General features: G+C 36.5%; 6 protein-coding genes across 10 annotated transcripts in view; 1 reads left to right on the top strand and 5 right to left on the bottom strand.

The window, feature by feature from the left end:
- Positions 1-5933, bottom strand: part of LOC118854435 (olfactory receptor 4C6-like) — an 8527-nt gene extending 2594 nt beyond the window's left edge. The window contains exons 1-2 of the mRNA XM_036764793.1: positions 5670-5933; positions 1667-1740 (exon numbers count right to left, since the gene is read on the bottom strand). The gene's annotated coding sequence lies outside the window, so the exon portion shown is untranslated. The remainder of the gene's footprint in view (positions 1-1666; positions 1741-5669) is intronic.
- Positions 5934-21631: 15698 nt separating this feature from the next.
- On the bottom strand, positions 21632-22540 carry LOC118854437 (olfactory receptor 4C6-like). The gene has a single exon (XM_036764795.1). The coding sequence runs from the start codon at positions 22538-22540 to the stop codon at positions 21632-21634; it is 909 nt and encodes a 302-aa protein (XP_036620690.1).
- A 14668-nt stretch (positions 22541-37208) lies between these two features.
- LOC118854228 (olfactory receptor 4C6-like) lies at positions 37209-38093 on the bottom strand. The gene has a single exon (XM_036764574.1). It carries the CDS (start codon positions 38091-38093, stop codon positions 37209-37211), a length of 885 nt encoding a protein of 294 aa, XP_036620469.1.
- A 9177-nt stretch (positions 38094-47270) lies between these two features.
- On the top strand, positions 47271-47717 carry LOC118854070 (60S ribosomal protein L32-like). The gene has a single exon (XM_036764384.1). The coding sequence runs from the start codon at positions 47310-47312 to the stop codon at positions 47715-47717; it is 408 nt and encodes a 135-aa protein (XP_036620279.1). The 5' UTR covers positions 47271-47309.
- A 7046-nt stretch (positions 47718-54763) lies between these two features.
- Positions 54764-57747, bottom strand: LOC118853421 (olfactory receptor 140-like). 4 transcript variants are annotated; one of them, XM_036763503.1, is made up of 2 exons: positions 57734-57747; positions 54764-55679 (listed from the first exon to the last, which is right to left on the bottom strand). In XM_036763503.1, the coding sequence occupies exons 1-2, from the start codon at positions 57745-57747 to the stop codon at positions 54764-54766; spliced, it is 930 nt and encodes a 309-aa protein (XP_036619398.1). The 4 variants fall into 4 exon arrangements, with proteins under 4 accessions (XP_036619398.1, XP_036619399.1, XP_036619400.1 ...); XM_036763504.1 differs by lacking the exon at positions 57734-57747 and adding an exon at positions 57183-57196; XM_036763505.1 differs by lacking the exon at positions 57734-57747 and adding an exon at positions 56241-56254.
- A 5791-nt stretch (positions 57748-63538) lies between these two features.
- On the bottom strand, positions 63539-69164 carry LOC118853369 (olfactory receptor 4C12-like). 2 transcript variants are annotated; one of them, XM_036763390.1, is made up of 2 exons: positions 68253-69164; positions 63539-63550 (listed from the first exon to the last, which is right to left on the bottom strand). In XM_036763390.1, the coding sequence occupies exons 1-2, from the start codon at positions 69162-69164 to the stop codon at positions 63539-63541; spliced, it is 924 nt and encodes a 307-aa protein (XP_036619285.1). The 2 variants fall into 2 exon arrangements, with proteins under 2 accessions (XP_036619285.1, XP_036619284.1); XM_036763389.1 differs by lacking the exon at positions 63539-63550 and having other exon boundaries at positions 68235-69164.
- Between the last annotated feature and the right edge of the window lie 2925 nt (positions 69165-72089).

The following is a 72089-nucleotide window of genomic DNA, read 5'->3' as shown; positions in this document are numbered from 1 at the left end:
TCTCTTCTGGTCCATTAAAATATCCTTGTGATTGATCTCCTTGTCTGAAGTCTCACTCTACTCCCCTAAGATGCTCCACTTTGCTACCAAATTGAACTTACCACAGTGAAGGTCTAATCAGAAAATAGTATCCCCAGTCCCTAAATCCCACTATCTTATACATACATGCATACCCAAGAAACTCTCATTCTTCCCATTTACTTTTAAGATCAAATATAAATTCTTCCATTTAACATTTAAGTCCTTTTACAGCTTTGATCCTACCTTTCCATTCTTCTAATCCCTTCCATTCACTTGACTACTCACTTGATTTTCTTGATTTTGTTCCAACATACCCTCATGCCATTCTGGCTCATAATTCTGGGCCTTTACATTGGTGGGGCTTCATATATGGATTTTTTTTGTATTCTTCACCTCCATCTCTTAGCTATCCTAACTGTTTTCTAGACAGAATGAATTCCAAATTCTCTAAGTTGCCTTCCCATCTTTCCCAGCAACAAATATGTATATGTATATCTATCTATCAATCCATCTATCTATCTTTATCCCTCAATTTATTTCTATCTATATATGTGAAATACACACGTGTATATATTGAACAATAAATAATATATAATACATAAATATATTTAAAAGATATAAAATTGTCTCTGGATATGAACTTGTTTCAGGGGGGTACAGGAAGGCTATATTTACATATATTTTACACATTTTTAAATATATATTTCATATAATATTTTATTATTGCATAATTTATTATATCACATATATTTATACACACATTCATACACACATGTGCATACATACACATACACTCACATATATAATACACACACTAATATGCCACCCAGCTGAAACCTATTTAAACTCATATACCTTTGTTTTTGTTGCTGTTGTTGCATTTTTTTGACTTCTGTTTGAAATGAAAAAAAAAAAATGGTTGGAGACCACAGGAGAAAAGCCATTTCAAATATTGCTCTTCTAGAGTGTGTTATAACAATTTGACCAAGTATTATCCTTCCTGCCTTCCTCCTTTAGTTATTACTTCCCCTCCTCTAACACATCTTTTTCTCCCTTCCTCCTTCTGTTCCTTCCCTCCTTCCCTCCTTGCTTCCTCTTTCCCTTCCTCCCGTGCTTACTCCTTGATTTGTTCTGTGCATTTCTTTCCTTAAATGATAATTTTACTTTCCTCTCTTATAGTTCCAACCTTTTACTTAATCATTTCTACAGTCCTCTATGCAGTAGTCATTTCTGCTCTAGTCCAATTGATATCCATGTTCCATGTCTTGTCAAACACCAATCATGGATTATGGTCACCATATTCTTTCTCATATCTTTTACATATATTATTAAAAGTCCTGGAGGAAGTCACTGTTCTAATAATCTGGCTAGCAGCTCCTGTGGGGGCATAAGATCCCCCCACAGCCAGCACCCAGGAGGCTGCTGGCATGCCGGGAAAGCACAGGTTCTTTTTTTATCTGCTTAAACAAGGAAAGCACGGTGAAGGGGTTGACCAGCTTACTTTAATCCAGCATTCAGTTAGCATACAGACAACATTCATTTAGTTCAGGGGAAAAACGCCAGCATTCAGTTAGCATTCAGTTAGTTCAGGGGAGCATACAAACAAGCATCAAGAGACAGACCAAATACAGATTCAATCACTTACTTCAGGGGAAAAAGCCAGCACCCTGAGGTTCAGAACTTTCATTTAGTTCGGGGGAAACGAACCAGCACCTTGAACTTCAAAACAAATTACAAACAAATTACAAATATCAACAGACAGACCCAATGCAATTCATAGTTACCAACATCTGGGCTCAGTCCGAGAGCAAGGGCTGGCCCAGAGTCGCGCTTGCCACCGCTCCCGTGCCAACCGGAAAAGGAAAGAGGAATCTTCAAGCTGTCTTCTCCCCTCTTATAGAGTTTTTGACATCGTCAAGTGCCACCTGAATGACCAGGGCCGATTGGTTCTTGAATTGGCCCCTTCCCCTAGGTTAAGACCCAATAGTGTATGGCTCTGGAGTCAACACCTCACCTCAGCCAGCCCCATTACTCATCACACAGAAAGTTCTCTGTTCACAGGCATGGGTCTCTGGGCTTCCTGCCCCGGAAGAGGAGCACCAGGCCCAGCACCCAATGAGATAAACTGAGCCACCCAAAGAAAACAAAGGCCATTCTGGTCACAGTCACCAGGTTACCTACATTTATGTCAATTAACATATGTGAGTTCAACCTGTTGTAAGGCATTTTATATATCATTTTCTAATTAAATTCCATTCCCCACTTAGAAATGTCCTGATGTGTTTTTCTAAGATAATAATAGATAAAATTTATATAGCAACTTGGTGGTTGCCATGTACTTTGCGTGTTACCTAATTTATTCTCATAATTTTCCCCAGTACAGAGATGGGCAAACTGAGGATAAATTTAAATAATTTGTTCAGGGTCACATAGCTGGTACATACATTAGTCAGGAATAAAATCATGTTTTCCTTACTCTGAAGCAAGTACTCTATCTACTATACCACCTAGCTTTCATAAACCGTGAACACTAACCCTCCCTGTCTCAGTATACGAGTTCACTTTATTGAAAGAAATAGAAAAAAGAAATCCACTCAATGTCATCCTTTAGTCTCTCTTCCTTTCTGCTCATTTCTAGGAAGACTTGTATCTTTTATTCAATGAGAAAATACCTCCCTATCTATGGATTGATCTCAATCCCTCCTATATTCTAGAGAAGCTTGAAACGGAAATTAACTTTTTACTGTAACTTTCTGTATCTTCCCTATCACTGGTTCCTTCCCTGCTGTCTATAGCCCTCCCTCTCTCCAATCTAGTTCAATTGAAAATCATGTCATCATCTTCCTGATGTCATGATCTTTTTCAAGAATGAAAGACAAATTATACATGACCTCCATTTCCAAGTCTGTCCCATACTTTAAAAATAATTTCACTCAACTCTTCCATGGCCCTCAGTTTATCAATGTGTTTTTCTCCTTCTTTTAATCAGCCAGTCTCCTATGCAAAACTATTACTATTTGATGATTTTTTTTTTCTCTTCTCACTTCACAACCATGGTAATATGGGTTTTCTTTTTGTTTGTTTGTTTGTTTTTTGGAGGCTAGAAGGCAAGGCAACTGGGGTTAAGTGACTTGCCTGCCCATGGTCACACAGCTACTAAGTGTTTCAAGTGTCTGAGGCTGGATTTGATTTCAAATCCTCCTGACTCCAGAGCCGGTGCTCTACTCACTGTGCCATCTAGCTGCACCATAATATGGATTTTCTGACCAGATAAGTCTTCTGAATCCACTCTCTCTGAGTTAGAAAGATCTCCTAATTAGTACTTTTCTTTTTTTCAGTTTTCATAATTTTTAGCTTACATCTCATGGGACTCAAATGTGTATATATATATATATATATATATATGTATATATATATATATATATATACACATACTATATATACATATATGTGTATATATATATGCATACATCCCATAACTTAATATACATCATACATAACTCTCTGTGACATTTGACATGGTGACATTTTCCAGACTCCTGGATATCATCTCCCTTTTGGGTCTTTGGTGATATTATTCTCCTGATTCTACTTCTAGTTTTCTGATCCCCCATAAGATTCCTTTGATGGAACATAATTAATGTCCTACCTCTAACTGCTTATGTTATTGAAGGATCTCCAGTTTATACATTTTCCTTTTTTATATATGCTCATTTTCAGTAATGATATCAGATTCCACAAGTTAAATTATTATCTCTATATAGATCTCTCCTTAAAAATACACATATAAGATGTAGACGCATATATGCATGCATATATGTATGTGTATCTATCTGTATCTATATAAACCTAGAAAGAGAGAGACAGATCAATAAATGTAAATATATACCCAAAAGATTCGTGTTTCCAGCTTTGGTCAGTCTCTTAAGTTTAAAGTGCATGACTGCATATTTGGAGCTAGATGTCACATTGACATTTTAGAACCAATTCATACAAAAAGAACTCATCTATCCCTCCTCATTACTTCTTGGTGACATCTCCTTCCCTGCAATCTCACAGGTTCATAGCCTCCAATAAATTTCAGTCAATACCTCATAACTGAACAATAGTTAAATCTTACCTGTTCTAACCCCACATAGTATCTTTTATCCAGCCTTCCTCTCTATGCATTAGTCAATAAACCAGTTTACCCTTATACTCTTATCATCTTTTACCTGCTTTATTGATATACTCTCCTTATTGATCTAGGTTCAGCTAGATAGCTTAGTGGATAGTATGCAAGGCCTGGAGTAAGGAAGAGTCATCAGGCTTAATTCAAATCTGGCCCCAGACACTTATTGACTGTGTGATCCAGGGCAACTCACTCCACCTGTTTTCCTCAGCCTCCTCATCTAAAATGAGTTGTAGAAGGAAATACTAAACCAGTCCAGGATCTTCGCTAACAAAACTCAAAAAAGGATCACAAAGAGTTGGACATGACTGTTACGATTAAACAATAATAACCACTTAATTGGTCTACCTCCAATTTCTCCCCTCTAGAATCCATTGTCTTTCATTAACTGGCAAATTAATATTCCTCTACTAGAGATGCTAGTGACACTCCATGAAATGCCCTTACTCCAGAAATCCCAGTGAACTCCAGAACCTCACATACCTCTTGTCCCTAAGATGCCAAACAAAGTCCTATTAAGCATTTGAATTCCTTGAAAATCAGTCTCCAGGAGCATTACACTTTGCTTCCAAACATTTGCTCTATAATCCAGGCATATACTGTCCCACTGACAAGCCATATTCTTATAACTTTTATGTTTTCCACTTACTCTTCCTTATGAGTGAAATACATTCTTTCTGCAACTCATTTTATAATTTGTCCTTTCCTTTAAATCAAGAAATCTATTCTGATACATCTATTTGCTGGTGCCGTACCCCCTTTGAGATTATCTATAACTTTCACTTATGGAGGTATCGCTCTCCCCCTGATGTTCTTACTGACTCCTGCGAATCATTTCCCCAGAAATAAATCATAAAATTAGAGATACATTTTTTTCTGGTCCACTCAGTCTGTAATACAGCTCCCAACGCTTCAGAAGGGGAGGTTCTATTTAAGGTAAGGACCATTTCACATGTGCCTTTTTGTACTCATTGTCTACCAAAATGACTTATACTTAAGTTCTCAGTAAATGTTACATGAATGAATTAAAAATTATTTCAGAAGCAATGTGATAATGCTGAACTTTGAGTGAGAAAATTAAAATTTCTATCCTAAGTCTAATTATTACTAGTTAAGCGATAACAGGCAAGTAATTTAAATTCTCTGTCTCATGAAATTCCCTAGGACTTATCCAAGTTTAGAAAACTTGTGTTATGTGGCTTCTAGAGGTATTTCTAACACCTGAATGACTATTCTAATGAAATTGCTTGAAGCTCAAAGTTCTTATTTATTATACTCATTGTTTGTATGATGTACTGTCAGTAATGACTAGAACTATCGCTAATAGTATGAATGTAGGTCAATCACTTAATATTTCTTTATAGAATGTATATAGGTGGGCAAATATAAGAGATACAAAGTTATCCAAAGTAATTTTAAAAGGTGCAAACACTTACAATAGAGCTAAGCTACTTAATCAACATATAGGAGATAGTACCTTATCCTGTACTTTGCAGAAAACTAGGGAATCCCAGAGGGAGGGAGGGTAGCAGCAGAGCCAAAGAATCATAATTTCAGAGGAGGAAGGACCTCACTATTATATACCTGACAAAGAAATATATAGCCTCTGCATGTAGAATGATGATAACTACTTGCTATGTTCCTCTTCCTCCTCCCTCTTCCTTCTTTGTTTCTTCCTTCTTTTCTTCCTATTCTTTTCTTCTTTTTCCTCCTCCTTCTCCCTGTCCTCATCTGCCACCATATCCACCAGCACCACCATTGCTATTACTATGACAATGACAATGACTACTATGACTTCAATAAGTATTACTACCACACAACTGCCACTACTCCCACAACCACTCACGCCTCACTATTCTGGTTCCCCTACTATGATTGAATTGTGATTTTATGAAAATCCTCCTTAAATCAAATTGTCTAGATTGAAACACAACACTACAGGTAGTTACCAGGCTTCTCAACCCACAAACACCAAAGACAACAGAGAAGAACAGCAGAACCCACCAAATAGCAGAGGGAAGCAGGGCTCCAACCCAGGACAGCCTGGATGGTCCCTGGGTGAGGTCTATCATGCATGGAGCTGGGAGCGGAGGGAACAAAGGGGAGCAGAGGGGAGCAGAGCCCAGCATGGGCGGTGGCAAGACAAACCAGGCCAGGAGCCGGGTGGAACAGGCCCTAGCGCCCTGAATCAGTGACCTGTGGCAGTTACCAGACTTCTCAACCCACAAACACCAAAGACAACAGAGAAGGTTAGTGGGAACAGCTTGTGGGAGTGAAAGAAATTTGTGGTTCAGCCACTACCCCAGGGGGCAGGAGAGGTAGTGCAGTTACAGAACTACAGCTACAGTTGCTTCTGGCCCCAGACCCACCTGGTGGGAGGAATTAAGTGGTAGACCAGAGCAGGAGTGCAGAGCCTGCTTAAGATCTGAGTCCAGTCCCAGTTGGGGATTCTTGGGGAAGGAAGGGTGCTGGTGTGGCAGAGCTGGCTGTGTAGAAACAGGTCTGAAAACAACAGCACATCCCCTCAAGCTTGGAACTAAGTACCTTTGCTCTACAAGCAGTCATACTGTGACGAAAAACTCAAGGGTCAAGTAAGTTAGCTGGGAACATGGCCAGGCAGCAAAAATACACTCCTATTCAGTCTCAGACTTTGGAATCTTTCTTTGGTGACAAAGAAAACCAAAACATACAGCCAGAAGTCAACAAGGTCAACGAGCCTACATCAAAAGCCTCCAAGAAAAACATGAATTGGTCTCAGGCCATGGAAGAGCTCAAAAAGGATTTGGAAAAGGAAGTTAGAGAAGTACGGGAAAAATTGGGAAGAGAAATGAGAATGATGCGAGAAAACCATGAAAAACAAGTCAATGACTTGCTAAAGGAGACCCAAAAAGTACTGAAGAAAACAACACCTTAAAAAATAGACTAACTTAAATGGCAAAAGAGTTCCAAAAAGCCAATGAGGACAAGACTGCCTTGAAAGGCAGAATTAGCCAAATGGAAAAGGAGGTACAAAAGACCACTGAAGAAAATACTACCTTAACAATTAGATTGGAGCAAGTGGAAGCTAGTGACTTTATGAGAAATCAAGATATTATCAAACAGATCCAAAGGAATGAAAAAGTAGAAGACAATGTGAAATATGTCATTGGAAAAACCATTGACCTCGAAAATAGATCCAGGAGAGATAATTTAAAAATTATTGGACTACCTGAAAGCCATGATCAATATAAGAGCCTAGATATCATCTTTCAAGAAAATATCAAGGAGAACTGCCCTGATATTCTAGAGCCAGAGGGTAAAATGGAAATTGAAAGAATCCACCAATCGCCTCCTCAAATAGATCCCAAAAAGAAAACTCCTAGGAATATTGTCATCAAATTTCAGAGCTCCCAGATGAAGGAGAAAATACTGCAAGCAGCCAGAAACAATTTGAGTATTCTGGAAACATAATCAGAATAACACAAGATCTAGCTGCTTCTACCTTAAGGGATCAAAGGACTTGGAATATGATATTCCGGAGTTCAATGGAGCTAGGATTAAAACCAAGAATCACCTACCAGCAAAACTGAGTATCAGTTTACTGCAAGGTAAAATATGAATTTTCAATAAAATAGAGGACTTTCAAGCTTTCTCAGTGAATAGACTAGAGATGAATAGAAAATTTGACTTTCAAACACAAGAATTAAGAGAAGCATGAAAAGGTAAACAAGAAAAAGAATTCACAAGGGACTTACTAAAGTTGAACCATTTTGTTTACATTCCATACATGATGTGTATGATTCATGAGACCTCTGAATTACATAGCTGAAGGGAATATGCATATATATGTATATATGTGTGTGTGTGTATGTATATATATATGTGTGTGTGTGTGTGTGTGTGTGTGTGTGTGTGTGTATGTATGTATATATTTACATGTATATATTAGACAGAAGACACAGGGTGAGTTGAATATGAAGGGATAATATCTAAAAAAATTAAATTAAGGGATGAGAGAGGAATATATTGAGACAGGGAGAAAGGGGGACATAGAATGTGGTAAATTATCTTGCTTAAAAGTGGCAAGAAAAAGCAGTTCTGTAGGAAGGGAAGAGGAGGCAGGTGAGGGGGAATGAGTGAATCTTGCTCTCATCGGATTTGACCTGAGCATGGAATACCATACACACTCAATTGGATATCGTACCCCACAGGAAAGAAGGAGGAAGAAGATAAAAAAGGGGGGATGATAGAAGGGAGGGCAGATAGGGGGAGGAGGTAATCAAAAACAACACTTTCAAAAAGGGAGAGGGTCAAGGGAGAAAATTCAGTAAAGGGGGATAGGTTAGGAAGGAGCAAAATATGTTTAGTCTTTCACAACATGAGTATTGTGGAAGGGTTTTACATAATGATATGCATGTGGCCTATGCTGAATTGCTTGCCTTCTTAGGGAGGGTGGGTGGAAGGGAAGAGGGGAGAGAATTTGGAACTCAAAGTTTTAAAAAACAGATGTTCAAAAACAAAAAAATAGTTTTTGCATGTAGGTAGGAAATAAGATATACGGGCAATGGGGCGTAGGACTTTATCTTGCTCTATAAGAAAGGAAGGGAAAAGGGGATTGGAGGGGAGTGGGGTGACAGAAGGGAGGGCTGACTGGGGAATGGGGCAACCAGAATATATGCCATCTTGGAGTGGGGGGGAAGATAGAAATGGGGAGAAAATTTGTAATTCAAACTCTTGTGAAAATCAATGCTGAAAACTAAATATATTAAATAAATTAAATAAATAAATTTTAAAAAATATATTAGGTACAGGATAGAAATAGCAAATGGTATACAAACTGAAATTCTCTAAGTTTCAAAATTGGAGAACCAAATTTAAGTGATTGTACCAAATTATATTAAGTCCGAATGATCTAGAAATCTCTAGAGAAGCAGAGCCCTCTTCAGAGCTGTCCTGAGACTAAAACCTATTGTCCTAGTTTTGCTTTGTTTTTTAAATTTAGAGATCAGACAAATACATGAGACATCTGAGACTCAAAACATGCTGTTTAAATGGACATTGAGAATGGATTACTAGGATGCAAGAGATTTGATATTAGTTAACATCGGTGATAATTATTTTATTGCTTTGGTCTTTTGTTTCAAGATCTTTAAGTTTAAGTTTTTTGGTTACCTTAGAGGCCTGTAAATTTCCCTTCTCAAAACAAGTCCATTGTGAGCCTCTAAGTAGTTTGATCTGTACCTTGACATTAATTAAACTTGACTTAATGGAATTAGGATTAGGAATTTATGAAAAACCTTATATGTTTGCCATATAGAGGAATGAGGGGATTAAGACAGCAAGTGATTAATAGTGGGAATTGAGGAAAATACACTGACTCTTGTGACCCAATCAAGGAACTAGCTTACTACCTATTCAATTATGGTTTTAGTCCAATTTCTGTCTTGTGAGAAAGCCGTATTCAATTGTGGGTACTGCAATGATACCTAGCCACACTTCCCCCATAGGTGTCCTCAAGGAACTGACCTCCTGAGATAAAAATGCCATTCCATCACTGCTAAGGGGAAGGGGTTAGCAAATTGTTAGATTTGCCACCTTAATCCCTTCATTCACCACTTAAGCCAGCATCTGTCCCTCAACTCAACATCTTGTCCTGGCCCAAATGGCCTCTCGCGACATCTTGGCTTATACTTGCCTCTCCTTTATTGGCCAGAATAAGATGGATTCTTTAAGACCTTCTTCCTTTCGCCCAAAGGAGGCATTGTCAGGATCCAAGACCACCCCTCTCTTGTTACTCTTCTCTTTTTATTTTTAGGAGACACTCTATTTTCCAGAGCTAAGGTGTAAGAAGCAAATTGTGCCCTGAGATTGGCATAACAATAATCCTTTGCACTCACCCTCTGCATGAACACAGCTGCAACTCAATCACAGAACTGATGGTCCCCAATCTCAGGCAAGTACCAACAGGCCCAGACATGAAGCCCTGCTATGAATGGACTTTTTGTCACTGGACATCCTTGACTCATTGTTGCTGTTGTGCTTCACCTCTTTTGCTACGCTACATTCTTTGATTCTTTGTCTAGCCGCAAATATACTAATGTATGTTTAGCCCCACTGCTGTGGGTCTCCTAGTAGAGGAGGCCCTGACATGTGTGTCTCATTTTCCCCTCCCAATGCAATAAATAAACCTTTTTGCTTATAAAATAAACACAACACTACAAATGAGTTCTGTTGAGATCAGAATATAGGATAACTATCCCTTCCCTGTTCCTGGAAGCCATATTTCTCTTGAGTATCTCAAGATTTCATAAGCTTTTTAAACAGTTATGGTCATGTCATATGCTTGCCATTTTGAGCTTGCTATTTATTAAAAATTCCTAGATTTTAAAAATTAAACTGCACATCTGACTTTGCCTCTGTCTTCATGCATTTTAAAGTTGATTTTCAGTTTAAAATCACCCAAAGGCAAGACTTTATGTCTAGAACTATTAAATATCATATTCATAAATCCAACCTAATGTTCTAAACTGTCTAGATAATTTTCTACCCTCACTCTGTAATCCTGTAACTATCCTAACTATTCCTTTAAACTTCATTTATTCTGAATATTGGTAGCTTTTCAAATAATACTTTATCTGAATCATGATAACACTGAAAAATAGCATAGGTCCAAATACAGATCCCTGGAGAAGCCCACTGGGTTCAACTCCCATGCTGACATTGATCAATTAACAACATGTTATGATTACCACCACCCAACCACTCATGTGTCTATCTGATTGCAGTATCATTGATCATCAGCAAATGAATAAAAAGAGATAATTTATCTGAACCTTTGCTAAATTGAAATGAAATTGGTAAGCTATATTTTTTAAATTCCTCTTGTCTGCAGCTTCAATAAACCTTTTAAAGTAGAAAATAATTTTTTGCCTTGTGTTTCATGAAGTTTAACTACAGAATATCTGACTTACCTTCTATTTCTGACAGTCTCTGAACTAATTGTATAAGCAGTGTGGTAGATTAAAATTCATCCTGGATTTGGAACCAAAAATCTTGCTCCACATTTTCAAGCTTCCAAATTGTGAATCTATGGTTGTGAGAAAAGCCACTTGGCAAATTTAGGATTCAGTATCCTCATCTGAAATAAATGGGGATACAAAAGGTGTCCTCTAAATATATTTCAATCACCAAATTGAGGACCCTATGAAATATCATTTGAAAAGAAATGTCACTTTCAATCAGGTGTTAAAAGACCCATGATCTAAGGGTTTAACAATGCAACCCTATAGCAATCCCTTTGTATTGGGTTGTGTTCCTTTGTTAGATATTATTTTTGTTAATTTTTATTGGGGAGGAATCTCTTATAACTATCAAACATAAAAAATAATGGAAAGAAAGATTACATCACTGCATTTGGGAACCAGTAAATTGCATAATGATCTGAAGCCTTGGTTATGAAACTTTCTACCCAAGATGTCAGAATTGATTTATTCTCACCTATATGCTCATGGAAAAATTGGTGTCCATCCAGATGGACAAGTGTTGTATCTGTTACTATCTCGGTGGCCATAACTTGCCACAAAGTATGGAATACTTATTCTCTAGGATTCCCAATTCTTCTCTCTCTGGATAAGAATGGCCATTATGATTTATACTGTATTAGAAGTCAGAATCCTAACTACTCTTTTGACTTTGGAGAAATCATTTGATTTCCCAGACCTTCAGTACCTTACCTGTGAGGATGTTCAACTGCAATATGTCTTTCCCCTCATTCTTCTTACCAGCTTATCTTTTGCAGAGTTGGATAAAATTGGCACTGCTCCAGATGAAGAATTGAAGCGGCTGCTTTAGAAACCTAACATCTCATGCAAAACTCTACCTCCTGCTTTGCAAAAGGATTTGAATTATCATATACCACATGGAGATGGGGGAAAAAAGAAAAAAATGCTTAATAATGTGAGAATTATTTTAAACACTGTTCAATGGAGTTTTTAATAAATTATAATTTAGCTTCATAAGGAACCTCTTTCCAGAAAGATAAGCAGTTAAAACAATGTTCATCTTGTGATGAAAATGGAATGTCAGATGCATCCAATAATTATCTTCTCCATAATAATAGCGTTAAATATTGTTTCATTATTGCAATGGTGCCCCATTGAAGCTGTGTCTCCAGTGAATGGTAAATTAATCAGCACAATAGTAAGTTCACTTTTTCAATGTTAGGTGCGGGAAGAACATCAGCTGAGTCAGGTAGTGTTGGTACTGGTAAAAGAAAAAAAATCTGCTCGTAATTTCCTCTTATTAATTGGTGGTTAAATAATCAAAGCAGACAGTACAATCAAATGTAGTGGCACTAATGAAATAGTAGTGAAATCAATCAATCCCTATTGGTTTTAGAGGATATAATGCTAAGGTCCCAATGGCAGAGGAGATGCTTGCTGCGCTAGCAAAATCTGATCCCCAGTAGAGAAGACTTTTTGCCACAAAGGAAACGCAAACAATTCTAAAATTCCCCTTTTTAATGTGTTCATAACAACCAGAAAACTATCCCTAAAGATTTCTGAACTTTGCAGTGATATAATGAAAATATATTTAGATTTGCAGTCATAGAACCTAGGCACAAAACCCAGCTCTTCTGTTTATACCCTGGGTGATTTTCTTTGGTCATCTTTTCCCTATAGGCCCCACTATTCTAATTTGTAAAATCATAAGAAAGTTATGATGGAAGAATGATGTCTAAGGTCCCTTATGTTTCTAAATCCTATGAAGTTCCACCACATTTATATGAACAAAAATTTAGAATGTGAGCTTATAAAAAACTTAGCCCCGACTTCCGGGGGTGTAGTCAAGATGGCAGCTGGAAAGCAGGGACTTGCATGAGCTACCCACCATGTCCCTCCAAAAACCTATAAAAATAGCTCTGAACAAGTTCTAGAACTGCGGAACCCACAAAAAAGCAGAGGGAAGCAGGGATCCAGCCCAGGACAGCCTGGATGGTAGCTGGATGAGGTCTATCGTGCACAGAGTGGAGGGGAGTGGAGCTCAGTGTGGGAGGCAGCAGGACCAGCCAGTCCAGGAGCCAGGCAAAACAGGCCCTACCTCCCTGAATCAGTGAGCTGTAGCAGTTACCAGACTTCTCAACCCACAAACACCAAAGACAACAGAGAAGGTTAGTGGGAAAAGCTGTGGGGGACAGAGTTCGCAGTTCGGCCACCACCCCAGGGGCAGCTACAGAATTACAGCTGCAGTTACTTCCGGCCCCAGGCCCATGTGGTGGGAGGAATTAAGTGGCAGATCAGAACAGGAGTGAAGAGCCTGCTGGAGATTTGCATCAGGTCTGGGTTGGTGGTTCTTGAGGAAGAAGGAGTGCTGGGGTGGCAGACCTGCCTGTATAGAAATAGCTCTGAAATCAATGGTGCATCCCCTCAAGCTTAGAACAAAGTAATCTTTGCTCTGCAAGAAGTCATACCCTGATGAAAAACTCAAGGGTCAAGTTAGTTGTCTGGGAACATGGCCAGGCAGCGAAAACGCACCCAGATTCAGTCTCAGACTTTGGAATTTTTTTTTGGTGACAAAGAAGACCAAAACATACGGCCTGAAGAAGTCAACAAAGTGCAAGAGCCTACACCAAAAGCCTCCAAGGAAAACATGAACTAGTCTCAGGCCATGGAAGAGCTCAAAAAGTATTTGGAAAAGCAAGTTAGAGAAGTAGAGGAAAAATTGGGAAGAGAAATGAGAAGGATGCGAGAAAACCATGAAAAACTAGTCAATGACTTGCTCGAGGAGACCCAAAAAAATACTGAAAAAAAATATTGAAGAAAACAACACTTTAAAAAATAGACTAACTGAAATGGCAAAAGAGTTCCAAAAGGCCAATGAGGAGAAGAATGCCTTGAAAGGCAGAATTAGCCAAATGGAAAAGGAGGTCCAAAAGACCACTGAAGAAAATACTACCTTAAAAATGAGATTGGAGCAAGTGCAAGCTAGTGACTTTATGAGAAATCAAGATATTATCAAACAGATCCAAAGGAATGAAAAAGTGGAAGACAATGTGAAATATGTCACTGGAAAAACCACTGACCTGGAAAATAGATCCAGGAGAGATAATTTAAAAATTATTGGACTACCTGAGAGCCATGATCAAAAAAAGAGCCTAGATATCATCTTTCAAGAAATTATCAAGGAGAATTGCGCTGATACTGTAGAGCCAGAGGGTAAAATAGAAATTGAAAGAATCCACCGATCACCTCCTCAAATAGATCCCAAAAAGAAAACTCCTAGGTACATTCTTGCCAAATTCCAGAGCTCCCAGATCAAGGAGAAAATATTGCAAACAGCCAGAAAGAAACAATTTGAATATTGTGGAAAAACAATCAGGATAACACAGGATCTGGCAGCTTCCACATTAAGGGACCGAAGGGCTTGGAATACGATATTCCAGAAGTCAATGGAGCTAGGATTAAAACCAAGAATCACCTACCCATCAAAACTGAGTATCATGCTCCAAGGCAAAATATGGATTTTCAATAAAATAGAAGACTTTCACATTTCTCAGTGAAAAGACCAGAGCTGAATAGAAAATTTGACTTTCAAACATAAGAATCAAGAGAAGCATGAAAAGGTAAACAAGAAAGAGAAATCATAAGGGACTTACTAAAGTTGAACTGTTTTGTTTACATTCCTACATAGAAAGATGATGTGTATGATTCATGAGACCTCAATATCATAGTAGCTGAAAGGAATATGCATATATATATATATATATATATATATATATATATATATATATATAAATATATATGTGTGTGTGTGTGTGCGTGCACGCGTGTGTGTGTATACATATATACACATGTGTGTCTATGTGTGTATATATGTTATGTAGGTATATATATATATATATATATACACACACACACAATGGGTACTGGGTGAGTTGAATATGAAGGAATGATATCTAAAAAAATAAAATCAATTTAAAGGATGAGAGAGAAATATGTTGAGAGTGGGAGAAAGGGAGAGATAGAATGGGGTAAATGATCCAGCACAAAAGTGGCAACAAAAAGTGGTTCTATAGGAAGGGAAGAGGGGGCAGGTGAGGGGGAATGAGTAAATCTTGCTCTCATTGGATTTGACCTGAGGAGGGAATACCATACACACACAATTGGGTATCTTACCCCACAGGAAAGAAGGAGGAAGAAGACAAAAAATGGGGGATGATAGAAGGGAGGGCAGATGGGGGGAGGAGGTATTCAAAAACAAACACTTTCAAAAAGGGACAGGGTCAAGGGAGAAAATTCAATAAAGGGGGATGGGTTGGGAAGAAGCAAAATATAGTGAGTCTTTCAAAACATGAGTATTGTGGAAGGGTTATACATAATGATACACATGTGGCCTATGTTGAATTGCTTGACTTCTTAAGGAGGGTGGGTGGGGAGGGAACAGGGGAGAGAATTTGGAACTCAAAGTTTTAAAAACAGACGTTCCAAAACAACAACAACAACAAAACAGTTTTTGCGTGCAATTAGGAAAAAAGATACACAGGCAATGGGGCATAGAAATTTATCTTGCCCTACAAGAGAAGAAGGGAAAGGGGGATGGGAGGGGAGTGAGGTGACAGATGGGAAGGCTGACTGGGGAATGGGGCAACCAGAATATATGCCATCTTGGAGTGGGGGGAGGGTAGAAATGGGGAAAAATTTGTAATTCAAGCTTTTGTGAAAATCAATGCTGAAAACAAAATATATTAAATAAATTTAAAATTAATTAATTGATTAAAAAGAAAAAAAAAACTCAGCCACATCTCTTTCAATTCAAGAAGTCTTATATGAAGGAAGAGGAGATTTTTTGACTAATTTGAAAGGTGTAAAAAGATCTGGTAACCCCTAATACATCTCTTGCAACAACACATCAAAATGACTGTAACTGCAATACATGGTATTTATTATTTTAAATGACTCTAGCAATCATTGATGATGTTTATAATGTTATAAACACATGAAGCAAAGCAAACTTTAGAGTCATGTCCACAGACTTCTGTATTTGTACTTCCTCAGTGGCAAATAGAGTTCTCCAGTGGGGATCTGATTTTGCCTGGAGATTAAGAGAAGGGAATTGATTTGCCAAAAGTCACATTGATTGTAGAGACCCAACATATTAATATATTCCTCTCTATCATTTTTAATTAATTCAAGTGTGAATGGCCATTAGCATATTAACAAAAATGCTATGCAGAAAATAAGTATTATTCAAATAATGTTTGTCTAAAGTCAAAGAGAGGGCTGTTAAAGTATCAAAAGCCCTGATGTTGACCTGTTCTCCTCTGAATACTAAAACAGGAAAACTGTTATCAGTTCTTGACAGACTGCTAGAATGTTTCTGACTGGATGTGGACATGTATCTCCCAAATACTTAATTTGCACATGACCCACAGAAGGTTGGGACAGCAAGTACATTGAATGGCTTTCTTATTTTAAAATGAATTAATGATTCTGCTTTATCTGATTTCAAAAGAGAAATTTAGTAGAGATAAATCCATCAACAAGAATTTTAAGCAACGTCTGTATACCAGGCACTGGTATGTAGTAAGGACAGTTTTGCACTCAATAAGCGTATATTCTAACTGGTGCTACTGACACATCTTCAGATAACTAACTCCTCTCATTCATACAATTCAAGAAATATTTATCAAGTATCTGATTTGTGTAGTGGAACAGTCTTGGAATGATGGACATAAAGACAAAAATGAGAAATTGGTCCTACTTTCAAGGAGCTTACCTTCTACTCAAGGATAGCATTCCTCAAAATATGATAGATAACAAATAGAGATAGAATGAGGGGTAGATATACATATAAACATAGATGTAGATATCGAAGGATATTTAGATAGATGATGAAGATATTAATTATATGAATAAAATTATTAATTTATAACAGGCCTAGCCAGAGGAGGAGCATGGGAAGAGTATGGAGGATGAGTCACAAGAGTTAAGTAAGTTGTTTCAGAGAACTTAGGTTGTAAATTGAGAAAGGATTCAACTACAGATTCTCTGAATAAAAATTAAAAAAAATTTTGCTCTCTTCTCTGCTTCCTTTTCAGAAGAAAGCAAGATGTATATTTCTTCTGGAGTATGCATTTGGGTCTTGGTTTTTAAAACATATTTTATTTAATTTGAATTTGTCTCTTAAAGCTAACTCCTGTTTCAGGCTGGGTTTCAGCCATCCTGTGCCTCCTTATAGAACAGTGAGTTTTGGGCATTTCTGAGGACAAAAGTTTGAAAAGTTTCTTAAAATCCACCCATCCATGTAAATGTACAAGTGAACACCTGGTAGCTGGATCCCTAATAGGGGAGGGAAGGGGGTTAGAATGAACCTAGTTGGCAGGAAAAATGTTCATCACAACTTACTGCATTGGAAATAAGAGGCAGAGCAGATCCAAAATCAGTTCCAACAGTCTTGCAGAGAGAAGGAATTGTTAAATATTCAGGGAGAAAATTTACCCCTCAGAAATTAGCAATCAGATGATGGTTTGGTTTATGGTTTTGTTCACTGTTAAGACTTAAGAAAATGTTAATAATGAATATTAAATTTAAAAATATATGCACACTAGTTTTTTTCTACCTGAAACCTCTGTTACAAATATGGTATCATACCTCAATCTTTCTTTATAACTATTGTTGAGCTCAGAAAGAGTGAGTTAGAAGGTTTAGGGTGTGTAGTCATTACTAGCTTTGAGACATGTCAACAGAGGTTTATCATCATCATCATCATCATCATCATCATCATCATCATCATCATCATCATCACTTTCCTGGCCCTTCCTTATCCTCCCTTCTCATTTGAGATTTCCTTTCAATTCCTATTTCCCCTATGTAACAAATTAGATACATGTTATATCACCAATGAGATGAGCTCCTTGAGGGTTAGAATTGCCTTTTTGCCTTCCTTTTCAACCTGAGCTATTAGCTCCTTATATCCATAGGGTTTTTCTTGAAAATTTACTAATAATGTTTTGAAAGGCATCTCATTGAAATCCAGTGTAAGACACAAAGATCCCAAAGTTGCCTTAGTCTGAATGTAAACCAATACTGTTCAGTATCTCTCTCTAACGATAGTCAAAAGCTTTATAAGCAGAGGCTGTTTCCTCATGAATGGACCCAACTCCACAGAAATCTAGGACCTCTTGCAATATCTCAGAGTACTTATTTCACTTTCTAGATTCTAGTCATTCTTTTCACTCTTTCAGGGTTAGTAAGGCTCCTAGAGAATTTTTCATTATTCCAGACAGGTTGTGTTTTTCAGTAACTGTTTTGCTAAAGCAAGTGCTATCTGTCAATGCTTAACCGCACCTCCAAATGCAAGAAACTTCATAGTCTCTAGCTATATCAGTGCACTGAATCCAGTGAAACAAAAGAAGTCCTGAGGTAATACTATCTTTCTCAATCAAAGGTTGACATTCTGAGAAAAGGATTCCTAGAGTTAGTCATTCATTCACTAGCAAAAAATTGAAAAAAAAAAAGACTCCAGGCACATGCTAAAGTACTTAATGATTGCTTATTGACTGTGATAGAATCTTTGCTCATTGATTGATTTTATCCACATATAATGGATGCAAAAACTGAGACTCAGAGATGGAGGAAAATAAGGCAATGGAATGATTCAAGTGTGAGGTTTCTCAATTCCCTTACTGTTTGAAGTAGAAGCTTTCTCGTCATGTGTAAAGCCTACTAAAGTAGGGGGACAAATCACACCATAATGTAGCCAGTATCTATTTGTGTCCAAGTATGTTACAGGGCCTATACTTTTGTGTAGGGATACTAATGTGAAACTTTGTGACAAAGTTCTGAAATTATCAGCAAGCCAACCAGCCTGTCAGTCATAAAACACGTAATAAGCACTTCATTTGTTTCAGCCAGTGCTCTGTGAATACAAAGAGAAGTAGATGAAATGACAAGCCAAACCATTGACAATCTTACATTCTAACGTGGGAAGGTAACACAAAAATAGAGCTGAAAAGTGGAGGGGAGATACCCACCTATGAGAGCAAGATAGACAAAATCCTGAGGAGATGAGATAGATAGCAGAGCAGCCTGGAGAGGAATGAAGACCCGTACTGACAGAGAGTCCATGATATCATGAAGCAACTCCTGGAAAGGCTGCATGCTGGTGTATGTGTTAGGGAAAAGAAGATTAAAAAAATATGGATGTTGTGGTCACTTAGGAGGAGTGTCAGAGGGATGTGGTTGAGAGGTGAAATAATTTGTCAGTCAGGTAGCTTCCTGCTTTAATTTGTGATTTGTGCTAAATAGGTGATAAGTGGATTCCACACAGATAGAAAAATGTAAGTGCTTTTACAACCATTTAAATTTTGTCTTAAGCTACATTTGCCTTAACCTAGTGATTGCTTTTAGTGGGACCTAGGATATGATAAGTTAATAGCAGTAGTCACAGATGCAGCTGCAGCAGCAGTAGCAGTAGTAGTAATTAGCAGTAGCAGTAGTAGTAGTAGTTGTGCTACCAGTAGTAGTAGTAGTAGCAGTAGCAGTAGCAGTAGTAGTAGTAGTAGTAGTAGTAGAGAGAAGAGAAGGAAGAGGATGGGTAGCATTTATATAGTCTATTCAGGTTTTCAAACAACTTTGCAAATATTTTCTTCTATCTTTTTAGCTACCTTGGGAAGTTTTACTGTGAGTCATATCATTTGTCTCCAACTCTTCATTACTCCATCAAGGTTTTTTTTTTATTTCTTTCTGACAAAGATACTGAAGTGATTTGCCATTTCCTTCTCTAACACATTTTACGGATGAGGAACTGAGGCAAACAGGGTTAAGTGAATTGCCCAGGGTCCGACAGCTAGTAAGTACCTGAGGACAGATTTGAACCCATTAAAATGAATCTTCCTGATCCCAAACCCAGTACTCTATCCATGGTGGTAGGCGATATTATTGTCCTCCTTTTTCAGGTGAAACAAAGGCATGAAGTGCTTAGGTGAATTACCAAGACCACACAAATAGTAAATATCCAAGTTTGGATTAAAACTCAGGTCATCTTACAGTAACATACTAATATTTTGAAGCTAAGAGTCCAAAAATGGAAGTCAAAGGAAGAGTTTATTGTTACTACTGTCCTAAACAGAAAATATATAATCAAATTTAAAAGAGAATTTAGGAAGGGACTGAGGCAAAACAAAGTGAATTACTTTATCCAATTATGCAAACATATATTTTTCCCCAATGTAATTATCTTTTGAGACATTTCCAATGATATTATGTAATAGATCACTCATATTAAATTGGAAAATATGGGGGGGAAAGGTAAATACTCAACTCTGGAGGAATTACTTAGACAGGCACAAAAATTCAATGTGGGTAAGACTGTGAATTAGCCAATCCATTTTTGATAATAGCCTAGATTGATGCTAAAACATTGCTAAAATATAAAATAACAAAATAGCAATTGACCTACAGCTTCTAGAAATAGATCCATGCAAAAAAGACAACTGTAAGGATTAAATCCAAATAAAAAAGCTCCTAAGTGCACTTCCATAATGGCAAAGAATTAGTGGGGGGAACATATATCCAATTGATTTAAAAATGGCTACAAAAAGCATGGAACCAGAATGGAATACACAACAGGATAGTATTACAATTATAACTTAAGAAGTAAATACAGAGAAATCAGAAAATCATGGGAATGCTTATAAATGAAGCAAAGAAAACAAGAAAAACAATATTCATAATCAGTTTGACAATATATGCAGAAAGCTGTTATACAAAACAAAGTGAAAAAGAAACTGAAGAATATGTAATTGTAATACCTGAGTCTAATCCAGAGGGAATGTCAGGAAATACCCTTCTCTCCCTTCTCTGCAGAGGCATAACTGGAGGTAGGTGTGGGGTGGGGGGGGCAGTGTTACAACAGATAGAACATTGAACTTAAATCAATAAGATATTATATTGAATTTTTAAATAAGACAATGAGTACCTGTGGGACCCTATGGGAGTCAGCTATATATTGTATCTGCCTAAATTTCCTTGCATGTAAAAGGAGGATAACAATAGCATGTAACTCTGAGGGATGTTGTAAGGACAAGAAGAGGCATTATTTATAAAGCACTTTAAGAAAATATATCTAAAGTACGTTGCAAACATTACTGGACTTTAAGAATGTTAACTGTTGTAGTTATTTATACATGGAAAAATATGAATGTGGAATGTCCTATATGCCTTCATGCTCAGTTAATACATTGGGTTTTATGAAGCCATTTATAACCTCTCTCAAAGATTTATAGAAAACAATGGCCTAGGAACAGGCAGGGTGAAAATTTATGAAAGAATTGTGATCTTAGCTAGTGAAAGTAGTATTTGTACGATTAAAATATTATTCCCTACAAACATTTGTATCCTTCAGGTGCATTTGAATGATTTTCAATTAGTAGCCTGATTTTTCCTGAACGGTCAATAGCATTCATCTGATCCAGAGTTTCTTCATGGCATTTTTAACCTCTATGTTCCTAAGGGTGTAGATCAAGGGGTTTAACATGGGAGTAATCGTGGTAGCACATGCATTTACAGCTTTATCAATAGGAAAAATGGCTACGGGTCTCACATACAAGAAAATACAGGGAACAAAAAACAAGACCACCACTGTAAAGTGTGAGCTACAGGTAGAAAGGGCCTTCCGCCTTCCTTCTGAACTAACACCCTTCAGGGAAGAGAGGATAACTATATAGGAGGCAGTCAGTAGGAGAAAAATTGACAGGCACATGACTCCACTGTTAGCAATGATGAAAAGGCCAAGAACTTGGGTGTCCATGCAGGCCAGTTTCAGCAATGGGAACAAATCACACACAAAGTTATCAATAATATTAGGGCCACAGAAGGGAAGATGAACTATGAAAAAGAGTTGTATGATGGCATGTATAGAGCCTCCTATCCAGGATGCTGCCACCAAAAGGTGGCACACACGAGGATTCATGATGGTCATGTAATGCAAGGGTTTACAGATGGCCACATAGCGATCATAAGCCATGACTACCAGGAGGATGATGCCTACACCACCAAAAAAATGGGCTGCAAAGAGCTGAGCCAGACAGCCTTCCAGGGAGATGATTGTCTTCTCATAGAGTAAATCCACAATCATCTTTGGAGCAACAACTGAAGAGTAGGTAGCATCCGCAATAGATAAGAAGGTTAGGAAAAGGTACATGGGTGATCTCAAAGTTCGGCTGGAAGTCATGGTTATAACAATTAGTGTGTTTCCTATTATTGTGTTAATATAAATGATTAAAAAAATGACAAAGAAAATTTTTCGAAGCTCTGGACTTTGTGTAAGGCCCAGCAGAATGAATTCAGTTACGTTGTTTTTATTCTCCATTTTGGTCAATTTTCTGGTAAATTCCTTGTTTTCCCATAATCTTATTGGTTCTTTCCTTTTCTCTTCATTTCTAACTCTAGTGAGACCTTGTCTATACTTCACATAAAAAGTCCAGTCGTTTTAGTTCCTAGTTGAGTCAATCTTGAGTGTTCTGCATGAAATTGCTTATTCTGTTAGGGATGAATTTTGTGCAGTGGGAAAGAAGCGATACCTCATCCTCAGTGCTAGGGAATGTGATTCATCTCCCTTTCCTCTTAGAGTTAACTGGTGAGAGTAAATTCCTTTCTTGCAACTTGTTTCTCTGCAACTCAGTGAAGGAAGAAATGGGTCAACATCATGTTTGTCAATGTTTAAAATCCAATAGATTAATATAACTCCTAGTTATTGGTTTAAACTATTTATGTTGCAACTACGTATTTCATATTGTAGTTGAAATTGTAGAAAAGGTTAATGAGTTTTTAAGTCAAATGGGGAAGGGAGGGTCTAAAAAGCTTGCCTGAGATAAGGGAGTAGATAAAAAAAGATTATCTTAGAGTCAGGAAAACTTTCATTCCCTTCTTCCAGCTGTATGGCCCTGGGCAAATCATTTCACCAATATTTATGTAGGTGTTTCTTTAAGTGAAGTAGCTGCAAAGCCCTGGATGAGGTGCATGGATACTGGAAGCTTCTTTGTTAGGAGATTCTTGAACCCAAAGAAATCATATGTCTGGTTAAAAAAAGATTGGTGAGTATGAGTAGTAATAACAATTACCGATAATTTAAAGTTTACAAAATATCTTGCTAACAATGCCTCATTTAAACTTTGAAATAATACTACAGGGTAAGGACTATAGACATCACACCCATTTTACAGACCAAGAAGCTGAGACTCAGAGAGGTTAAGTGTTTACTCTTGCTCACCCAACTAGTGAGTCCCAGAGGCAAAATTCCAACCCAATTTCTGGCTTCAAGCCGAATTTTAGTCATGCCCTTCTGAATAGTGGAAGACATAAAGTCTTCTCAAGGTTACTCAGTGAGAAGGAAAAATATGCTGGAACTGAAGTAAGATTTCATTTTTCAATAAAGGATGAGGCATGGCCAACTACCATGGTAGAGATATTATAAGGAACTGCTCTCCAAAAGACTGCTAATATTTAATTATATATGATAGGCATTTAACTCCAATGCATAGAGAGTCAATGCTCATTTTAGCACAATATCATTGTTCTAGAGTCAAAATATTTACGTATGTTATATATATACATACATATACTTCTTATACTATATTATTCTACTATTTAATAACATTATATATACATATATTGAAACACATACATTCATAAATATGCATACATGCATACACATACACTCACAAATATACATCCACACACTAATATGCTGCTAATGTGTAATCTAGTTATACTTGCTTATATAGTTTTTTTGTTGTTGTTTCTGTTGTTGTATTTTTTTGTCTTCTGTTTGAAAAGAAAGAAATTGGTTAAGACCATAGGGGAAAAGCTAATTTTCACAATGCTATTCTAGAATGTGTTGTAATAAGTTTCCCACCTGTTATGCTTGCCTGTCCTCTTCCTTTACTCATTTGTCTGCTACTCTAACACATCTCTTTCTTCCTCACTTTCTCCCTCCCTCCTTCTGTCTCTTCCTTCCTTCCTTCCTTCCTTCTTCTCTCCTTTCCTTCCTTCTCTCCTTCCTCTCTACTCTGTTGTGTTCATTTATTTTCTCATATGAAAATTTTACCTTCTTGTCTTTTAATTCTAAACCTTCAGGTGATCATTTCTACATTCTTCTAATTTGGAGTCATTTCTTTTCTAGTCCAATTGATATCCATGTTTTATCAAACCCTAAACATGGATTATGGCCACGACCTTCTTTCTCATGTCTTCTACATATATTATGAAAAAGCCCTTGGAGTACTCACTGGCTCCCCTACATTTATGTCATTTAACATATCTGAGTTCTCACTGCTGAAAGGAATTTTATGTTTGCTTTTCTAATTGAATTTTATTACCCACATAGAAGTGTTCTGATGTGTTTCTGCTTTTCTTAAAGATAATAATAGATAAAATTCACATAGTAATTTGGTGGTTATAATGTACTTTGTGCATGTTACTGCATTTGATTCTCCCAAGTATTCCCAGTATAAAGATTGGTAAACTGAGGGTAAAATAATTTAAATAATTTGTTCAGGGTCACATAGCTGGTACATACCTTAATCAGGAATAAAAATAGATTTTCTTGACTCTGAAGCAAGTACTCTATTTACTATACCAACTAGCTATTATATACTTTTAACACTAACACACCATCTCTCAGAAGATGAGTTTATTTTATTAAGAGAAATAAAAAAGAAAACCACGTAATGTAATCCCTCAGTCTCTCTTCATTTCTAGTCATTTCTAGGAAGACTTGGATCTTTTATTCAATAAGACCAATACCTCTCCACCTATGGATTGATCTCAATCTCTCCTATATCCTAGAGAAGCTTGGAATGGAAATTAACTTTTTTAAACTGTAATTCTCTGTATCTGGTTTATTCCCTGCTGTCTATAGATCTCCCTCACTCAAATCTAGTTCAATTGAAAGTCATGTCTTCATCTTCATGATGTCATGGTCCTCTTTGAGAATGAAAGACAAACAACCCATGACCTCCATTTCCAAGTCTCTCTCATACTTTAAAAATAACTTCACTCAACTCTTCCATGGCCCTCAGTATATCAACCTTTATTTCTCCTTCCTTTAATCAGCCCACCTTCTGTGCTAAACTATATCTGTTTGCTGTCTGATTTTTTTTCTCTTCTCATTTCACAGCCATGGTAATTTCGGTTTTCTGAATAGATCAGTCATCTCAAAATCCACTCCCTCTGAAAGAGAAAGGTCTCTCAATTAGTGATTTTTTTCATAATTTTTAGCTCACATCTCATGGGACTTGAATTAATATACATCTCCTAATTTAACATACATCAGATGTAACTCTCTGTGACATTTGCCATTGATGATTTCCCAGCCTCCTGGATATCATCTCCCTCTTGGATTTTTGGTGATATTATTCTCTTGATTCTAAGTCTGGGTGTCTGGCATTTCATGAGGTTCCTTTGTTGGAACATAATTAATGTCCCACACCCTAACCGTTTATGTCACCAAAAAAACTCTTCTTTATACATTTTCTTTTTTTATTTTGTACTCATCATCAGTAATGATATCAGATTCCATAGGTTAGATCATCATCTCAATGTAGATTACTCCTGAAAAAATTATCATATGTGATATATACACATTTATACATTCATATATGCATGTGTATCTATCTATATGAATATATATGTATATATATAGAGAAAGGAGAGTATGTTGGGGAGATATATATATATATACACACACACACACATTATATATAATACATATATATACACACATAAATATATAATACACACACACACACACACACACACACACACACACACACACATATATATATATATACACAAAAGTTTTGTGTTCCTGGCTTTCATCTTTCTCTTAAGTTTAAAGTCCATAACTACATATTTGGAGCTAGATGTCATATAAACATTTCAGAACCAATCCATACAAAAAGAATTTATCTCCTTATTCTTTACTTATTGGTGGCATCTTTCAACAATCGGGCTAGCAGCTGTTATGGAGGTGAAAGACCAACACAAGCCCAACAACAAGAATGCTACCAGCACACTGCAAAAGCACAGGTTCTTTTGATCTGCTTAACTAAGGAAAGCAACATTAAGGGGTTGACAAGTTTACTTTAATTCAGCATACAAATATCATTCATTTAGTTTAGGGTAAAAAAACCAGCACTCTGAACTTCAGAGCAAAATACAAGTACAAACTTCGACAGACAGACCTTGTCTGATTCAAATCCCAATACATAGTTACCAGAGTTTAACAAAGTCTCAGCATCCAGGTTACAAGCTGGAGGGCTCTTAGCTACAGCTGCCCGGAGTCTCCACATCAGCACCATCACGAGTGAGAGCCCTAAACAAATTATAAACATCTACAGACAGACCAAATACAGATTCATAGTTACCAACATCTAGGTTCAGCCCGGGAGCTCATAACGAGGGCTGGCCGAGTCATGCGTGCCACCACTGCTGTGGGCAAGAGCTCCGAAAAAGAGAAAGCCAATCCCTGGTTTTATATCTTTTTCAGGGTCAAGGGTGAGTCACACATGCGACTCACCCACGTGACCTAGAATCGTCACAAAGAGGCGACTTGAACCCATGTGGTCCAAAAGCCTCTGCTGTCCCAGGCATGTCACTCAATCTCATGTGTAAACTAGGCCCTCCCCTGAGGCAAGGAGGCACCAAGGACACCCAAACTCAATCAAGGAAACAAAGGCCAAACTCTTCAAGGGCACTTGGTTGAACTAAGTGCTAAGAGCCCATTTTGCTTACCGACACATGGCATCTCCTTATCTCTAATATCCCAGGTTCACAGCCTCAAGTAATTGTTCAGTTAATACCTTATAATTGAATAATCATTAAATCTTATTCTAACTCCACATGGTATCTTTTATCCAACCTGTCTCTACTCAATAGTTACTAAACTATTTTACACTTAGACCCTCATTATCTTTCCCCCACTTTATTGATATACCTTTCTAATTGTCCTAGGGGCAGTGAGGTGACTCAGTGGATAGTATGTTAGTCCTAGAGTGAGGAACACTCATCTTCCTGAGTTTAAATGTGGCCTCAGATGTTTACTGACTGTATAACCTGGGGCTAGTCATGCCACCCTGTTTGTCTCAGTTTCTTCATCTGTAAAATGAGCTGGAGAAGGTAATGCAAAACCACTCCTGGATCTTTGCCAAGAAAACTCCAAAGGGAATCACAAAGTGATGGACACAACTGGAATGACAGAACAACAACCACTTAATTGGTCTATCTCTGATTTCTCCCCTCTACAATCCATTCTCTTTCAGTTAACTGGCAAATTCATGTCCCTGTATTGCAGATGATGGTGACACTCCATGAAATGCCCTTATGCTAGAACACCTACTGGACTACAGAACTTCAAATATCTCTTGCCCTTAAGATAAAATATAACGTCCTTTTTAAGCATTTAAAGAACTTGAAAATCTGTCTCCAGCCTGCCTTTTTAGGAGGGTTACTCATTGCTTTCAATCATTTGTTCTATAATCTAGTCACAATTGTCCACTGACAAGCCACTTTCAGCCTATAGAATGACCAGTCAGGACATCATTGTTCTAACTTTTATGCTTTCACAGGCTCTTCCTCATGCCTGAAATGCATTCCTTCTGCAACTCATTTAATGATCTTTAATTTCCTTCAAAGCTCAGCTTGCATTACTACTTCCAAGAAGTCTCTTCTGATATGCCTACCTGCTGATGTGCCTGCCTCTTAGAGATAATCTATAACTTGTATTTATGGAAGTATCTCTGTAACCCTGGCTTTCTTGCTTATTCCTTTGAATCAGTTACCTCACAAATAAATAGTACAAGCAGAGACACATGACCCATTTTGTCTGGTCTATTAATTCCATAATCCAGTGCCCAACCCTGCAGTAATGGAGGTTTTCTTTAACATAAGGACTATTTCAAATTGAACTTTGTATACTCAATTCTATCAAAGTTCCTTGTCTTTAACTTCACAATAAATGTCTGATTGAATGAATGAAAGGATATTTCAGAGGCAATGTAATAATGCTTGATTTTGAGTGAGAAAGATCAAAGTTTCTATCTTAACGCTAATGTTCATAGTTACGTGATGCCACGCAAGTCATTTAATTTTTCTGTCTCATGAAATGCCCTAGGACTTATTCAGGTTTAGAAAACTTGTGCTAGGTGGTTGTTGGAGGGCTTTCCAACACCAGAATAACTATTATGGTGAAATTGTTCAAAGATCAAAATTCATATTTGTTATACTCCTAGTTCATACGATATGCTGAGTGTTCTGATTATACCAATCACTGACACTATAAACTTGCATCAATCTCTTGATATTTCTTTAGAAAATGTATATAAGTGAATGAATACAAGTTGTATAAGTGAATGTATAAGTTATCCAAAGTAATTTTTAAAAGTTGTGAAGATTGACAATGAGGTGAACCAGAATAAGCAGCATGAAGGAGGTTGTATCTTATCCGGTGCTTTAAAGAAAACTAGGGAATCCTAGAGGTAGAGGTGAGGGAGGAAGAGCACCAACAGACCCACAGAATCTCAGAATTTCAGAGGAGAAAGGACCTCAACATCTCAGTAGTCAAACCTATATCTTTAAAGAATTCTCATTATTACGTACCTTTCAAAGAAATCTCTAGCCCTTGCCTGTAGAACTATGAAAAGAACTTCTCTTCCTCCTCCTCCTCCTTCTCTTTCTCATCCTCTTTTTCCTCCTCCTCCTCCTCCACTTCCACCACAAGCACCATCACCACTACCACCACCACCACCACCACCATTGCAACTGCTATAACGGTGACAAAAACTACTGGGACCATGAAAACTATTACTACCCTACGAGTACCACAACCTTTCACCTATCACTTTTCTGGTACTCCTCTTATGATTGCATTACAATTTGTGAAAGTCTTCTTTAAACCATAGTGTCTAGAACCAAATACAACTCTACCAATGAGTTTGGACACTATAAGAATATAGTAGAACTACAACTTTACTGTTCTGGGAAACTGCATTTCTCTTGAGGCATCACAAGTTTTCCATAGTTTTTTTATAGTTATGGTTATGTCATATGGTTCTCACATTGAGTTTGCAGTTTATTGAAATCCCTAGAATTAAAAAAAAAAACTACATATTTAACTATGCCTCATTCTTGATAAACTTTCTCCACCTAATAGTGTTTCATTTTTTCCAATTATATATATAGTTTTCAGAATTCACTTTTATAAAATTTTGTTTTCCAATCTTGATGCAAGTTTGAAATTGATTTTTTCATAATAGCACCCAAAACAAGACTTTGTCTTTAGCCCTATAGAATTTGATATTTTTAAATTCAGCAGATGCTCTAGGCTGTCTCGATATTTTGAATCCCGACTCTGTAATCTTCTCATTGTCCTAACTATTCCCCTAAACTTTGTTTAATTGGAAATTTGACAAATTTACCATGTCTATTTTATCTGAATCATGATAACCGTGCTAAATATTGTAGGTCTGAACACAGATCCCCAGAGAAGCCCACTGGGTTCCTATTTCCATGCTAATATTGAAAAATTAACAGTGTCTTGTTTACCACCACCCAACCACTCATGGATCCATCTTGTATTACCATCTACCTGCTCCACAAGAATAAAAGGAGATAATTTATCACAAACTTGACTAAAATCTAGATTAACTATTTGAACTACATCATCAATATCCCCTTATCTGTGGATTTAATAATCCTGTAAAAATAGAAAATAAAAATTTTCCTATATATTTCATGAATTTGCACTACAGTATGTCTCATGTGCCTTCCATCTCTGACAGTCCCTGGTCTAATTATATAGGCAATGTGGTAGATTGAAATTAATTCTGGATTTGGAATCAAAAGTCATTTTCCACAGTTTCAAGCTTATAAATAATAAACCTAAGGATTTGAAGAGAGCCACCTATCTACTTTAGACTTTCATATTCTGATCTGTAACATATGAGGATACAATAGATGTCCTCTAATTACATTTCCATCACAAATCTGATGATCGTATGAAATTTTACTTTAAAAGTTCCATTTTAATTCAGGCATTAAAACACATATGACTGGTGGGTCTTTTCAATTCAACCCCTTAGCAATTCTTTTGTGTGGGTTGTTATTCCTTAGATATTATTCAATGTTGTATGTATTATTGTTGGGGGACTCCTATAACTAACAAACATAAAGAAAAATTGATAGAAAGAAAGGTTTTGTCACTACCTTTAGAGAGCCAATCAATTGGTTATCAAACTCTCTGTACCCAAGAGGTCAACATTTAGTTCTCCTGCACTATATGCTATGGTAGAAATTTGTCTCCTCCCAGATGGACAAGTGTTATTTATTTTCCTTTCTCTGTGACTATAACCTGACAGAAAGTGTGCAATAGTTACTTTCTAGGGATCACAGTTTTTCCTCTCCCTGGACAAGATTGGCCATTATGTTTTATACTCATTAGAAGTCAGAATCCCACCTATTTGCTTCCTATTATTTTGACTTTGGACACATAACTTGATTTTCCAGAATTTCAGTTCCTAACCTGGGAGTAGATTCAGTGGAAATTCGTCTTTCCCTTCTTCCTCTTCTGACAAGCTTACCTTCTGCAGCAGGGATGGATAAACCTGGCACTTCCCCAGGTAAGGAGTGAGAATTGAAGTTGCTGCTAATAGAAACCCAAATACCTGATGTAAAACCCCACCTGATTTTTGCAGAAAGATGTGAGTTATCATACACCACTTGCAAATGGGGGGAAAAAGAAAAAAATCAAGTGCTTCAGAAAAAAATAATTAGACACTAGTGGAATTTTCAATAAATCATAGTTTGGCTTCATAAGGAACGTCTTTTGAGAAAAATAAGCAGTTAAAACAATATTCATCTTATGATAAAGGAATATCAGGGGCATCCAATAATTATATCCTGGATAACAATGACATTAAATACAGTTTCATTATTGCAACAGTTTCCCATTGAAGATATGTCTCCAGTGACTGGTGAGTTAATCAGAATGATAGTGAGTTCACTTTTTCGATAAGAGATAGGGGAAGAACAACAGCTGAGTCAGGTAAAGTTGGTAGTAGTAAGAGAAAAATCATTTCATGATTTTTGCAATGGGGGTTATATCACCAAAGCAGACAGTCGAATAAAATGTGGTGTCACCCATGAAATATTAGTGAACTCAATCAGTCCCTATTGGCTTTGGAGAATACAGTGCTAAAAATGTCCCAAAGGCAGGGGACATCCTTGATGCCCCAGCAGAATCTGATCCCCACTGGAGGAGTCTATTAGCCACCAAGGAACCAAAAACACTGAATTTCAAAGGGATGATTGTAAAGTTGCCTTTTGTTAATGTGTTCCTAACACCCTGAAAACAATCCCTAAAGATTTCTTACTTTGGAAGTAATATAATGAGAATGCTTCTGGATTTGAAATCAAGGAATCTAGGAACAAAACACAACTCTGCTGTTTACACCCTGTGTAACTTCTTTTTTGGTCATCTCATCTCTGTGGGCCCAACTATTTTAATTAATAAAATGAGAAAAAAAGGTTATAATGGATGGATGATCTCCAAGGTCCTTATACTTTTAAAGCCTATAAAATTCCATCACTTTTGTCTGAACAAGAAATTAGAATACCAGGTTACAAGAAGCTTAGCACTATCTCTTTCAATTTAACCCATCTTATATAAAAGCAGAGTAGATGTGTTGACTCATTTGAAAGGTATAAAATCATCACGTAACACCTATATAGATCCTACAACCATAAATAATTATAAAAAGAATTAATAATGATAATAATGTTAAGGACACATTAACCAAAGGAAACTATGGAATACTCTGTACAGACTTTAGTATTTGTGATTCCTTTATTTCAAATAGACTTGCTAGTTGGAATAAGATTTTTCTTAGGCAGAAATCATCTCCCCTGCCAGTGGAATATCTCCATTTTAACATTAACCAAAACCAGTAGGGACTGGCTGATTTTTACTACACTAGGTGGTATTGTATCATCAACATCATCATTAATATATTTAATTACAATAATAACATAGCACCTGCAAACTTCCAGGAACTGTGCAAGTGCTTTAAAAATATAATCTAATTTGATTGTCACAACTTAGGGCAGGGAGGGGGTGGTACTTCCAGTTGTTATACTCGTTTTACAGGTAAAGAAACCAAGGCAAACAGAGGTTAAGTGAATGTCCATAGCTAGGAATTGTCTGAAGACTTATCTGAACTCACATCCTATGGACTCCAGCCTTGGTGTGCTACCAAAATTATTCTAAATATTTTAAGTAAATTTTAATATATTAACAATTTTTAAAATATAATAAACATTAATTTCTGAGTATGTTTTGTCCCTACAATCTGTGTGACTTTGGGCAAATCAATACTCTTCTCTGAATCTCCAGGGCATCAAGAATAAAGTTGAGGTGGGGGAAAATATTTACAGAAATTAATTACAGAATTTTTGTAAGGCAATGACTTTGGCCTAATTAAAAAAAACTCATATGATGAATGAATTATAATATAAGGAATTGTAAAAGAATAGAGATTTTAGCTGAGTTTCTATAGAAACTGTTTAAAATATAGTTTCACATTTCATTACTATGGATATCTCAAAGCACTGCCATAAGCAAATGATATAATTGGAATTAGATATCATGATTTTAAGTTCTGTTTGGGCCAAAGCCCAACTTACAGACAAAAATTTGCTCCTGTTGATGAAATTCAGCTATAAAATAGTGGTTCATTGTGATTGCAGAAGATTTAAAATTGCATATGACTCAAAGGAAATTGAAAAGATTTAATATAGAGAGTGTAAGTGGCTGGTAGCAAATTATTTGAAAACGTAATGCATAAAAGAAGCCTCATAAAAACGTGTCCTCCAAGAAATGGAAGACCAGAAAAAAGAGGTGGGTCTTTAAAGTATCAAGAACTCTAATGCTAACCTGCTCTCCTCTGAATACTAAAACACCTGAAGGAGAACTGTTATCAAATTTGAACAGAGCCCCTGGAATGTTTCTGAAAAAAAAAACATGGACACTGATCTCACACATAGTTGTTAATTTGGGTATGACTCAAAGCAAGATGGGACAACATATACATTGAATGATATGCTGACTTAAAAATTAATTCAAAGATTATGCTTCATCTGATTTCAAAAGAGAAATTTAGTAAGGCTAAATCCATTAATAAGGAGTTTGATTAACTTCTATAAATCAGGCATTATTATAAAGCAGGGACAGTGTTGCCCTGCATAAGATGATATTCTAACTGGTGCAACTGACACATCCTCAAATAAGCAACTTATCTCATTCATCCAATTCAACAAATATTTATGGAAAATCTACTGTGTGCAAGGGAATAGGCTCAGCATGGTTTACATAGAGGAAAAGAATTTAAAAAAAGATCCTACTTTCAAGGAGTGTACATTCCATTCAAGGATAGTATTCTAAAAAGGATGATAGAAAAGAAATAGAGATAAAAAGAGGAATGTAGATGATAGATAGATAGGCAGACAGATAGATATAGACTGAGATAGGCAATAAAGATACAAATTAAATGAATAAAAATTATTATTGCATGTCAATACTACCCAGCAGAGGAGCAGGTGAAGCATATGGATGATGAGTCCCAAGAATTGAGTGAATTGCTCCAGAAAAGTTATGCAATAAACAGAGAGAGAAAGGACTCAAATAAACATTTTCTGAATAAAAATAAAAACTTCTTTGCTCTCTACTCTGTTACCTTTTCAGAGGAAAGCAATATTTATATTCCTTGTGGAGTAAGCATTTTGGTTCTTGGTTTTTAAAACATTATATTCAATTTTTAATTTGCTTTTAAAAGATAACTCCTCATTCAGGCTGAGTTTCAGTAATTTTATGCTTCCTTATAAAGAACAATGTGTTTTAGGCATTTCTGAAGACAAAAGTCTATGCCAAGTTTCTTAAAATCTACTCATCAGTGTAAATATGTGAGTAAACATTTGGTAGCTTTATGTCTAATGGGGGGTGGGATAGAAAGAAGGTACCTGGTGGGAAATACATTTATCACAACTTAATGCACAGGAAATAAGAGGCAGTGCAGGAACAAAAAGGACTGTGTTTGGTACCAGCTCTTGCAGGTCTTGCAGAGAGAAGATTATTAAATTTTCAGTGAGAAAATTTACACCTCAGAAATTAGCAATCAAACATGGTTTAATTCATGGTTTTGTTCATTGCTTAGACTTAAGAAAGTGTCAATAGTGAAAATTAAATTTCAAAGTGTGTGCATACTTTTTTTTTCTTCCTGGACTCCCAGTCAAAAATATGCTATGATACCTCTCTAATGCTTTATAACTGTTGCTGAGCTCTGCAGGAGTAATGCCTAGGGAATGAAGCCTTTTCCAGGCTGGAGACCTGTGACTGCAGGCCAATCATTATCATAATCATCATTATTATCATTGTCCTCCTCCTCATCATTACCTCCATCATCACCCCTTTCGTAGTCGTTCCTTATCCTCCCTTCCCATTTGAGATTTCTTTCCATTTGCTCTCTATTTCTCCTATACAGCAAATTATTTCCATGAGAAGATGAGTGCCTTGAGTTTTAGAACTGTCTTTTTCCTTCTTTTGTATCCTCAACTATTGGATCAACAGATCATATAAGGGTCTTCCTGAAAGCTTTCTAATACTCTTTAGAAAGGTGGCCTACTGACATCCAATGGAAGACACATAGGGCCCAAAGTTGCCTTGGTATCAATATAAATCAATGCAGTTCAGTATCTTTCTTTCCTCTAAAGCTAGACAAAAGTTTTACAAGCAGAGAATGCTTTTTTCATGAATGAAACCAACTCCACTGAAATATAGCCCTAATTGTATTTTTTCAGAGAACTTCTTTGATTTCCTAAATACTGCTAATTATTTTCATTGTTTCATGTTTAGTAAGGTTCCAGTAACCTTTTTAAAAATTCTAAATGGATTTTCTCTTTCAGTAAATATTTTACCAAAATACATCCTATCTGCTGATCAAGGAAAGAGATAAGTCTTAGCTGTACCTCCAAAGGCAAGAAACTCCAGTCTTTAGCTATGTCAGTGCATTGAATCCAATGAAAAGAAACAAGCCTTGAGGTAATACAATCTTTCCCTCTCAAAGTTTGTCATGCTGAGGAAAAGGATTCCCTTTGTAGCAATTGGTGATAGTCATTAATTCACTAACAGAAATTCAAATAGAAAGACTCCTGAGACAAAACATGTCCTTGATAATTGCTTCTTGACTGTGATAGAATATGTGCTCATTAATCGATTTTATTCATATACCATGGATCCAAAAAATGAGACTCAGAGATGGAGGAAAATTGGAAAAAGGCAGGGTTTGAACCCAAATCCTACTGACTCAATTTCCAGTTCCCTTACACAATCTCATGCAACCTGTAGGGTGAGCCTAAAGAGATGATTCAGTGTATTGTGAGGTGGGGAGCACTGGACAAATCACTTTTTTAAGTGTTGGAAGGGATATCAAGTAGAAGATAAATAAAAGAGGTTATATTTCTTCTATTTTTTTTCCTCCAGGAGACTTCCCTGAAAGTAATAGGTGGAAATACTAATTAGACTGATGTAAGTTTAATGTCAAGGACAAACAACAGCAACAAAGTTTCACCATGATAGCTTTCTAATAAGGAAATGGAATGATTCAAGGGTAATGAGTCCCTTTATTCCCTTAGTGTTTGCAGTAGAAGCTTACTCATCATTTGTGGAGCCTGCTAAAGGAGGGAGATGAATCAAACCATAACTTAGCAAGCATTTAATAGGGACAAAGTACATTCCAGGGATTGCACTTTTCTAGGGATGCAAAGGTTAAACTTAGACTCTCTGTGACAAAGATCTGCAAATACCAGCATGCCAACCAGCCTGTCAGTTGTTAAGAATGTATTAAATGCTTCATTTGTTCCAGGCTTAGTTTTCTGAATATAAATAAGAGGAAAAATAGACAGTCCTTACCATTGAGGACCTTACATTCTAACGGGGGAAGGTAACACGCCAAAGTGAGCTGAAATGTTGAGGGAAGATATCCGGGTATAAGTGCACTTTCACAATGGCAAAGAATTAGAAATAAAATATATCCCTATATAGATTGGGAAAATGACTACAGAAATCATCGTAGCAGAATGGAATATGCAACAGGATAGCACTATGCCCTAAGAAATAAGGAATATGAATTCAGAAAATCATGGGAACACTTATGGATGAAGCAAAGACAATGAGAAAAAACAATATTCATAAACACTTTGATGATATGCACAGAAAGCTGATATTAAAAACGAAGTGAAAAATGAAAGTGAACAATATATAAGTGTAATGCCTGGGTCTGATCCCACAGAGAACGTGAGGAAATGCACATCTCTTTCTTCTCTGCAGTGGCATAACTGAAAGAAGGTGGGGGGTAAAAGAGATAGAACACTGTACTTAAATCAGCAAGATATCAGTTTGGATTTTTTATCAAACAACGACCATGTATGGGACCTTGTGGGGGTCAGCTGCATAGTGTATCTGTAAATTCCCTTGTTTGTAAAAGAAGGATCACAAGAGCACTTACCTCTGGGGGATGTAGAAAGGGCAAAATGAGGTAACATTTGTGAAGTGCTTTGAGAAGCTACCTAAAGCATTTTGCTAACCTTAATGGGCTATGACACAATTAAACAGCATCACTGTTAATAGATGGAAGACTATGGATATGGCATAATCTACATGTCTTCAGGCTCAGTAAATTTTGGAGCTTGTCATATTTTTGACATGTCAGTTATAACCTCTCCCAAAGATTTATAGAAAAAAATGGCCTCAGAAGATTCAGGGTGGAAATTCATTAAAGCATTATGACCTTTGTTAATGAAAGGAGTATGTGCACTGATTAAAATACTATTCAATCAAAACATTTGGATCTTTCTGCTGCATTTGAATGATTTTTAATTAGTAACCTGACTTTCCTGAACAGTCAAAGGCATTCATCTGATCCAGAGTTTCTTCATGGAATTTTTAACCTCTGTATTCCTAAGGGAATCAAGGGGTTTAACATAGGAGTAATCAAAGTAAAACATACAGCCACAGCTTTATCTATAGGAAAAGTGGCTACTGGTCTCACATACAAGAATATGCAGGGAACAAAGAACAGGACCACCACTGTGAAGTGAGAGCTGCAGGTGGAAAGGGCCTTTCTCCTTCCTTCTGAACTAACACCCTTCAGGGAAGAGAGGATAACTACATAGGAGACAGTTAGTATGAGAAAGATTGACAGGCACATTACTCCACTGTTAGCAATGACTAAAAGGCCAAGAACTTGAGTATCCATGCAGGCCAGTTTCAGCAGTGGGAACAAGTCACACATGAAGTGATCAATTATATTGGGGCCACAAAATGGAAGATGGGCCATGAAGAGGAGTTGTATGGTGGCATGTATGGCACCCCCTGCCCAGGATGCTGCCACCAACAGGTGACACACACAGGGATTCATGATGGTCATGTAGTGCAGGGGTTTACAGATGGCCACGTAGCGATCATAAGCCATGACTACCAGGAGGATGATTCCAACACCACCAAAAAAATGCTCTGCAAAGACCTGCGTCAGACAGCCTTTCAGGGAGATGGTTGTCTTCTCATACAGTAAATCCACAACCATCTTAGGAGCAATGACTGAAGAGTAGGTAGCATCCATGATGGATAGGAAGGTTAGAAAAAAGTACATTGGTGATTTCAAAGTTTGTCTGACAGTCATGGTTAAAACAATGAGCAGATTCCCCATGACAGTGACAACATATATGATTAAAAAAATGACAAACAGTATTTTCCGAAGCTCTGGACTTCGTGTTAGGCCTAGCAGAACGAATTTAGTTACATTGTTTTTATTTTCCATTTTGATTATGCCTATGCCAATTTCTTAATTAGTCTGTATTCTCATCTGGTTTTCTTTTTGTTTTATTTTTCTCTTTTCTCTCTCTTTTTCCTTGTCTTCAGTTCATAGAGCACTGGGCTCAAGGTAAGGTAATTTAATTTTTTTTTTCTGAGACACTTCGTTCTCTGAAGCTTGGTAATCACTTAACTTCTTTCAGCCTTAATTTCCTCATCTGTAAAATGAGGATAACATAATCATATTCATCACAGAGTTGTTCTGAGGAAAAAATGAAATATTATATATGAAGTGCTCTTTGAATATTTGCAAAATGCAATATATGTACTAGTTTTTTATTACTTTTTATAAAAACCCAATTTATTGAATACAAATTTCAGCCAGTTTTGAATCTTCTGCATGAACCTGCAATCCTTTCTGGGAAAAATTTTGTCCTGCATGAATTATAGAAATTGGCATCATCCCAGTCAAAGAGTAGAGTTTATTTCCTTTGATGTTAGCAAGCATCTGATTTGGAAGCCCAATTGAGTAAAAAAATGAGTAATCAGCAAGCCTGTAGAAAAAATATGATGTGACAGATAAATATATCATTTAGGTACAATTTTAGAATATTTTATGCTAAAACATACAATTTAAATTTTCATGAAATTATGGATATAAACAAGTGTTATTCCTAATGGCCGATTGGAATGAAGGGGATAAGATTAGACAAATAATCAGCGAGAGGCAGCAAGTAGTATTTCATCCTACTTCTGGCACATTTCTTCCACATTTCTGCAAATATCCCTTCACCTATAAAAGCCCTATGTAACTCTTTACAAACATCTGTTGCATGGAAGTCGATTGAATACATTGTTAATGGGCATTTCTTAATTGGGAGTGTCCTGAAGCCAATGACATTAAAGGTTTGGCTTAAAAATAGCTTAATTTTTTAAAGATCTTATATTTATATAATACATTAAGGTTTCAAATTTCTTTTCACTCATGGCTTCACTAGGGCAACCAAACTATCATTCAAGCTTGGTTCAAGAGACATCAATCCCCATTTTGCAGATGGGAAAGCTACTGTTTAAACACTAAACATCTTGCCACTGGTCATAGAGCTGTGACCTTCTCAACCTGCAGCCTTCCTATCCTCCTAGTTGTATTTTTTTTAATTTTCAACTATACTTATGTTATCTAATTTGATCCTCATAATAACCTTGATATTTGCTATTGATATTCTTACTATACCACCTACCTCCTCTACATATATTCCATAATTCAGCTGTAATGGCCTCCTTTTTTTGGCCTAGCAAATGACACTTCATCTGTTATTTATGTGCCTTTTCACTGATTTCCTCTGTATCTCTAATGCTTCCTTCTCCCTTCTGAAATACATAAACTTTCCTAGTTTCCTAGAAATCTCCTGTTTGAATTCCAACTTTTGTAAAAGACCTCTTTCCTTGCTTGCCGATAGTACCTTTCCTCTGAGATTCCCTTCATTCTCTGTCTCTGTCTCTCCCCGTCTCTCTCTCTCTCTCTCTCTCTCTCTCTCTCTCTCTCTCTCTCTCTCTCTCTCTCTATCTCTCTCTGTCTCTGTCTCTCTCTCTCTCTCTCTCTCTCTCCCTCTCTCCATATATACACATTTATATACACATATACATATGTATACATACACATTATATATGTATATATAATACATGTATATACATATGTGTGTATATATACATTATATATATATATATATATATATATTCACATAAAGTATAGTTACCTCCTTCATTAGAAATAGATATCTTACCTTTGAGGACAGACACTATGTTTCTCCTTTTCTTTCCATAGCCAACGTTTATCTTAGTGTTTGGAATATGTCACATTCTTAGTAAATGTTTATTAATCAACAGACAGAAGAAAACTATTTCCAAAAAACTGAGAGAGGACTTTATATGTTTTCCCTCTTTTTGACAAATGGGAGGTTTTCCCTAAAGTCTGACATCACAGACTTCTAACATAGTGAGTTTTAAGGTTTCTATACAATATATTTGATGTCAGTCTCTTTCCTCTGGATTCAAATTTCTTAGTTGTAGCTAAAGTTTTTGCTACTATAATCTTTTTCCCTCTCCTCCCCCACTTCTCTATTCAATGTCATCCTCAGAATATTAATCATTTATCTTCAGAATGTTGCCACATTCCCTTACTACAATCAAGAAATGATTAGGAAATGATTGGGGCACAGGTAAGAGGAGAAAGGGACAGATTTCAGTTTACTTTAATCTATCTGATCCATTTTCATAATGTATGATCAAGAACAAACACTTTTTGTCCAAACCTATATTACTCATCTCTGATCTTTGCCAACCCTTCTACACTGTAATACGCATGAATGAGGAGACTAGTCAAGGAGTAGTAAATGAAAAGGAAAACCAAACAAACCTCAGGATGAATTTAAAAAACTCTATGACACTAAATATATCAGCTAACAGCAACTGATCTTTAGACAGAAAACAAAAAGAAAAAAGAAAGAGGTCTTTATACCTCCAGTCTTGGTGCAGTGTGTGACACATAATGGGAACTTAATAAATACTAGTCGATTAATAATTGATGTAAACCAACTCTTCTACTCTCAAGGCTGGATTTACTTGACCTTTTCTGTTGCCACTCACACCTAGAGAAACTCTAACTCTAATAATTTTGCACAACTCCCTTCTCCATTTTTTAAAACTAATTTTCAAATAAAATATTTTAAAACAGTAAAGGACATTATTGTAGCCCTAATAGATTTTTTTCAGATTTCATCTGGATTCTTACTGTTGGAAAAGAATAATTTTACTCTTCTATAATTGAATTTATTTAATTGGTTATGGAGGTTGTAGCAAACAATTTCCTCCCTCTTTGATGAAAATAATTACTAGTTAATATTAATAAAGTATGTTAAGATTTGCAAAACACTATATATATGTTATCTCATTTGATCTTTATGATAACCATTCTAAATAGTTATTAATAACCCTATTATTTTCTGATGAAGAAACTGAGGATGCAAGAGTCTGAGCAGTATGATCAGGTTCACATAGTTGGTAAGTGGCTAAGTCAGATTTAAAATCAAATCTTCCTAACTCCGAGTCCTTTTCTCTATGAGCTATATCACCTAGATACCTCAAAACTAACTACCATCATCATTACTTCCTATCTCTCTCTCTCTAAAAAGATGGCAACCTTTCATAGTTAAAAAAGCAATCTATTTTCATCTTACTCTTTTCCCCTACTATAATCTTCAGAAAAGAATGAGAATTAATGTTGAAAGGATTAGAGATTTATAGTTATATGACCTGGAAAATAGATCCAGGAGAGATAATTTAAAAGTTATTGGACTCCCAGAAAGCCATGATCAAAAAAAGAGCCTAGATATCATCTTTCAAGAAATTATCAAGCAGAACTACCCTGATATTCTAGAGCCAGAGGGTAAAATAGAAATTGAAAAAAATATACGGAGTGCCTTCTGAAAAAGATCCCAAAAAGAAAACTCCTAGGAACATTTTTGCCAAATTCCAGAGCTCCCAGATCAAAGAGAAAATACTTCAAGCAGCCAGAAGGAAACAATTCGAGTATCGGGGAAACACAAAAAGAATAACCCCAGATCTAGCAGCTTCTACCTTAAGGAATCAAAGAGCTTGAAATATGATATTCCAGAGGTCAATGGAGCTAGGACTAAAACCAAGAATCACCTACCCGGCAAAACTGTGTATCATACTCCAAGGCAAAATATGGATTTTCAATAAAGTAGAGGACTTTCAAACTTTCCCAGCGAAAAGACCAGAGCTGAATAGAAAATTTGACTTTCAAACACAAGAATCAAGAGAAGTATGAAAAGGTAAATAAGAAGGAGAAATCATAGGGACTTACTAAAGTTAAACTGTTTTGTTTACATTCCTACATGGAAAGATCATGTGTATAATTAATGAGACATAAGTATTGGTAGCTTGAGGGAATATACGTACCTATCTATATCTATATATCTATATGTCTATATCTATATATATATATATAATATAGCTATATCTCTATCTATCAATATCTATTTAGACAGAGGGCACAGGGTGAGTTGAATATGAAGGGATGATAACTAAAAAAATAAAATCAAATTAAGGGAGGAGAGACGAATATATTGAGAGAGGGAGAAAGGGAGAGATAGAATGGGGTAAATTATCTCGCATAAAAGTGGCAAGAAAAAGCAGCTCTGTACGAAGGGAAGAGGGGGCAAGTGAGGGGGAATGAGTGAATCTTGCTCTCATGGGATTTGACCTGAGTAGGGAATAACATACACATTCGATTTGGTATCTTACTCCACAGGAACAAAGGAGGAAGGAGATTAAAAAAAGGGCAACGATAGAAGGGAGGGCAGATAGAGGGAGGAGGTAATGAAAAGCAAACACTTTCAAAAAGGGACAGGGTCAAGGGGGAAAATTGAACAGAAGAGGATAGGATAGAAGGGAGCAAAATATAGTTAGTGTTTCACAACATGGGTATTGTGGAAGGGTTTTACATAATGATACACATGTGGCCTATGTTGAATTGCCTTCTTAGGGACGGTGGATGGGGAGGGAAGAGGAGAGAGAATTTGGAACTCAAAGTTTTAAAAGCAGATGTTCAAAAGAAAAGTTTTTGCATGCAACTAGGAAATGAGATATACAGGCAATGGGGCATAGAAATCTATCTTGCCCTACAAGAAAGGGAAAAGGGAATGGGAAGGAGCGGGGTGACAGAAGGGAGGGCTGACTGGGGAACAGAGCAATCAGAATATATGCCATCTTGGAGTGGGGGGGAGGGTAGAAATGGGGAGAAAATTTGTAATTCAAACTCTTGTGAAAATCAATGCTGACAACTAAAAATATTAAATAAATAAATATAAAAAAGGGAAAAAAAATCAATAAATTATTGGAGGATAAATTAATGAATGAAAATTTCTAAGGCCAGGTATTATAGAGGATGAATTGTTGGACTTTTAGTCAGGCAGACCTAAGTTAACATCTCCACTCTAATGCTTAGTAACAAAATGACCTTGAACAAGTGTCTTCACTTCTATGTTTTTCAAGCAACTCCTTAGAATTTTTCTATGAAATTATAGATATGGTATGATCTCTGGTTGCCAGAGGCAAAGGGCACATGAGAATGCCTCTGTCCTGATAAAACTACGTTCAGTGTTCAAAATGCTTACTTATACTAAATAATCAACAGATATGCTAATAGTTCTGAATGTTACTTGATGTATGACCTCGGGAAAATCACTTGAATTCTCATAAAAAAATTGCTTCTATATGCAAGCAAATATAAAATAGATACAAATTATGCCAAGTAATATTAAGAGGGAATGAACTCTAACAACTAGGTAAATTAGGAATTGTATCATGTAGGAGGTGGCATCCGATCTGTTCTTTGAATGAAGTTAAGAATTCTAAGAGGGAAAGAATTTGCAGCCTCTGGAATCCCAGAATTTGAGATTAGGAAGGGACCTAAGCATCCTCCTAGTCAAATCATACCTTAAAGAATCTTCACAACGACATGCCTGATAATTGGTCATGGAGCTCCTAAATAAAGATTTCTAGAAATGGGGAACCCACAATCACTCTAGGAAGGCTATTTTAGTTTTGGTCAGGTAAAATTGAAAGGGAGGCTTTTGTTTCTTTTTTATTTAGTTTTTTTTTTCCATAATATGAAGCCAAAATTATCCTTTTTCCACTTCTTCCCATTGTTGGCCCTTGACCTTTTGGGAGCAAACTAAATAAATTTGATCCTTCAGTCTCATGACATCCCCATAAATAATTGATTAAAAATATCATTTCTCTCAACATACTTATCCCTCCAGCCTTAACATCCCTTGTTCCATACCCCAATCTTTATTTTTCATGGGCTCAAGACTCTTCACAATCTGAATTGCTCTCCTATAGACACTTTGTAAATCATGGTGTCCAGACCAAAACCCATTACTTTAAATGAGTTTTCACAAAAGCAGTGTGCAGTGGTACTGTCATCACACTAGTCATGGAAACCATGGCCCCTCCTCTCAAGGAAGCCCAAGCTTTCATTAACTTATTTGGCTTTCACAAGTGATAGTGAGCTTTCAATCCATTAAAAGCAACCTGAACTCCCCCCTTTTTGTTTCAGAAAAACAAAACAAAACTATTCTCTCCTGTGCCTTACCCTTTTGAAGTTGATTGTTTTATTTTATTTAACCCAGTGGTAGGACTGACTACCACTAACAAGCTCAAAGACTTTGGGCAAGGGATGTGGAACCTGTGGCCTCTAGGCTGCATGTAGCCCTCTAAGTCCTCAAGTATGGCCCTTTGACTGAATCCAAACTTGGCATTTGGCACTCCTGCCTTGGACAAATCTCTCAGTTTCTGTGGGCTTCAATTTCCTCATCTTTAAAATTAGAAGGCTAGACCAGGGGGCCTATAAAGTCCCTTCCATCTCTCAATCTATGAGCATATGAAATAGTATTTGAAAAGAAAAACTGTTATCTTCAAACGGGCTTCAAAATTTAAAAAAATGCAATTACTTCACTCCCCTTCCCCTGCAGCTCTTTGGAAGTTCCTTTATTGTAAGTAGCACTCCTTTCTGAGCTCTGATTTTCCTAAGAACTCTTTTCAATTAAAACATTAGCAAATGGACAGAGGGAAAATATTCATCACAGTATTTTGAGGACCTGTAAATGGCATGATCATCTGTTACCTCAGGTGCTCAGCTCTCTCTGCACCCAAGAACTCTGCTCTAGTTCTTCAAAGATATATGCTCAGGATTGAAGTTATTTTCCATCTAGAAACACAAGTGCCATTCCTCTCCATCTCCCTATGACCACAAACTATCAGAAAGGATGCATCCATGCTCTGGGCTAGATAGTTCATTGGTTTGGATAGTTCTGTCTTTCCCATTTTATTCTTCCTTAATATTCATAATCCCACCTCTGCTTTTCCCTACCCACATGACTTTGAACAAACCGTACATCTCTAAGCTTCAGTTCCTTATCTGAGAGGGGATTTAATAGGATGGCATCTCCCTCTGTTATAGGTTTTATGACAAACTTACCTTCATCAGAAATTGATGGAACTCATATTTCTCCAGTTGAAGAGGGAGATTTGACATAGATCCTATAAAAAAAACAAAGACATAGTATAGAAGCCCACCACATGGTTGCAGATTTCAATAGTCCTTTATCGTAGAGAATTATAAAAAAATTTAGGAGTATGAAAAATCATTAGGGCACTACCAACCTGAGTTTATAGTTAACTATAGTTTAGATTTATAAGGAACGTATTTGCAGAAAGACATGTAGTTAAAATAATGTTCACCATGTTGTGAACCTGGAAATGATTAGTGCATGCAGTAATATCTCTTTTGATTGCAATAACACCAAGTAATGTTGCATCATTTCAAGGGGATCCCTCTGAGGCTATATCTCTACTGACTGCTCAGTTAATCAGCATGCCAATGAGTTCATCATTTCAGTGAGGAAGGGGAAGAGCATCACCTAAATCAGGTGAACATTAAGGGTGACAAAAGAAAATAAAACAGCACATTTGTTGTCTGATGCTTAGTTATATTACAAAAGTTGAAAGGTGAATAAAATATGGTGTAACCCTTGAGGTATTAATGGATTTGAGACATTCCACTGGCAGAGAAGATTCATGTGGAGATCTGTCTTTCCTACCCCCTTCACACTTCCTCCATAGAGTTTGATCATTACTTACAAGATTATTCACGAGCAATGAGTCAAAACCAATGAAGTCCATTAGGATGATAACAAAGTTCCCTTTGATTATTGCTTTCATAACCCTTTGAGTTGAAGTCAGGAAGATCTAAATTCAAATTCTTCTTTAGAAACTTATCAATCTTGTGTTCCAGTAAAGTATTTTAAATTCTCTCAGCCTCAGTTTCCTCATCTGTACCATCATTATTTCATACCATAAAATATCACAAGTCAACCAAAGGGAAATAGAGATGTACAATACAGTGAGTACTGCTGGCCTGCAGCAAATTGCCAAAAATGGATGGACTAAAGAAGTGTCATTAAAATCTATCAACAAAATGGAAGACTGGATAGGAAAGTGGGCTAGTTTGAATTAAGAAAATCAATACTGTGATAACCTTCTTGAAATATTAAAATATTAAAAGAAGAAGATCTTGAGCACTTTGGGAAATCTTCCATAGAGGGTTTCGGGGAGGACACAGACATGCATCTTATGCACACACATAGCAAGTTCATCAAATTTGGACACAACAGGGAACCAGAAGGAACAACAAATAAATTGAATGACATTAAGGAAAAAAGAAATTAAGCTAAACTGCTCTGTCTATCCTGATAAAATGGAATTTAATAGAGGATAAGTCAATCAACAAATATTTGTTGAATATCTGATAGAAGCCAGGCACTATGCAAAGCAATGGAAAAACAAAAGTGAAAGGAAAACAGCCTTTCTCTTCAAGGACCTCATATTTTAAGGTGGAGACCATGCATAATCTATCCATATAAGCAGATCCATGTCTTGATATATCAATATCTACAGGGCTATATCTTGACATACATACAAAAAACTGAGGAATAGTACAAGGCGCTACAGGGCACTGGTGGGTAACTTTGGGAGGGAAAAAAAAACAACTATAAGCTGGGAAGAACAGGAACAGCCTCATGCAGAATGTGGCTTTGAAGGAAATCAGAGATTACAAGAAATGAAGATGGGGAAGAAGTACAATTTAGTCATCTGGGATAGTCAGTGCAAAAGGTATAGAAATATTATATAGTGTATTGTGTGGGAGGGACAGGAAGAAAATAATTTTGATTAAATTGTAGAGTTTGTGAAGAGGAATAATATGCAATCATTCTGGAAATGTAGGTTGGCCTGATTATAAAGACTTTTAAATGTCAGGTGAATCAGTTAATCAAACAATGAACATTTAAGTGACTAGCAATTGGGGATACACATATGAATGAATGAATGAATGAATGAACGAATGAATGAATGAGCCATTTGTTTATTGCTTCTTAAATGCCACACTCTATGAATAGTTAGCAGAGGAAGACATTTTCTATTTTCATAGAGTTCACATTACAATAGAGGAGAAAATACAGGAAGGTTCACCTGCAAGGCAGATAGAAATTCTCTATGATCCTTAAAATGTAGCAGTAAGGCTCTCTCTTTCTGTCGGCGCTGCCCGTGGAGGGGCAGCTATCTCTTCGCCGGCGCCATGCCTGCCCTCAGACCCCTCGTGAAACCTAAAATCGTCAAGAAGAGGACCAAGAAGTTCATCCGGCACCAGTCCGACAGATATGTCAAGATCAAGAGAAACTGGCGGAAACCAAGGGGCATTGACATCAGGGTGCGAAGACGATTCAAGGGCCAGATCTTGATGCCGAATATTGGTTATGGAAGCAATAAGAAGACAAAACACATGCTACCGAGTGGATTCAGGAAGTTTTTGGTGCACAACGTCAAAGAGCTCGAGGTGCTCCTGATGTGCAACAAATCTTACTGTGCTGAGATCTCTCACAATGTATCCTCTAAGAATCGGAAAGTTATTGTTGAGAGAGCAGCTCAGCTCGCCATCAAGATCACCAATCCAAATGCTAGACTGAGGAGTGAAGAAAATAAGTAAAGAGCTTTGCAGATTTTTATTTGTGTTAAATAAATCCTGGAAATACTGAAAAAAAAATGTAGCAGTAAGGCAGATTTTAATGCATATTTAATGTCATTTTCAATGACACAACCATATCCCTTTCTTCTGCTGATTCATTTGAGAGTATTGAGGACTTCTGTGGGGAGAAATAAATTTTCCTTTGTTAACTGTAGCAGCTGAGGGAGAATGGCTGCAACACTTACTTAAGGATTTGGCAGGTTGCATTTCTTCATGGCTTGTTCCCTGGAATTATGGCTGCTGGAACAGGCCTGCAACCACGACTGATGGTCGTGGTGGTGGGAAAGGAGAGATTACTATATTGCTATCCCCATTACTATCTCTGTCAGTTGATTGTAGTAGTTAGTTGTTGTCCTTCTTTCTGGAAGAGGACGAAAATGACGTCACTATACTAGAGTCAAGTTACAGTGTTTCTGTGCGTCTGATGGTGGCTGATCAGAATAATATGAGCTCAGAATGCTTTGCCACAGGTTAGGCACAAATAGTCCATGTGAACATTGGTGGTGGATTCTCTAAATTTGCATATATCACATTTTTTTGAACTTTATCAAATGTGCTTTGCTCACAGAGCACAGTACCTTCTCTGATGAGGGCACACCATGTTGCGCAGTCCTGTGCCAGTGTCTCCCATGTCCCACAATCTATTCCAAAGTTCTTAAGAGAGGCCTTGAGAGTGTCCTTGTATCATTTCTTTTCTGACCATCATGTGAGCACTTGCCTTGTGTGAGTTCATCACATAATAGTCTTTTTGGCAAGTTTATGCTTGGCATTCAAACAACATGGCCAGCCCATTGCAGGTGCGCTGTCTGCAGTAGAGTTCGAATGATTGGCAGTTTAGTTTGAGTAAGGACCTCAGTGTCTGGTACCTTATCCTGCCAGGTGATCTTCAGAATCTTCCCAAGACAATTCAAATGGAAGAGGTTCAGTTTCCTGGAATGGAGATGGTATACTGTCCAGTTTTCACAGGCATGTAACAGTGAGTTCAGCAAAATGGCTCTGTAGACCTTCAGTTTGGTCATCTGTCTAATACCTCTTCCCTCCCACATTTTTCCTTCAGAGCCTGCTAGACACTGAGCTAATTTGGGTAATGTGTGCATCAAACTCATCATCAACGTTTAAATCCCTGGAAAGTATACTACCGAGGTAAGGGAACTTACCTACAGCATTTAAAACTTCTCCTTTTGCTGTAACTGCTGATGGAGTGCCTATGTTCTCCTGGTGTTAATTGTTAGGCCAAAATTATCACAAGCAGTAATGAGAAGGGTAGTTCATTTCTCCACAGTGATTTCAGCCCCGAGTCTTAGTTGTAGCCTTTTAGGTAGGCTGCTGCTCTTCCCAAGTCCCTTGGGTTCAGGGTGTTAGGCTATCTCCATCAGTATTTGAGGGGAGGCAGTAGGTAGATGAGGTGATGGTGGTCCTTTTAATAATTTGTCACATGACTTCCTTTCCTCTCTCTCAATATCCCTTGCTTTTTCAGCTAGGCTAGTTTGCCTACCCAGTGTGTGGCAATTGATGAAAAGATTGAAACAACTCCTACTCATAAGGAGCTTATATGTACATGAACTCATGTACCTACTCTGAATATAAAGTGTTTTGTTAAACATAAATACAAAGTAATTACATACATAGTGGTTTGTCAGGGAGGGCATTAGAAATCTAGAGAGTTTAAGAAGGATTAAAAGTAGAGGTAAGGAAAGTACATTTCAGAAATGTGGATTAGTCCTACAAAAACAAAGAGATTGGAGAAAAAGTTTGGGAGGTTTTGGTTGTTTTTTTTATTATTTGATGAATGGAGAGAAGACCCATTTTGCTTTATGACAAAGTGTAGTGTGTGTGTGTGCGGGGGGGGGGGCATGCATGTGTGTGTGCATGTGCGTGTGTGTGTGTTTGTCTGTGTTTGCATGTGTGTGTGTGTGTGGGTGGGTAATGTCTCATAAAGCTATAACAACAGGTTGAAGTCATGTTGTGTAAAGCATATTACATACATATACTTAAAGCTATATGTTGTATATATATTCATGTGTATATATATTTATAGAAACAGCTTATAATTGATTATAAGGCACTCCCAAACAGTGTTACATATTAGAGCATGAACATGAAAGCTAAACAAAGGAAGTTATATTTTGATCTTAGAAGCAACAAAAAGACATCGGAATTGTTTGAACATGAGAATCACACAGTCAGTTCTTTAAATAAGAAAAAAATATACTCTGGAAGCAGTGTATAGAAAATAGCAGAGTTTTCTGACTTGAGATAGGGAGGGAAACATTGCAATAATCTAGGAGAGATTCGGTGATACCCTGAGCAAGATGGTAATTGTGAGCGGAAAGAAGGGGTAGGACTCTTCTAATTGGTAAAGATGCCCCAAAAGATGGCAAATATTAAAGGGGAAATGGAAAAAAACCAGGCATATTGATAAAATGTTGGTGGACCTATGAATTTATTCAACCATTCTGGAAAGTAACTTCGAATTATACACAAAAATGTTACTAAATAATACATGCACTTGTACCCAACTATCCTGCTACTAGGCCAATACCCAAAAGAGATAAAAGAAAGAGGAAAAAGTTTTATATGCAAAAAAATACTTATAGCAGATATTTGTGTGGCAGTTATTTTGTTGGGGGGGGGGGAAGAAAAATCAAATTAAGCAGATGCTCATCAATTAGGGAATGGTATAATAAATTGTGGTATCCAAATGAAATGGGATAGTGTTTTGCTGTAAGAAATAAGGAAATAAATGGATTCATAGAGACATGAAAAAACTTTTATAAACTAAGGCTTAGTGAAGCCAGGAGAATCAGAAAAACCAGAAGAATAATTTTTACTATAACATTAATATTTTTGAGCTCTGTAATTATTTTTATGTTTTAAATTAAGATTTTTTATTTTTATTTTACAACACTCAGTTCCACATGTTTTTGAGTTCCAGATTTTCTTCCCTCCCCTCCCTTCTCCCCTCCCCACCAAGATGGTATGGAATACGATATATCTTCTACATATACCTTTGAGTGAGCGGAGCAGAACCAGGAGAACTTTGCACACAACCACAGACATAATGATTCTGTGATGACTAACTTTCATAGACTTGGCTCTTCTCAGCAATACAAGGTTCAAAGACAACTCCAAAGGACTCATGATGGAAAGAGCTATCGACATTCAGAGAAAGAGCTATGGAGTCTGAATGCAGACTGAGGTAAACTATTTCCTCTCTCTTATTTTGGTTTTGTTTCTTCTTTCTAATGATTCATTCCATTGGTCATAATTCTTCTTTACAACTTTACTATTGTGTAAATAAATATAATGTAAATGTTATAAAAATAATCCATTTTGTAAAAAAATATAAACTGATTAAGAATGAAATTAGCTAAAAGGAGAGAATTCATATAATAAAAAATTAATGTACAAACAACTTTGAAATTTGTAAAAAAAACCATCTGATTTGTGTATGGATAGATAGGAGACTGAGAAAAAATAGATATGGATGATATAGATATTTGTGAGTCATCTACATAGAAAGAATAGTTAAACTCATGGGAGATAAGGATGTTACTGAGAGACCTTGTACACAGAAAAGAGGGCCTGAGACAGAACCTTGGGAATATTAAGTGACAAAGTGGGGCTCTATTTAATCACAGAAATAATAAGGAAAAATTGAAATTTATTGAGTAGAGAAATGGCAAAGTCAAATCTGATCTTTAGGAAAATTAGTTTGATGGCCTTAGAAACCAACAATGAGGGAATGGTTATAATGCTATAAATGTAACATATTTCACTCTTGATAAAGATATAATTTCCAAATACAGAATATGGGAGGGTTAGTTAGACAATAGTTTTGCCCACTATTTTTTTTCTGGATTTTGGTGGACCACCAAATCAGTATGAATGAATCGTCATCTGGCAACCACAAGAGATAAAGTGATCTTGGGCTTCATTATAGTCATTGTTGTTGGAAATAGGAAAGCAATAGTGATACCATACACTACCCTGGTGACAAAATATCTGGATTTTTGTATTCAGTTCAGAACCCACATTTTGATAGGCAGTGGAAAATTACAAAACTCAAAAATGAGAGCAATTGGGTGGCAAAAGTCTCAGGGTAATTTCATAGAGGACTGATTGATTGTAGGACCTGGTGAATTTTAGCCTGAAGAACAGAAGCCTTCAGGAAAACAAAATGGCTACTAGCAAGTATTTGAAAGGAACCTGGGATAAAAAGGATGACGATTTACTGTTTGACCCTAGTAGGTAGAAGTAGAGAATATAGGATGGATTCTCAGAGAGGCAAGTATGGACTTGGTGCAAACCAAACAAGCAAGCATTAAAAGCAACTTTATAAAAGATAACTTCACAGTGAGAACAAACTGAGATAATATATTTTAAGCATTTAGCACATAGTAGCCATTTAATGAATTCCTGTTTCCTTCATTATTATTATGTGAAATATTTTCATCTCTACCAAGAATAGCTTCTTTAATACTTTTGAAAGATAGTATGTCTGCAAAAGTGCCCCCCTTCCATTCTACTCTGTCAGAAAAAATCCATCTCTTGGTTAGTTTTGCTAAATTCCTTCTTCTACTATGACCACCCTTACCAACACCATACTTAACATTAACCTGTAGAAGTGGCTAGAGACTTGGCCTTGAGGCCCAGAAGACCTAGATCCTCTGTACCTCTGTAACTGTTTTTCCTTCATTCTTACAGATACTGGCTGTTTGGTAACGGATGGGTCATTTAACTTATTGGTTAGGTTATTCAATAAGATTGTAAATTGTAGATAAGGTTCTTAGATGAGGCTCATATCTCCATTCTTTCTGTCTCTCTGTCTCTGTCTCTGTCTGTCTGTCTCTCTATGTCTCTCTCTTCCCCACCTTCCCCAACTCTCTCTTTTGATGTTTTGGTGTCTCTCTCTGTTTCTGTTTCAGTCACTGTCACTGTTTCTATATATGTTTCTCTCTTTCTCTAACTCTCTGTCTCCCCTTCTTTTCCCATCCACTCATTTATTTATTAGAAGGGATGGCATTCTGGGTTGAAGAAGGATATTAAAATATTAGTAAATGAAATGATGTAAAAACAAAAGATAGGTGCATATATGCATGAGTGCATGTGTGTATGCTTACATATATACAAAGCTAGTACTTCAAGTTAGGAATGTTTGTTGTTATGTTTTGTTTTTAATGACTTTTTTTCTTTCCAGTTAGACAAATAATTCTTAAAGTACAGTATGAATTCCAGGCATAAGAAACATCCATTCAACCAAAATAAATGTATTAAATACTTATGTGCCGAGTAACAATGCTAGGCAGAGTCAGTAGAGAATATCCAAGGCTTACATTAGAAACAATATCTATACGCATTCATTTTAGATTCTCAGGTAAAACTATATTCCCATTGTATCATAATGTAAGAAAGGTAGCATAGTGATTACTCTGATACCTTAATTTTGCATATGAGAAAACTAAGACCCAAAGAGAAGAAAGTGTTTTGTCTAAATTCACAGAGGTAGTAAGATGCAGAATCGAGATTCGAACATTGTACCCTCAGTTTCCAATCTTTTTTTTTTGGAAATTCAGCACTCCACATCTAGATTTTACCATAATGGATTTGTGTTAGGTGCAGAAATAGCCCTTTCCCGGATGGTTGATGATGAATTTCAGAAACTTGTTGTTCTCTGGAAAAAAAAAATTAGTGAATGAGAGGGACAAACACTAGAAGCCTGTATTTTTCAAGTTTCTTTTTACTTGGTTATAAATACACACACACACACACACACACACACACACACACACACATATATATATATATATATATGCTATATATGTATATATACATATAGAGATAGAGATATGCACACAAATATATCTATATATTTGTATATATGTATATATATACACACATATATCTTTTTACTTGGTGATATAGATAGATATCTATATCTATTTCATCAAGTAAAAAGGAACTTGAAATATGTGTACATATATAAATATACACACATATAAACACACACACATGCACATACATATACATAGACACACTGTAAGTCATAAAGAAAAAAAGATTTTTTAATTTGTTCTTTGGGGGTAAAGGTTTATGGGTGTTTTGTGTACCTTCCCATCTATCTCTGTTGGAGGCTTTCATGATTACTAGAAAGGGGGCAGCATATTACCTCACTCTACCCCTCTCCATAGTACCCAAGGATTTATACCCTCTTTTCTACTAGTCTGCCAGCCCACAATAAAATCTCATATTAAATTGCTTATGGTTGGTTATAAAACTCTCCCTTCAAAGCAATGACAGATAGCCGACTTTGAAAGTGTCCATAGGATCATTTAGTCTGACTGGGAGAAGTGAAATATTTACCCAAAGTCACAGGGGTAGCAAAAATAGTAGTGGTGAGATTCTGTAACAAGAAAACTGCTTGTCTTTCTACTCATACCTTGTCGCTTCTCAAATAGCATCAACACCATCCTCAAGTTTACCCAGGATTAAGGCAGTACAATATTCACTTTTACCTCTTACATTCAGTATTCATCAAGCATTTTGAAAGTGCTTACTATGTGCCAGGTCATATGGAAGGAGAAGATGATAAAAGAAAAGTCTAGAGATGCACAGTGACTTGCCAAGGTCATAGTGCTAGTGTATGTCCCTTCCTAACTCTGTGCCCTTGAATTAGTAACATGATTCTAGGCCTCAATATTTTTTTTTACATATGAAATAAGATAATGGGCCAAAAATGATTCCTTAAGTAACTGTCAGCTTTAATAATCTATAATTCTATTTAATTCACCTAAAAAGCAACTGGATAGTTGACAATAGGGTACTATCATTTTAAAATGTCATGGGTTTACATCCCACTCCATAGCCCCACATATCTATATAGTCAAAATCTTGATTCTGTGTAATCAACTTCCAATTACCCACCCCTAAAATGACTCTTTCCTATGTGTTGTAATCACAGAGTATTATCTGTCTTTATTTTTGCATGTACTAGCATTCCTTTCAAATCACTGGGAAGTGGAAGTGACTCTTTTTTTAAGCAAATTCCTTATGGCATTTTTCACTTCTGTGTTCCTTACTGTGTAGATTATAGGATTTAACATGGGGGTAAAAATAGCAAAAAAAACAGTGACTAACTTGTCTATAGGATAGGTACATACAGGTCGTGTGTAGGTGAAGATACAGGGAACAAAGAACAGGACAACCACTAGGAAATGGGAGCCACAGGTAGACAGGGCTTTGCGCCTCCCCTCTGAGCTGTGTGTCTTTAGGGAGCGCAAGATGACAACATAGGAGACAAGCAGCATGGAAAAAATCAGCATGCACATGACTCCACTGTTAGCAGCAACAACCATCCCCAGCATGTAGGTATCAGTACAGGCGAGTTTCAGCAATGGGAACAGGTCACACATGAAGTGATCGATGACATTGGGGCCACAGAAGGGTAGGTGGATTATGAAGAGGATCTGAGCAGTGGCATGCACTAAGCCCCCCACCCAGACAACTACTACCAATAGGCGGCACACATGAGGCCGCATAATAGCCATGTAGTGCAAGGGTTTGCATATGGCAACATAGCGGTCATAGGCCATGACAATGAGGAGGATGATCTCGGAGCCCCCAAGGAAATGCTCAACAAAGAGCTGAGTGAGACAACCATTGAAGGAGATAATTCTCCTGTGATAGAGCAAGTCAATAATCATCTTAGGAGTGGTGACCGAGGTATAGCAGGCATCAATAAAGGACAAATAAGTAAGGAAAAAGTACATGGGAGCTGAAAGGGTAGGGCTTAAGGCAATGGTGATTGCTATGAACAGGTTGGCCAAAGCAGTGAAGAGGAAGATGAATAAAAATAGAACAAAGAATATTTTCTGGAGCTGTGGGTTTTGTGTAAGTCCCAGGAGGATAAATTCTGTCACATTGCTTGGAGAGTCAGAGTGTTCCATTCAGGAAGGGAACACTGCTGTGAAAGCCAATCTACCTAGAAAGAGGGCAACATAGACCTAATTAATAAAGTCTCCGAGGCAGACAGGTTCTCCAAAGGACAGTGATCATAGGATCATAATTTTAGAGCTCATAGGGATCTTAGAAGTCATGCAATCTATCTTCATTTTATACATGAGGAAATTGGGTGCCAAATAAGTTAAGTAATTTAACCAAGTTAATACAAATTAGTAACACAGAGTTGGAATTTGAACTCTGGAAGTATGATTCTCAAGTCATCACTTTTTCCACTGCATTGTATTAGTCTCTAAATTCTAAAGTAGAAAGAGCCTTTTGTTCTTAGTTTTTATACACTATTTTTCTCCTACTTCCATTCCCTACCCTTCCTGCCTTCATTCTATGGCTCTCCTCCACAATTACGGCACTTAATTTATCACAATGGAAAATCCACTGGACTTAAAACCAGAGGAGTTAAGTGCAGATCTTGTGTTTGCTATTAACTATCATCGAAATCTTGGGAAATTAAGTTAATCTCTGAGCTTCATTTTCTTCATCTCTTAGGTATGATATTATATGAGTTTAAGAATAAACCCATTCAATAAAGGATGAAGGAAATTCTCCCAGTTTATAATTTTTTTTTCTGAGCTTGTATAACGGCATCCACACTGGCACACCCAGGATGGCTGCTAGTGCAGATTCTTTTATCTGCATTACTAGGAGAAAAAACTATTTCAGTGGTCAACAATCTCCTTTAATTAAACAGAAAAAAACAGAGAAGAGAAATAAAGACCAACAGACAGGGTTCTACTTCTTGAATCAAAGCTTTACATCCACCACTGAATCAAGAGTCCAGGAGCTCTGAACATATGGCCACTCAGAGTCTCAACCAGGGAATCACAACATCTTTCTCATAAGTGAGCCCCCAAAGCAAGAACTCACCTCTCAGAGAGCTAATAGGCTCAGTGTCTAATTAGAAATTAACAAAAGGTATGTAAGCCTGCCCTCAATGGGCTCCACATGAGGCCCATTGATGGGTGGGAAAGATCTTATTCCCCATTAACCTTACAGTTTAACCTTTATGAGAATACTGCACTCTAGTCTGTGTTCTATAATTAAGAGAGTAGTCTCACAGCAAGTGAATAGACACGTAGTCAGGAAGACCTAAGTTCAAATACTGCTTCAGCCACTTAGCAGGTACATAGGAAAGTCATTATTGTATGTCAACATAACTTTCTTCATCTGTAAATTTAGGAATATTTTACGGGTGTTCCCAGAAACAAATGAGATAAAGTGCTTTACCAATCTTTAAGTGTTTTGTTATTGTTATATTTACAAAAAAAGGAAGAAGCCCTTTCTTCCAGGCTAGTGGAGTCCTAAGTATTTCCTTTAGTTTCATAGAATCACAGGGAGATGAAAAAGTTAATATACTTATGAAAAAGAATCTTCCATTTTCAGGATGATTCTCAGAATTAAACTAGCAGCTAATTATTATGCATTTCTTTAGTTGAATATGTGCAAAACAGAACTGAATGTAGTCACTATCTACTGAATTTTTAACCTCCTAATAAGGAAACAGAGAATCATGAGGAACATAGGCATCAAACATGTTTATACAAGATTACAACTCTGTAACAACTATTGTAAATTTTTCTTTTAAAAAATAGTTTTAAATACAAAAAATAAGCAAGAATTATACTATGTAAATATTGAGTTGTTATTCCTTCCTATGGACATTCACTGGTTTGCTCTTGCTGTACTTGTTTATGTCTAAATATGCTTAATTATATACGAATTATACACACATTTGATGTGGCTGTTCAGTCATTTCAATCATGTCTGACTTTTTGTGACCTCATTTGGTGTTTTCTTGTCAAAGATACTGGAGTGGTTTGCCATTTCCTTCTCCAGGTATTTGATAGGTGAAGAAATTAAGGTAAACCAGGTGCAGTGACTTACCCAGGTTCACAAAGCTAGTTCACACTGGAAGTCAAATCTTCCCGACTCCAGGCCTGCCACTCTATCCACTGTGCCACCTGGCTGACCCCATTATACCCACTAACTGCCTTTTATTGATTTGCTATGGTAGTTAATGACTCAATAATCATATCATTAGACAAGTTCTCACTGCAACCCCATGCCTTTCTTGTCTCTGCTCTGTTTATCTTCAAACCTTCTCTTCTCTGCCTTTCCTTATCTTTGATATCCTCCATTGCTGTCTTTTGGCTAGTACCAGCCTGACATTAGGGTAAAGAAAACCCAATCTAACCAAGCAATCAATTCATTAAATTAATATACCTATTTTTCCCAAAGCAACATGTAATTAAAATCAACTATTTTCATTAAGAAAACTCTTAAATATTTTTCTGCCTTTCAAAGAGAAATGAAGTAAGAACCATCTCAGTATCAGTCATGATTAGATTCATGCTCATATAAAAAGGTAGAAATGGGAGCTTCTTAAATGTTTTTAATTCTATTTTTGGCTTCCAAACAGGGTCCTTTTGCATTGAATATAAGACAGTGCATAGAAGTTCAAAACAATAATATTGATTAGCTACTGGCATTTTAGTCATTATTTTTTCTAATAATTTGCAAAGTCCATTAGTCACTTTAACAGTGTAAATGTGGATTGAGAAGAAAAAAAATGTGGACTCAAATTAGAGGCTTTAGGTTTAAATAATGATTCTGTAACTTTCTATCTGTGTGAAAAAAATAATTTCATCTCTTTGGGCTTCAACTTCATCTGTTAAATGACTAAATGATCTCTAAGTGCCATTCTGTTCTGAAAATCTATAATCAATATAGATAGTATAAATTTGAGTACCTCAGTTGTATAGACGATGTAAGGGAGATACAGAGAGTAGTAATGACTTGTCAAGGTCACCTTGGACAAAGGATTTTAATTGGGTCTTCTGCCCCACCCCCATGCATTCTCTGTCTTTCTGTCTCTCTCTCTCTGACTCTCTCTATCTTTGTCTCTATCTCTATGTCTCTGTCTCTCTGTCTCTGTCTCTGTCTCTCTCTGACTCTCTCTATCCCTCTCCATCACACACACACACACACACACACACACACACACACACACACACACCACATTGAGTAGTACGGCAAAGGTGTGCAAATGCTTTTGTATGGAGTAGCAGAATTATAAATGTGTGTATGTGTCGGGGGGTGGGGATTGAGGTTGTAGAATTGTCATCACTGGAAGGAGAGACATAAGGGTACTGACACAAGACAAAAATGAAGAAACTCTTTAAATAAATTAATGATATTATTTGTAAGCCATATGAACTCTTCTTTCAGATAACATTTATATGCTCGTCTGTTCACACATCTTGACCAACTAATGAATTGCTATCATCATTGAGCAGGCCGGCAGGGAGACATACACGGATAAAATGCTCACTAAATATTCAGGGATGATATTGTATAACCACCACCATGTCTACTTAATCTTGTCTAAAAGGTCTGGCCAGATACACCTTCACTCGAGAGGGTAAAAAAAAAAACATTACTTTTTCTTAATCCCTATGCCTCACCTGTGAGCCCTTTGCACTAGGCTCCTCAGCTAGGCACACTGCCCAAGTACCCAGCTGACTGTAATATAGTTACAGTCATCTGAGGGAAGGAAGGCTATAGCCCATGAAGAGTTGAACGTCTCAGCTACAATTCTTCTGTTGATTAATAAACATAACCTTTAAGGGCATCTTCAGAAAATGTCTTTCTCTGGAGCCTCGGAACATGTGTTGTTTTGGAGAGAAAGTTTTTTGAAGTGTCTTCATGTGTGGTAGGTAGGTAATGAGTTCTCAAGAGCATTTCAGTCTAATGAGTTAAACTTGGTGAACATGTAATTGTTCTTGTTACTTCACTAAACATTAGAGTAGAACTTTGGAAGTGCTGAAATATTTGAGTTTTCTATTTTACTTATGTCTAGAAGAGGAAAAGCATTTTCAAAAATGAGTCAAAAACATCTGAGTTCATATATCCAAAGGGCCAGAGAGCTGTACGTACCCTATGACCCAGCAATACCACTACTAGGTCTGTACACAAAAGAGAGCAAAGAAAAAGGTAAAAAGACCTATAAAATATTTATATCAGCTCTTTTTGAGTTGGCAGAGGACTGGAAATTAAGGAGATGCCAATCAGTTGGGGAATGGCTGAACAATTTGTGATATATGAATATGATGGAGAACTATTGTTCTATAATAAATAAGTAGAACAGCTTCAGAAAAACCTGGGAAAACTTAAGTGAACTGATGCAAAGTGAAATGAACAGAATCAGGAGAATAGTGAACACAGTAACAACAATATTGTGCAATAATTAACTGTGACTTCTTAGCTATTTCCAAAACAATTCTAAAGGACTTGATAAAAAAAATGCTGTCCAACTTGAGAAAGAACTGATGGAATTTAAATATAAACTGAAACATACTTTTAAAAAAATTTTATGATTTTTTTTGGTCTATATTTCTTTTGCAACATGGCTAACACGGAAATGTATTGCATGACTGTACATGTACAACCTTTATCAAATTGCTTGCCTTCTCAAGGAGGAGATAGAGAAGGGAGGGAATTTGGACCTCAAAATTAAAAAAAAATGTTAAAAACTTTGAATTACACATAATTGAGAAAAAATAAAATAAAAACTTTAAAAAATAAGATCTGATGCTTCCTCTTTGGAAGGAAAGCTACACCAAATCAGGACAGCATATTAAAAAACAGAGACAGCACCTAGCTGACAAAGGTCCATATAGTCAAAGTTATAGTTTTTCCATACATACTAATGTATGACTGTGAGACTTGGGCAATGAGGAAAGCTGAGAGCTACAGAACTGATTTTCAAATTGTGGTGCTGAAGACTTTTGAAAGTCCCTTGCTTAGCCAGGAGATCAAGTCAGGCAATATTTAAATAAATTAATTTAGACCATTCACTGAAAGGTCAAATACTGAAGTGGAAGCTTAAATACTTTGGCCACATAACAAGAAGATAGGACTCATTCGAAAAGACCCTGATGTTGGGAAAGAGCAAAGGCAAAAAGAAAACGTTGTGGCAGAAGATGAGATGGACGTATACTATCATAAAAGCAATGAACATGAATTTAGACAGAGTTTGGGAGATAGTGTAAAAAGAAGGGTCCATCGGGGACACAAAGAGTCAGATACAACTGAACAACAACAACAAACTTGTTACTTTTTATTCGTGTACATATCATATCTCCTTTATTAGATTGTGAACTCCTTTTGACATCCTTAAAATAGCGTATTATATGTAGTAAGGACTTAAATATTTAATGAATTTTTGAAAGGAAAAAATCACTGTTATTCATTCCTTTTCATATGAATATCAAGAGGTATAAAAGCATCAGTTGGCTGACCACGAAATTTATGAATTAAATTGCTCATTCTTTTAGGACAACGATTTACGTTTCAACAGTGAGGCAATAAAAACCTTTGAACTTTAGTGCTACTGATAATCTTTCTGGATTATGGATCTAGTCTAAGTGCACACCAGTGTTGTGAATTAAAGGGAATGGCAACCTCCAAATTTATGTGTATAACACTTCGTAGAATAAAATGCATCGAATTTTGGCCTTATAGCCACATTCTCTCTATAGAGATTTTTGTCTTTCCCTCAGAGTTGAGTTTGCAAGCCTCTTTATTGTGCTGTTATAATAGTAATTTCCCAGTTTTCTGGGCAATCTGTGAAAATAACTGTCACTTCTGTTCTACTTGATTGTTATGTTCTATGTGCTTTAAAAGGAAATCTCAAGGCAGGGGTTCTTAAATATGTTTAGTAAATAATAACTTAAAATTCTAAGAAAAAATAAGAATTGAGTTCAAATTCTACAAGAGAAACTTGGCAGCAGTGTAACATTGGGCAAGTCACCAAATCTGTCTTGGGCTCAATTTGTTCATCTGTAAAGTAGTCATAATAATAGCATTTACATCATAGTATTATGATAAAAAAGTGATAAAATAAACAATTTTATTTATTTATAATTTGTATATATACATATTATTGTATAACATATATTTTACATATTTTGCAAATCTTAAAATACTGTATAAAGGTTATAAATTATACTATTATTTTATTCCTATTATTACTGTTTATCCCAGGTTAATGAGTATTTTAGCACATTCAGTTCCCTCATCTCATCTATAAAGAAACATATACACACATACTCACACACACGTGCAAAAACATGCATATTCACAGACATACACACACATATGCATCAAGGTATAGGGACAAGTTTCATTTTTTTTTTTTTGCTTCTGGGGTAGCCTGCTCCTGAGTGAAGAAACTCCTATAAATATAAGTTGGAACTTTCTCTGAAAGTCAAGTCTTAGTGATTTGCCCAGAACACCAAAAGGTTAAGTGCCTGGCTCAGGGTAAAAAGAAAAAAAGTATGTGTCATAAGTAGGATTTAAGTACACATTCATCTAGGCAGCCATTCTGTAATTTCTTCTGGATATAGCATGGTTCTGAATTTTCATCATATACCCCTCTCTTTCTCCATACTAATTGATTTGGCTTATTCATTTTATCAATGCTGCCTTTGCTTGGGATTTGATCCAAAAAGAATTTATTGATCTTATTCACGGTATTTTCACTGTTTCCTAGGCCTTATCCAGAAGGCAAGCACTTTGGGTTACAGTGAGCAAAGCCAATGGTTTTTTACCAGCTAATTATCCACTAGTATAGCTTAGTGAAATGATGTCTATTTCTTCCTGAATTCTAATTTTTGTAGGTTTTTGATCAGTTTATCATGTGCTCTGACACTGTATCAATCATCTTCTTCCTTTTTGGTGAGGAATTGTTCATATTTCTATCAATGGCATAAGGTGTAGGTCCCTATGTTATGTTAAGTTATATAAGTTTTTATTAGGATACTTTCTTAAAGCTGTTGTGGTCACTTTTTGCCATTTCAGTAATGTTCACTGAGACTGGTAGTGCATGGGAATTAGGTGATTATTGTGATACTTATTCTTATATAGAGTAATTTAAGAGAGAGTGACAGGGCTCCAGAACATCTTCCCTTAGAAGGTAGTACAGGCAGTCTAAGAGTTGAAGAACCAGAGAAGATATGGCAGAGCAATTCAGACTAACGAGTATAATTAAGAAAAGAGAAATTTGGCAACAACAAATTAATGAACTGAAACTCACATTACAAAAATTGGAAATGAGAAAGAGAAGATCATAACAAATGTAACTGGAAGCAATAAAATTAACATGGGGTACTATTCAGGGTTGTATAATGATAAAGAACATAAAGAAGATATATGAATAAATAGGAGGGTATAAAGTGATTTCAAAAGAAGGAGGGAAAGGCAATGCAGGGGGTCCTTGTTAAAGAGTATAGTATTATATCTGTTATGATAAAATGTACCTTAATGTAATATTACTTGTTGATTTTTCTCTTATATTTAACAAAAAGAGGTCATAATTCCAATTGTGTGCTGTCTTTACAGCAACAATATAATCATACTGCTTTTTTTTTTCTGACCACGTTATATCCTACCCTCCTAAAAATAGTCATCAAGTAACATTCTTTTATAGCATGATCATAAAGATGATCTTCTTAGGAAAAAAATATCAAGGGAGTTATCTGTTTTTCCATAAATCCTCTAACTTATATTGTAGAGATTATACACACACACACACACACACACACACACACTTATGCATGCATACATGTACATACATATGTGTGTCTGTATCTTTACCCATTCCAGGATAAGGAATTCTTGGAAACTAAGAGCAGGAAAAGAACCTTTGGTTGACATGGTGGTATAATGGGAGCCAAATTGAGTTCCACTCTCAGATCAACTACTTGCTAGCTTGAAACCTTGGGCAAGTCTCTTTAACTATTTGGACTTCAGGTCCCTAATTTGTAAAATGAGGAGTTTGTACTAAATGATCTAGAAGCTCCCTTCTTGTTCTGAATCTAATGATATTATAATTGCTAAATGATTGCTTTGGATTTGTAATATCAAATTGAAAATGCATATTTTGAAATATAAAGTAGTCCAAGTATATATGTTTTTATTCGGAAATACATTCCATATCCTTTTAATGATGTGTTTTTTTCTATAGTTGTTGAAATAGTTGTATGCTTAAAATTAAACAAAATATTAAAACTCTCCTTGATAAGTCATCCTGATATACATTTCATATAATCATTTCTCAGTATATCTCCAGAATTTTTAAAGTCTTTTGGGTGCCAATCTATAATCTTCTCCCCCAAATTAGCCTTTTTCACTCAACAATAGCAAATAACATTAGTGCAGGTCTTCTCTTACCAAGCACTTATTTTTTTAAATAATCATCTTTTTGGTCAAACCATAACATAACTCTCAAATTTGGCCCACCATTATATCATTTAGCTCCAAATCAATTTTGGTTAATTCCAAAGGTCAAATCCAATCTCAAAGGGTGAAAGTTATTAAAAATATTTAAAGATACTGATAATGTTTCATTAACTTAGAAAAGAACCCTAGAAATTTTGTTACCTATGTCACCTCCATCAGGATAAATATATAGTATCCTTAAGGAATTTAAAGGGGAAAATCATTTGTAACATTCTCAGTGTGTTTTTAAAATGACTCTCTTCATGTCATAACCATGTGTCTCAAATTCTTATGCTTAGCCATGGTCAATTTTAATAACCATTTTTAAAAGTTTATGATTAATGGAATCTGATGACTTGGCCATTTTTTCCCATAAAACTGGAAACCAAAGGAAAGCAATGAAATACATTCTTTTCATCATCAAGTGTAGGGCAAAATAAATTTGTCATCATATCCCTTCATTAAATTCTACTTTATTAAAATTTGAGGGGGCAGAGCAAAGATGGCTGCAGGAAAAGAGGGACTTGCTTAAGCTTTCCCCCAAATCCCTCCAAACACTTGTGAAAATAGCTCTGAACAAATTCTAGAGCTACAGAAACCATGAAATAACAGAGGAAGCAGGTCTCCAGTTGGGTCACTGGGAAGGGTCTATTGTGCCATATTGGGAGCAGAGCACAGCCCACTCTGGGCTGAGCTAGGACAGACCAGGGCTGAGGAGGTTGCGTGGAGGAGATGTGGTGAGCAGCCCTCAGGTCCATGAATCACTGAGTTGTAGCAGTTACCAGAATTCTCAACCCACAAATGCCAATTACAATAGAGCAGGTCAGTGGGAAAACTGCTGTATCTGGGTGTGAGAAGTGTGTGGCCTGTCCTCAGCCTCCTGGGGTGATGAAGGTGGTGCAGCTGAAGCAGCAGGAAGCTCTGTGGTTGCTTCCAGAGCTCCAGCAGCAGCTTCCTCTGGTCCCAGACCAACAGACTGTGTGAGAGGAATCAAGCAGTGGATCAGAGCAGGAGTGCAGGGAGCACTTTGCTGGTGGTGCAGAGGCAGAGTTCTCTTGCTTTGCCCTACTTAGATCTAGGTCATGGTCCTGGTGAGTGGTTCCTGGGGGAGGAGGAGTGCTGGTGTGACAGAGCTTGTGGTGACTATGGAGAGGGAGTCCTCCTGGTAGGTACATAGCAGAATGGAGTGCTTGCATCACAGACCAGGGCACAGGCCAGAAGAGGAGTACCATACCACCTCAGAATGGAAGTAGCTCTGAAAACAACAGTGCAAGGACCCTGAAGTTTGCAACAAAGCACTCTCCACTCTGAAAGTCATCATATCCTGATAAAAAGCTCAAGGGCCAAGTAGTTGGCTGGGAATATGAACAAAACAGCATAAATGGACTCAGACTAAGACTATAGAATCTTTTTTTGATGACAAAGAAGATCAAAGTATACAGCCAGAAAAAGTCAACAAAGTAAAAGAGCCTACATCAAAAGCCTCCAAGAAAAATATAAATTGTTCTTAGGCCATGGAAGAGCTCAAAAAGGATTTTGAAAAGCAAGTGAGAGAAATAGAGGAAAAATTAGGAAGAGAAATGAGAGTGATGCAATAAAATGGAAAACAAGTCAATGATTTGCTAAAGGACACCCAAAAAAATACTGAAGAAAATTACACCTTAAAGAATAGACTAACCCAAATGGCAAAAGAGCTCCAAAAAGCCAATCAAGAGAAGAATGTTTTTAAAGGAAGAATTAGTCAAATGGAAAAGGAGGGACAAAAGACCACTGAAGAAAATATTGCCTTAAAAATTAGAATTGAGCAAGTGGAAGCTTGTGACTTTATGAGAAATCACAAAATTATAGAACAGAACCAAAAGAATGAAAAAAATGGAAAACAATGTGAAATATCTCATTGGAAAAATCACTGACCTGGAGAATCAATCCAGGAGAGATAATTTTAAAATTATTGCAGTACCTGAGAGCCAAGATCCAAAAAAATAGCGTAGATATTATCTTTCAAGAAATTATCAAGGAAAACTGCTCTGATATCTTAGAAACAGAGGGTAAAATAGAAATTGAAAGAATCCACCAATCACCTCTTGATAAACATCCCAAAAAGAAAACTTCTAGGAATATTGTATCCAAATTCCAGAGTTCCCAGGTGAAGGAGAAAATATTGCAAGCAGGCAGAAAAACAAAATAAAACAAACAACAACAACAACAACAAAATTCAAGTATCGTGGAAATACAATCAGGATAGCACAAGATCTAGCAGCTTCTACATAAGGGACCAAAGGGCTTGGGATAGGATATTCTAGAGGTCAAAGGAGCTAGCATTAAAACCAAGAATCACAAACCTAGCAAAATTGAGTGTAATACTCCAATGCAAAAAAAATGGATTTTCAATAAAATAGAGTACTTTTAAGCTTTCTTGATGAAAAGATTAGAGCTGAATAGAAAATTTTACTTTCAAATACAAAAATCAGGAGAAGCATGAAAAGGAAAACAAGAAAGAAAAATCATAGGGAACTCACTAAAGTGGAACTGTTTTTTTACATCCCTACATGAAAAGATGATATTTGTAACTCATGAAACCTTTTCTCAGTATTAGAGCAGTTGAAGGGAATATACATACATACATACATACATATATACATAGACAGAGCACACAGGGTGAGTTGAATATGAAGGGATGATGTCTTAAAAAATAAAATTAAGGGGTGAGAGAGGAATATATTGGGAGAAGGAGAAAGGAAGAGAATGGGGTGAGTTATCTCACATAAAAGTGGCAAGAAAAAGTGGTTCTATTGAAAGGGAAGGGGGCAGGTGAAACGGAATGAGTGAATCTTGTTCTCATTAGATTTGACTTGAGGAGGGAATAACATACAGAAAAAAAATTGTGTCCACTGTGGAAACTCTCAGAGGAATAGATCTTTTTTGGACTGGGATTTTCAAATTCCTCCAAAATAATGATTTCCCTAATTTTAATTCTGTGTGGTTATTTCCCTAAAAATAGAACTATATAAATCCTCCAGCTCCTTGTAATCTAGTTCTTTTATGACCCAGGAACCCCTCATATACTCTAGCAAATGTCTAAGATCTATTTGGTTCACATTTCTATCTAGTCCATTTTCTATTACCGTACTGTATAAAGACACTTGGATTCAATAAGAAAAGTATTTAATTAAGACATGAAACAATACACAGAATAGGAAAAGGAATCAAGTGGTAAAAGTGCCATATAAACTATTAGAGAAATAAGTTCTATCTCCTATACTTTCTCAGATTTGTACTGGGTTAGAATTAAAAAAAAAAACTTCTAGGATAAAATAGGGAGTCTCTGAATTCAGCAGTTGCTAAGGTCACCTCCAACTCTTAAATTCTATGATATTATGAAACTTTGGTTTCACTTAGCAAGTTTCACATGACAAGTTGGAAATTTGTGTAGCCTGTTCTCTTAGTCATGAAGTTAGAAGGATTCTCCCATTTTTGTAGAAATGTATCCAATACTTTGAATTTTATTCTCTTCCCTCTCCTACTTGATCACAACCAGTGACTATCTTCTCTCTTGTCTCCCTACTCTTTTCCTTACTCTTTTTTCTCTTCTGTTTTCTCATTTGAGCTCTCAAAGCCCTCAAATTCCTGACTTCTCAAATTTTTCTTACAGAATGTACCCAAATGTATAGCCTTCTGAGAACAGTAGACTTTTTTTTCTCCTAATGAGCAGCATTTCTTGGAACTGATGCACTATGGTAAATGAAGCACTAGAGACATTCTTGCCATCATCTGTGTGTTCTCCCCAGCTTCAAGTTTTTGTAACCCTGGCAAATCTGCCTAGGTATATAAACATATCTGAAGGTTCTCTTAGACATTCATTAATTTACAAAAGCATATTTACTGGAGTTTGTCCCAGTTACATAATGACTATGAATACAAAGATTTGCATGAAATAGACCAGACATTTGTTACATAATGATGTTACATATAAAGAACCCATAAATACCTAACAGCTCATCTGAGCTACATGTGTAAACTCCTTGGAAATTGATCTCGGATCTGCCCAGTCACTGTTTGGGTGGTTTTGTTTTTCTGTGCTGGTCCCATATACAGTGTAACTTACTCCATTTTTACCCTCTAGTCCATGGTCCTTCATATCTATCTCTGAATCTGTGTATAATCCATATTGTCTATGTTATATCATTTGTAATCTGAAACAATTTTTCTGCTCCACAACTTTCTCATGGCATTTTTTACCTCTGCATTCCTCACTGTGTAGATGAATGGGTTTAGCATGGGGGTGATAAGAGTGAAAAATATAGTCACAGCTTTATCCATTGGGAAGGTGGTCACTGGTCTAAGATACATGAAAATGCATGGAACAAAAAACAAGATGACAACAGTGATGTGGGAACTACAAGTAGAGAGAGCTTTACGTCTCCCTGCAGAGCTATAACTTTTCAGGGAGTGCAGGATGACCACATAAGAGCACATCAACATAACAAAACTAATCATAGAAATTAACCCTCCATTTGCAGCAATTAGCAGACCAACAATGAAAGTATCTGTGCAGGCAAGTTGTATAACAGGGACAATGTCACATAAAAAGTGATCTATGACATTAGGTCCACAGAACGGGAGCCATAGTGTGATAAGGATTTGTCCTGTTGAATGAAGGAAGCCCACTGTCCAGGCCAATACTACCAGGAGACAACATAATTGATAATTCATTATAGTAGTGTAATGCAAGGGCTTACAAATAGCCACATATCTGTCGAAGGCCATTACAATGAGGAGGACAATCTCAGAGGCACCCAAAACATGTTCTATAAATACTTGTGTCATACACCCATTGAAAGAAATTATTTTCTTCTCACACAGTAAATCTGCAAGCATTTTGGGGACAATTGAAGATGAATAGCAGGCATCAATTAAGGATAAGAAAGAAAGGAAGAAATACATTGGAGAGTTCAGAGTCTGACTAGAGGTTATGGTGATCACAATGAGAATATTGCCCATCACAGTGATGATATAGGTGATTAAAAATATAAAAAATAAGACTTTCTGCATCTCAGGATTCTTTATAAGACCTAATAGGATGAATTCAGTCACATTGTTCCTGTTTTCCATGTCACTTTTGTATCAATGCAGAGCTCAGAGACAAATGTCAGGTGGTTCTGAATGTAGATAGCTCCTAATAAGCTCAAATTTTCTACTTTTATCAAGCCACTTTTTCCCACACTATATCTGTATGGAGAAAACAAGACCATATAGCTCACAGGTGACAGATTCAGGTTTTCTGATGGCAAATTCAGTCAATATCAAGTATAAATAGAATACTACATTATCCAATAAGCCTGGTGATAACCCATTGGAATATCTCATTCTTTTCTCTTCACCACACCAAATAACTACTGCCACCATTGATTCTTCATTTATGGACAGATTTGGAATCTGGCCTCTTCCATCATTTAATCTCTCCAGCAAGAGGAGTGCATAGGAAAACAGAAATAAATAGGAAATATAGGAAAGTGTTGCCAAAGTGAATAAGAACATGGATAGTTTCCGAGAGACTATTTAAAGTTATGTTACTGGATATTTGTAATTGAAATTAGTAGATACCTAGGTGATAGATAAGAGAAAGGGGGAGGGGAGAGACAGAGGCAGAGATAGACAGATAAACAGAGAGACAGAGACACGAAAAGAGTAGAAAGAAACATAGAGAAAAATAGAGACAGAGAGAAGGTAGATAAGTATAGATGATATTTAGATGGAAAGTGAAAAATGACAGATGACCAGATAGGTATATAGACAGTTATGTGTTTAATATAGGCCTGTGCTAACTCCTGGGGGTATGAACTCAAGCAAGCAAAGAGGTCCCCACCCCCAGGGGTCTTATATTGTTATACAGAAAAAAATCATAAAAGGGGATATGAAATGTAACGATTACTGGGCACATTAAGTATTTATGTGGTAAAGAGCCTGTTATACCCTTGCCCAACCATCAAAAGCTTTCTATTCTATCAACATGCCCCCCTCTTCCTTCATGAATATGACCAATACTAAAGCTGTTATTTAAATAACATTAAAATGTGGAAATACATTCTTTGGAGACTCTCAAAATATTTGTTTCAAATAGAAATGGCTTTGAATGTCACTCTTCCCAAGTTCTTGATGAGCTTATGAAAAGAACAATAGAATAAGACACAAGGGAAAGGATGGGGAGTATCTGCTTATTGTTCAAAGTACGTCCCTCCATAATGTGTGCATGTAAAATATGGTTTGTCTTCAAGGGAATATGAGAAAAACTTCCTAGCAATGAAAACAATTCAAAAGTGCAAATTAGCTGCCTCCAGGGACAGCAGGCTCCCCTTCAGCAGAGTTATACAAGTGGAAAGTGGAAGAAATTTGCCAGGTCTGTTGTAAGAGGGATTGTTCTAAAAGCACAGTTTAGACTAGATGCCTTTTGAGGTCCCTGCCAACCACGGACATTTGTGATACTGTTTCTATACATGCATGTAAAGGCTGCCTGGCATAATAGATATGGCACCAACTTGGCATTTAGCAAGAATTGAGTTCAAATCCCCTTTGCTCATAATTAGTAGCTGTGTGTAGTCATAAGGAGTTAACCACTAATGTCCCGTTTTTTTCAAAATGATGATAATACTGTAATACTTACATCATAGGGTTATTATAAAATTGAAAGATCAACCAAACAATTAACAAACATTTATTAAGTACTTTCTATTAGTTACTTGCTCTGTCACTATCCTAGGTCCCTCAGATGTAGATCAACTTGAAATATCTTCAGATCTGGAAGAGTCCATTACATTAGAGAAGACAAAATGTAGACAAATAAGTATATCTATCTATCTATGTAATTGGGAAGGGTCACTATCAGATTGGGTGGGAGGGGCAATAGAAACAATTATAGGAGGGAGAATCCAAGATGATCACTGAAGGAAAACATGGATTCTTTCAGGCAGGGATAAAAAGAGTTTACACTCCAGGCATGAAGGACAACCTGTACAAAGGCCAGAATTCAGGAAGTGAAATGGCATAGGTAAGAAACAAGAATCATTTTGGTTAGGACATAAGGGTAGTAGAAGGGAGTAATGTATAACAAGGGAGGAAAGATAGTTTCAGATCTTGTTGTGAAAGTATGCAACACAGAGGAATGTATATTTTATTCTCAAGTCAATAGGGAGGTAGAAGAGTTGAGTTGAGAAGAAGTAAGTAGGGAAATGATATGATCATAAACTATGGCCTGAGAATGCAATACAAGTAATATATTTTGCAAAATCTAAAGAATCAAATAAATAGAAAAAAACATATATGTGTATGTATGTGTGTGTGTCTATGTATTTATATGTCTCTATCTTTATCTATCTATCATCTATCTATCTATCTGGACCTGTGGCTTTCTTGATTTATGGAACTCCCCTATAGGCAAGTTACTGTCTGGCACAGAAACTCCCTCTACTAATGCAGACTAGAAGTTGTTCTGCAGTTTAAATCATTTGGGTGTTGTCTGGGGGCAAGGAGAATTAAATGACTTTCAGAGTCTCGCCCAGACGGTATATGTAAGAAGTGAGACTTAGACCCAGATCTTCCTGAGAGGAAGGGTCACTCTATTAATTATCCCAAGCCACAATAGACAGAAAAGTGGATGGATGGATGGATAGACAGACAGACAGACAGATAGATAAATAGATAAATAGCTGGATAGATGGTATCTACAGAAATAGAGATACAAATACAAAATATGTTAACTCCCAACAAGCATGATACAATATGCTAATCAGGATTTTTTTTGTTTTCAGCACAAGTTTACAATTGACCCATGGCAATACCCCAAATACCCACTATCCTACTTCCCCATAGTAATACATACATACATGCATATGAACACACACATATATGCACACATATTTACTTGTACATGCACACAATATTTATACATACGCATATAAAAGAAAAGGGAAAATGTTTTAATTTATAGAAAATAGAAGTATAGCTAATGTTCATGTGGCATTTTTAATATGTAAAGTAAGG

The sequence above is a fragment of the Trichosurus vulpecula genome, chromosome 6 (genome assembly GCF_011100635.1).
Source record: "Trichosurus vulpecula isolate mTriVul1 chromosome 6, mTriVul1.pri, whole genome shotgun sequence".
Lineage (NCBI taxonomy): Eukaryota > Metazoa > Chordata > Mammalia > Diprotodontia > Phalangeridae > Trichosurus > Trichosurus vulpecula.
Note: the sequence above shows the minus strand (reverse complement) of the source record. Positions and strands in the feature narration are given on the sequence as shown.

Bases quoted from the DNA above. Each gene is read 5' to 3' on its own strand.
- LOC118854437 (XM_036764795.1), bottom strand. From the start codon at position 22,540: ATGGAGAATAAAAACAACGTAACTGAATTCATTCTGCTGGGCCTTACA.
- LOC118854228 (XM_036764574.1), bottom strand. From the start codon at position 38,093: ATGGAAAATAAAAACAATGTAACTAAATTCGTTCTGCTAGGCCTAACA.
- LOC118854070 (XM_036764384.1), top strand. From the start codon at position 47,310: ATGCCTGCCCTCAGACCCCTCGTGAAACCTAAAATCGTCAAGAAGAGG.
- LOC118853369 (XM_036763389.1), bottom strand. From the start codon at position 69,164: ATGGAAAACAGGAACAATGTGACTGAATTCATCCTATTAGGTCTTATA.